The sequence below is a fragment of the Helicoverpa armigera genome, chromosome 5 (assembly GCF_030705265.1).
Source record: "Helicoverpa armigera isolate CAAS_96S chromosome 5, ASM3070526v1, whole genome shotgun sequence".
Lineage (NCBI taxonomy): Eukaryota > Metazoa > Arthropoda > Insecta > Lepidoptera > Noctuidae > Helicoverpa > Helicoverpa armigera.
Window position 1 is genome coordinate 1,043,349 of NC_087124.1, and position 72,089 is coordinate 1,115,437.

At 35.3% G+C, this 72,089-nt stretch overlaps 1 protein-coding gene across 1 annotated transcript; it reads left to right on the plus strand.

Moving 5' to 3' along the window:
* Positions 1-21,395: 21,395 nt before the first annotated feature.
* LOC110379449 (uncharacterized) lies at positions 21,396-48,896 on the plus strand. The gene is made up of 12 exons (XM_064034790.1): positions 21,396-22,066; positions 24,554-24,745; positions 36,573-36,719; positions 37,180-37,368; positions 38,609-38,759; positions 39,932-40,063; positions 41,383-41,550; positions 41,815-42,004; positions 44,437-44,588; positions 45,001-45,116; positions 45,659-45,841; positions 45,933-48,896. The coding sequence occupies exons 1-12, from the start codon at positions 21,754-21,756 to the stop codon at positions 48,404-48,406; spliced, it is 4,407 nt and encodes a 1,468-aa protein (XP_063890860.1). The 5' UTR covers positions 21,396-21,753; the 3' UTR covers positions 48,407-48,896.
* Positions 48,897-72,089: the final 23,193 nt, after the last annotated feature.

Sequence of the window (72,089 nt, forward strand, 5' to 3'; positions counted from 1 at the left end):
ATAATGAAGGTAGGTCAAGCGCTTTCTTCTAGGTCAAATTCGTACGATGGGCATGACTAAAACTATCAGTTACGAGTCATCTATCGAGGTGTTCGGGTTCTTTGCGACATCATCAACGATATTTGGTTTCCAAAAAAATAGTCGGGGCAAGGGCGTGTAAGAAAAGGTTCATCATCACTCGCGTTTTGGTGCGCTACTTAGATTATCCATTATGGCACGTCCAGTAGTCATTTAGTTCTCCATGGCGCAAGCGTATGCATTGAGCGCGTCACTCGAGAAATTCGTTTCAAAATATCAGCTTGAAGGACACGAACAAAAAGTTGTGTAGCAGTCACCACAGCTGCTCGCTTCCAGAGATATCGATTGCAAAAAGTACAGACAAACAGACAACCTAACGGCTTGTACACAAAGGGGGATCGTGTTTCGTGCATTTTTGTTTTCGACAGCACTGACCATCGTTTGCGTTCTGCCATTGTTCCAGCCAATTAGGTTGGATTAGGAATTCGTAGTCGTTTTAATTGAATTCTATGGTGAGAATTTTTTATTAAGTGTTATTTATGATGCTTATTTTGAGTATTTGTGTAAAAGTCAATTGCAATCGAGGTTACTTTGTGTTGTGTTGTCCCCCTAGCCTTTTCCAAACTATGTTGGGGTCAGCTTCCAGTCTAACCAGACACAGCAGAGTACCAGTGTTTAACATTCATAAACGATAATAACAAAATAAATATTCACCTATTTAAAAAAAAAGAATTTGCTATTTACGAAAGTATCAAAATTATTACGTTTAGTTTGAATTTTCGCAGCATTTATGGAAAGAGATACATATTTCTGAGGACTCTATATTCTTGTATTATAAGCTCAGTACAGAAAGATATAAAGAGCAGTTTATTACATAATATTTTTCTCCTTATTTCGCCTCAATGGTTGCGACCTATTTAGATAATAATCTTCTTTATTAGTACATCGTTTCGTTTATTTATTTTTAGTCCTTGTTACATTGAGGAAATCTGTCTGTATTTGATCTTGTCCTGTGTTTACTTCAGTAGCTTTTTTCATGCAGATTGAGGCACTAGCCATCATTGACATTTTCTGTTTTTACAATAATTTATCAACTCATGAAATGCCTATAGCCTTGTCCCATATGAAACACCTTTCACCTTTTCTTAGTGTTATGGCTGAAAAGAATAAACGGTGAAGGATAAACTTCCCAGCAACACAGCTGTCTATTACAATTATTTATTAAAGCATCTGATAAGATTCTGAACTTTACAACTGAAAATAGCGATAAGGAACTTAGTTTCAAAATCGTAAAATAGTACTAGTATCCACTAGACATTATATCCATTGATGGTACAACTTACAAGGCAATCTATTGAGAGGGGAAAATATCGCGAGCGCGGAAGTAGCTTTAAATCATTTTTATCCCACCAAAAACATTAAATGTAAAAAAATGCCAAGTCTCTCGATGCAGTCTTTCCATCGTAAAAAGTTTTGAGATCTCATAGAAGCCAAGTCCTATTCAAAATATTTTGTAGTTATAAATCAACATTTAGTAATTGTATCAATAGTTTTCTTTATATTATAATTATAGTGACTTGGCAATGAGCACAAGAAGAAACAAATAAAACGGCATATTTGGAGGAGTTGAAAGTTACACACACCGCATGCGTAAACATTAATATCACAAAATTAATTTTCTTTTGGTTTATCCGTGTCGTCCCAACCGAATTTCGGCAACGGCAGTCAGTCTTAGTGTACTCTCGATTCATTTACTTTCATAAAGCGATGGCCCGTAAGGTATTCTTAATTATTGTATTGGAGCATGTAGTCGGTAGTGACCATCATGATTCACACATAACAAATAATCTGATCACTGGTCTCGTCAGTAACATTTGCCCATAATTCCAGGCAGCAAGCAGCTTTTAATTTGTGCTCATTGCCAAGTCACTATAATTATAATATAAAGAAAACTATTGATACAATTACTAAATGTTGATTTATAACTACAAAATATTTTGAATAGGACTTGGCTTCTATGAGATCTCAAAACTTTTTACGATGGAAAGACTGCATCGAGAGACTTGGCATTTTTTTACATTTAATGTTTTTGGTGGGATCTCATTTATTTTTTTAAGTGTATTTCTTTCTTTTTTTTTTAGGTGACCTCATAATTTCTTGAACTTCAGCTACTGCTTTGCTTAGAACCCATTCTCTATCTCTATCTCTTTTGTTTCTTCTCTGAGGCTTCGTTACTTCTAAGGTAGACAAGTCTGGGCGATATATACTTCGGAGTCGATTATATTCAGCTATTGCTGTCTCCTGAGCTTTGATACTACTAAAATTCACATTTATTAAATGTAATCCACCCAAACTAGTCACTCTTGAAAGGGCCACGTATGCTTGACCACAGGTAAAAACTGAAGAACCTATATCCATCATTGCATTGTTTAGGCTCAGCCCCTGACTCTTATGTATGGTTATAGCATAAGCTATGCATATGGGGAATTGTTCCCGATGAACATACGCTCTAGATATAATTTCAAATTTGGTTTTAACAGCACAAAGTTCATATGAGTGGTCATTACTAAATTTGATTACTATTGTTTTTACTTTCTTTGGGTCCTCAGGATCATATTTTACACTTTGTACTATACCGATGGAACCATTTACTAAACCTAAACTAACGTCAATATTTCTTCTTAGCATCACTTTTGCTCCTATTTTTATTACTATATTCTCCTCTAGACCTGCTGTCATAGAGGCATCATCTTCATATTTTCTTATGCATTCGCGAGCCCTTTTCGATAGATGTTTCGGACAATCTATACTATCTCTGGCAGTAAGTTGTATTTCGGGGGTGGGAAGGGAATTAAGCATAGCACTGTTTAATTGTTGGCACATATTTTTGGTAGGTAATAAGCAAACTGTATCATCACGAAGATTCGATAAATATTTTATAATTTCACGTAATCTGTTTTCATTGGAATGAGAATTAAGAGTAATTAATCGACTAGTTAGTAAATCACGGTCTTTTTGTAAAGTAACACCTAATCTTATTCTATTTAACATTTCAACGAAGTTAGAGTCATTGAGCTGTCTCATGTTGATAGTGAGTTCGTCATAGTTAAATAACTCAGCCCAGAGATTAGGCATACCCAGAGAACCTAAGAGTTTATGAGTTTCGGCGACAGTCAGTTTTGTAAAAGGAGAACTTTCTCTTACTGGCGGCAGTTGTAAGAGATCTCCGAAAACTAACATGTGTTTTTTTCCAAACCACCCATTTTCGTCTTCCCCGCTATCAAATATTTCAGACAAGCGTAAATGAATATACGTTAGTGTAACATTTGATATCATTGACACTTCATCTATTATAAACAACACTACATCTTTCAAATCTGATCTCAACACCTGAAGGACTTCGTCAGAAAGTGGTTTATATTGAGGGGTTTGCTTGTGCTCTACAGGCAGCTGCAAGAGACGATGTATAGTCAAGCCATTCACATTGAATGCAGCTATTCCTGTAGGAGCACTAATAGCGACTTTTTTATTTAAGAAGCTTTGTACCCAGGCTTTTAAAGTTTTTATTAAAAAGCTTTTGCCAGTGCCACCAGTTCCACTTACAAAGCAACGTAGAATATTACCGTCATCATTAGCGTTATTTATTGTTTTTGTTACCATGTCAAATACTCTCTTTTGATCAACGTTAAGCTTTGCGATCATACTTTCAATATTTACATCAGACTGCTTATCTTCTGCTAGGTTGATTCGTTGAAAGTCATCCATTGCATTAACTGCCTCTAAAGCTTCAAAATGTAATGGGTTTTCGGGGCCCTCGTCATCATCAACGTTTTCTTTGTGCTGGTTTATTTCGGCAACTTTTACTTCTATCATTTCAAAAGCTTTCTCCATCTTGTACCTCGATTCTAATCTTGCGTTACCATAGTCGACTCCCTCTTTGAGATCATCTTTTGATACGTTAAAAGCCTCCGTGTAAGTTTCACATCCCATCTTAAGTTCATCCAGGGAGCGCCATGGTTTAAACAAGAGAAGCAGTGAGAAAAAGTATTTTTCTGGTGTCTGCTCTACGTCGTACAAATAGTGATTAATCAAATATGGTCTATTCCTCCTTTTTAAGAATTTTTTACCGTCATGTAACTCATAATACTCAACTTTGGTAGAAACTGGACGTGATCTAACAATGTCGTAATTTTGGGCAAAACTGTATAAATTAATTGGCTCTAACTCTTTAGGCCTATTTGGGTAATAGTCATCAATCCAAGACTCATAATATATATCAGTAGACTCTGGTTCAAGCATCATCATGTCAGTCTTAGATTTAACGCGTCGGTTTCGATAAATATTTACGTCAAGCCATCGAATTGTTGTATTTGGGTCAGTGCCGTACAGAGGAATACCAAGCAATGTATCACTTGCTTCAAGGGCTCCACACTCTCGATTAGACAACCCTCTAAGTCCAATATTAAATAAGCGGCTTCTTAAGGATTTTGTTGAGTTCAAATTTTCGAATAAATCAGTTGTGTGGGTTTTTTCACTTTTGGTTGTGTATTTTGTGACGTAATAATTCAAGATAGCTGTTTTTTCGCCAACGTATTGAATGTCGGTATTGCCATTCCATGCTAGCAAAATTGCAGGATTGTAATCATTAACCATTGACCACTCTTTCTTCCGGACGATATTGTAAAGTCGATTATTAGGGGATAGTGTTTTTCTTGCAGCTATTGATTCAACGATGTCTCTAATACTAATGGCTTCTGTGATTGGGCGTGGAAACCCAAATCGACAGACTGACACAAACCCATTTCTAGTCTTTTTTGTTCGCATGCAGTAGCTATTGTGTTTATGTATTTGATATGATGTGACTCTTTTGTACAAAGTAGGTGAAATGTTTCTATCCGGTATAGCACAAGTAATGTACTTTGTTATGAATGAGGCAACATCTTCAAGTGAGGACTCGTGGATAATAGGGGCATCTTTAACCCATAACATTAAATGAAAATGTTGCGCTCCACGAGATTGATATTCACGTCTCCAAAAGTAATGTATAACCTTTCCAAGTGGCTCATCGGATGACATTATAAAATCCAACATGGCTTTAAACTTGTTATCAATGAATCGGGAAGTGGAAACGGGATCTAGCGCAACTAACTCACTAATGCTTTTGTTCGCCATTTCAGGACCATTGACCTCCTTAATATATTCACCTAAATCTTCCCACATCCATTCCGAAGGACTTATGGTTAGAAACCAAGTTGCAGGCCCGTAATTTTGTGTCATGCAGTTAACATCGTTTCTTGGTTTTTTCCAAAATTGTTCAGTGTTTCGTAATCTGCCAAATATTGCTGTCAGGTCACCTTCCAACTCTTCTTTATTGAGCATATCAAAATACTGTTCTACGGTCAGTTTGTGCTTTTGATTGACACAGTTCATTTTATAAAATATCCCTGAGTTAATTTGACGCAGATTTGCATCATTTAATAAAAAGAAAATGTATTGCTGATTTAGGCGAAACTGAGAATGCTTCGACTTTAGTCTGGCTTTGATAAATTCACTAGATGTTAACTTTTGCTGACGGACATGAGACTGCCCATATTTGCCTTCTACATACAGGTCAGGGAAGCATTTTACATCTAAATCTTTATCTCGTGAATCTATTGGAGCAGCGTTTACCTTGAGCATCTGGTATAGTTCCGAAATGGGAGCGTTTCTTCTCCTTTCGTTCAAAGGGTAAATAGTGTACTGTTCAAAGTTATCAATTTCTTTTTGAGAAGTAATTTGAGTAAGAAGTGCACTGTTGCCTTCTACAGTCATGTCATCTGCCGGAGATTCTGATCGATCAACTATATGTTGCACATTTTCATTTAAATGGCTAATTAATTGTTGGGGAGAATCGGGTAGATTAATTTGGGAATATAGAGCATTTTTACATTTAAGATATTGTAATGCTCGGTAAACCTTATTTACATCTACTATATCTTCCCACACTATTTTTGATTTTGTTGGCATACCTCGTACCATGATAAAGAGTTCCGGGTTGGCAAGCGGATTTTCTGGTGTAGGTAGCTTTTTTATTGTTTCTTCAAGAGGCAACGGCAGATGGAAAGTTCGGCCTTTTACTTTCTTCACCATATGGTGATGAGGTAAATGTTTGTTTGCAACGGGGTTCATTGACATCACTACTTGAAATGCTTTAGCACGTTGAATCAATATCTTTTCAAAGTCATTTAACTGGCTTATCTCTTGTGGAACAGTACTAATGTAAAGATCGTTTAAAATACAGGTTGCTGGCAGTTGATTTGCTCTAATCTTTTGTAAACATAAATGGCAAATCTGTGGACTATGAGTTAAATTATGTTTGTTATAATATTCAACTAGATTACTCCAAACAGTAGTGTTGATAGGATTTCTTAAGCGGTTCAGAGAAGAAACGTCTCTTATGAAACAAAGTTTCGTACAAGACATGCATTCATGCTTAGGAGTATCAAGACTTTTTAGTTTTAGGGATTTGAATGCGACCTTGTATTTATTAATAATGTCATCTTCAACAATTTCAGTCGATTCTTCACTGTCCAGAATCGTACTGCCGATTGTTTTTGGTATTCCATATTCTTTTAACTTTTTCAAATCTGTTGTTTCTAATGATTCATCTATATCATTCAAAAGTTTACAAATACTTAACACTTGATAAATATATCTTGAAATAGTTCTCAATCGTGGAAAATGCGATTTTACAGTATTTATGTAAGTTAGGTATTCAAATATTACCTTTTGTTCGATTAACGCGTAGTATTGGATTATAGTTTTGTCCGCTAAGTGTTCAAATATTTTTGTTAGTTTTTCGATAATATTCTTATCTAACGAGCATATATCATCACAACAAGACCAAACTAGACTTTTACCTTGTTTTCCTATATCTCCAAAGACAGCTTTTCCAGCATCGTTTATTTTAATAGGTTTTTCGTTGGTACCGTATACTTTGTAGGTTTTTTCTCCGTAATATGGCTCTTGATTATCTCGGTGCTCTGATTTTCCCAGAAAAGCTTCTAATTTGTCTGTCAAAGTACTATTTGGGGGGCATACACTGAGTTTTTCTAATGATATTTTAATTTTTTCTTTTAACTTGTCTACGTTTTTAGTAAAATTCCCTAAAGCTTGTTGTCTACTATGCACTGTCCATTTTATTATTTTCTCTGCCTCTAATCTATCATTAAGTATTTTGGATAGTGCTTGAGTATATTTTTCTAAATTATTCAGTTTTAATTTTAGTTTATCGTTTGATCTTTTCCTTCGAACTGATTCAAGATTCAATTGAGGATTTAAATCTTTGTAACGAGCTACAGCTGCCTGATTAACTTCGGGATGCAAGGCAGTATAACGAGCTACAGCAGCTCGATGCACTTCTGGATTCGAGGCAGTATAGCGAGCTACAGCATCTCGATTCACTTCCGGATTCAAGGCACTATAACGAGCTACAGCAGCCCGATGCATTTCCGGTTGGGAACGGCTGTACCGGACCAACGATTCCTTCCGTTTTTGTGGATTGTTCTGGCGATAACGGGCAGCTGCTTCTGTCAATTGTTGAGAACGAGAGATATTTGAAGTTTTTGGCCTGCCACGTTTAAGTTTTTTAGGCCTTCCCGCACTTTTACGATTTTTTTCACTAGCTTGGGTCGAGCTAGGAGAATCAGAAGTATTTTCATCTACCTGAAGATCTGATACTATGGAGTAATTATCGGGAACGAGTACTTCGTAATGACCTCCTAAAAAATTCCCAGTAAATCGTAAACGTTTCACTGGTTTCCTAGGATCATCACCGAATGATCCCTGCAAACGACCATTTTGGTAAACTTGGAAAATAAAGGGATACAATGCAGCGGCCGCTTTAAGTTCGGATAGGGATCCATAGGTGGTTGTTTTCAGCATTGCAGCTGAATACATATCTGCATTGATGTAAACGTCTCCACGTTCGTCGCAGGTATAGACTTGCATATCATCCCAATTCTCCACTACATAATGGACGACAGCACGCCTAATATCGTTTGACGACTGAAAACTCCCATACATGCAGTATGACAACGAATGAAATAAACACGACCCATCTCCAGGAATAGAGATGACTCTGTGTGGACAAAGGTCGCCATTTATGTACAATATTTCACGTTCCATTGCACTATATTTACAATTACTACTATAACAATATATTAATAGGGCTTAAACTAACAAACTGAATATAACTAAACTAACTAACAAATAACTAACTAAATAAATATATTTCTACTAACTTACAAACTATAACTAAATATATACACGTAATATACACGTAAATTCTCCGAATATCAATTATCACTACAATATTTTTTAGTTTCGAAATGGTTTTTCATAGACAGATGGCGCTATCAAATGAAAATTATAGAATTATTTTGAAGTACTACTTATACTGCGCTTTGTAACGAAACCATAGCGCGATTCAGACAGGTACAACGCCATCTATCGAGCGCGCATACAATATTTATCGCAATACAATGGAGTTTTAGCTTTATTAATTTAATGAATTATGAACTTTATGTATTAATTTGTATTAATGATAGTCTATATATTACATTTATATTATTCTTTTCTATTCTATGTATGTATTCATCCAATTGAATATGTACTTAAACAACGAACAAAGTTAACAATGCAGTCAAAATCCATACATAATGTTCTTGCCAAACCGCAAATATAAAATTGTTTTCTATGGCATATTATTTTTTAATGTTTTTATAATTTTTCCTTTATATGTGGCTAATGACCTATCTTGGTGCAAAATTTGAAGTTTCTAAGTCTGCTAGAAGTACCTTAGATTTTTGATGATCTGTCAGTGAGTCAGTGAGTGACAAAATGGTGTAACTTTGATCGACCGTAACTCCTAAACTATTAATTCAATTGGCATGTAATTTCGAACTTAAGCTTGTTCTAATGCCTACTATTATTCACCGAAAACCTAAACTCCTAGCTTTGTCCAAGTCGAAGATATAGGGGGGGCGAAACAGCCGCGAATTGCTTCGAGAAAAGATGGTACGGCGTGCCCGTTTTGCTCGAGACTTGGCTGGGGCACTGCCGTGCCCCCAGATTATATATCGAGGGTTAAGAACTAGAGTAGCGTAAGGGCAAAAATACAAAAAAAATTTTTTTTCACCATTCGTTTTTTTAATCCCCATATTTTTATGTGCCAAAAAACTGGAACGATGTAGTGAGTTAATTGCTTAGTACAACAATAACGTATAACAAAAAAAGGTATTTGTTTATTGCCAAAATGAAGTGTTTCTACTTACAATAATCTTGACATTATTTTCTCAAAAAAATTACGAGCTCAACGATCGTAACTCGATTTACAGAGCGAATAAGACACCAAAATATGCCTTCAATGTAATCGCTTAAATAACGTATCTTGTTATACGTTATTAACGCAGAAAGTTTGATTATGTAGGCTTAGTTTGTTTCGTGCCAAATAAACGTAAAGTACCGCTACTGCTTATGGGTCCTTGTTTCGTAAGCTTCCGTAATTTTTCTTCCTGCCAAAAAAACGTAAGGGTGGGATACGCTACTATGGCACTAATTTATGTAACAGCCAAAATGTCGTATGTCAACCAGTTTTTGAAAAATAAATTTTATTAAAATGAAACCGTATTTTGATTGACCAAAAAGTTACATTATTCTGTAGCCGATAAATAAAGTTTTATTATAAGTAAAAATCAGATATCTAACTACTATAGATATGCCACAAAAAGGGCTATAAGATAACAGTAGGTAAATTTGAGTTGTTTTCGGGCTCTCCTGAGAAGTTGTCATTTTGCCCTTACGCTACTCTAGTTCTTAACCCTCGATATTGTTCTGCTTCATTTCGTTTTAAAGGAAAATTATGGTTGGTATATTCAGTGTGTTAGCAATATACCTATAGTAACTCGTTTATTTTGTACATTGAGAATAAATAAGTACCTATAATCTTGGTCATAAATACATTTTGTTAGTTTCTTACTTTGAATGTTTCAAAACACTGTTAGGCTGAGCCAAAATTATTTTTTTTACGGATGCTTCTCCATGGAACATTTTCGACCCATGCCACTTATACTTATTGTCTGACTTTTCATAACAGTCTTTACTTCGTACCTAATTTATCGATTTGAAATATGTGTATCGAAATTCCATAATGTTTTATGTTATTTGTCTCTACATCCTCCGAGCCTTTTTCCCAACTATGTTGGGGTCGGCTTCCAGTCTAACCGGATTCAGCTGAGTACCAGTGCTTTACAAGAAGCGACTGCCTATCTGACCTCCTCAACTCAGTTACCCGGGCAACCCAATACCCCTTGGCTAGACTGGTTTCAGACTTACTGGCTTCTGACTACCCGTAACGACTGCCGCGACTGTTTGTATTTACTTTTGCAATATTTAAAGGAACACACATAACCCAAATCCGCAGGACTTATAAGAACTACAGATACAAAACAAGTGTTAAGAACTATGCCGTGTAGCGACGGCTTAAGAATACATATGTCGCTACCCCTTCTTCCAGTGGGTGTCGTAAAAGTCGACTAATGGAGTATAAAATGCACTAAACACCAGTGCAAGAGAAGGAAAACTCGGAAAAAACCCTCTATCAACCCGTCTGGCCAGCGTGATAGCAGTAGGCTAAATACCTCTATGAGCAGCACAAAAAAGCCACGGCCCCTAGTTCCCGGCAGTCCCGCTATTCCCGGTCATGGTGGCGACCGTGGTTACGGCGGGGCAGGGGGTGCGAAGAATCTCCGGGTTACGGGAGGCCACCAAACAAAACTGACTCTGGCGACGTACAACGGCCGCACGCTACGGCTTGACTCGCATCTGGCGCAACTCGAGGTGGAACTTGGGAAGATTAGGTGGCACATATTAGGGTTATGTGAAGTTCGAAGAGAGGGGGAGGACACCATAACCCTCGAATCAGGTCATCTAATGTACTTCCGAGAGGGAGACCAACAATCCCAAGGTGGCGTTGGGTTTCTGGTTAATAAGTCCCTAGCTGATAACGTTGTGGAGGTGTCTAGTGTGTCGAACAGGGTAGCGTACCTTATCTTAAAGCTCACCGACAGGTATAGCCTCAAGGTAGTGCAAGTGTACGCACCGACCTCGACACATTCAGACGATGAAGTGGAGGATATGTTTGATGATATATCAAGGGCCCTCCACTTCACTACAAAGACCCATTACACCGTTGTCATGGGGGACTTTAACGCTAAAGTGGGAGTACAGATTTGCGGCGAATCGGCAGTAGGATCCCATGGATTTGGAAGCAGGAATCATAGGGGGCAAATGCTCGTCAACTTCCTCGAACGTGAGGGGCTCTTTTGATGAACTCTTTTTCAAAAGCAGCCCCAAAGGAAGTGGACGTGGCAAAGCCCCGACACTATGACTAAAAATGAGATTGACTTCATCATGACGAACAAGAAGCACATATTCAGAGACGTCTCCGTGATCAATAGGTTTAATACCGGTAGCGATCACCGACTTGTCCGAGGCTCTCTGAATATCAACTTCAAGGCTGAACGTTTCCGTCTGATGAAGGCCAGGCTCCGACCAACACTGCTCCAAACCATGACAGGATCTGAAACGCTCCAGTCAAATTTGGAGAACCGATTTGCCGCCGTGGAAACCACAACAGACGTTAACCAGAACCACGAAAATGTGGTTCGGATCCTCAGGAGGAAGGTTCGAGATTCTGTAACATGCAGCGTAAGGGCAAGAAATCAAAGCTTTCGGAAGAGACATTAGGGCTTATGAAGAGACGACGTGAAAACCCACCTGTCACTTCGTCAGCTAAGCGGGCTCTAAACCAAGAGATCAACAAGCACGTACGACGCGACCTCCGGTGCTCCAATACTCTTGACATTGAAAGAGCAATTGAGCTGAATCGGGGTCAAAGGTGTTCGTACAATCTCTTGGAAGAAGCCACTTGACGAAGCTGACCACAACAAGTGGAGAAGTCGTTTCTTCGGTGCCGGCAGTCCTTTCGGAAGTGGAAAATTTCTATGGCCGGTTATACGCATCGCATGCATCTCGACCTGATCCCGGAAATGAGGATTCTAGAGCCACATTAACGCGCCATTTCACCGAAGACCTGCCAGAAGTCAGCAGTGGCGAAATCGAGATCGCTCTGAGACAGCTCAAAAATGGAAAAGCCCCTGGCGAGGATGGCATTACAACAGAGCTATTAAAAGCAGGAGGAAAGCCCGTACTGGGGGAGCTCCAGAAGCTTTTTAATGCCGTCCTGTTTGAAGGGAGAACTCCAGAGGCGTGGAGTAGGAGTGTTGTCGTCCTGTTCTTCAAAAGGGAGACAAAACCCAGTTGAAGAACTATCGACCCATTTCCTCCTAAGCCACGTATATAAGCTGTTCTCAAGAGTGATCACGAACCGACTTGCGCGAAGACTCGACGAATTCCAACCACCGGAGCAGGCTGGGTTTCGAGCGGATACGGCACCATAGACCACATCCACACAGTGCGGCAGATTATACAGAAGACCGAAGAGTATAATCAGCCCCTGTGTCTAGCATTTGTGGACTATGAGAAGGCCTTTGACTCGGTTGAAATCTGGTCTGTTCTGGAGTCCCTGCAGCGTTGTCAAGTAGATTGGCGATACATCCAAGTGATGAGATGTCTCTACGAAGCCGCTACAATGTCCGTCCAAGTACAAAATCAGCAAACTAGGCCCATACCGTTGCATCGAGGAGTGAGACAAGGGGATGTTATTTCCCGAAACTGTTCACTAATGCAATGGAGGATATGTTCAAGACGCTGAACTGGAAAGGACGTGGCATCAACATCAATGGCGAACACATCTCTCACTTGCGATTTGCTGACGATATCGTCATCATGGCAGAAACGCTGCAGGACCTACAACAAATGCTGAACGACCTGGCTGAATCTTCTCTACGCATCGGCCTACGGATGAACTTGGACAAAACCAAGGTCATGTTCAATGAACATGTTCTACCGGAACCGATTGCGATACACGGCGCCGTTCTCGAAGTTGTTCGGAAATATGTATACCTCGGGCAGACATTGCAGTTAGGTAGAAACAACTTTGAGGACGAGGTGAATAGGAGAATTCAGTTGGGTTGGGCTGCATTTGGGAAGCTACGTCGAGTCCTAACATCGTCGATCCCACAGTGCCTAAAGACGAAAGTCTTCAATCAGTGCGTCCTACCTGTCATGACTTACGGAGCCGAAACGTGGACACTGACGGTACGGCTGGTCCACAAGTTTAAAGTCGCTCAGCGGGCTATGGAAAGGGCTATGCTTGGCATTTCTCTGAGGGATCGCATCAGAAATGAGGTAATCCGTCAGAGAACCAAGGTCATCGACATAGCCCACCGAATCAGCAAGCTGAAGTGGCAGTGGGCTGGCCATATTAGCCGAAGAACCGATAACCGTTGGGGTAAACGAGTTCTAGAGTGGAGACCACGACTCGGCAAGCGTAGTGTAGGACGTCCTCAGGCACGGTGGAGTGAGGACTTGCGCAAGACGGCTGGCAGGAGCTGGATGCGAGTAGCCGAAAATCGATCTCAGTGGCGTGCACTTGGAGAGGCCTATGTCCAGCAGTGGACTGCGATAGGCTGATGATGTTAAGAACTTCTTTAAAAATTAAAACAAACGAAATTGTGCAAAGAGCTTGCCTAAATCCGTTAAATATAGGACAATCATATAAAAATATAATCATATTTCCCGACAATGCAATATCAGCTTAAGAACAAAATCCTTGTCTGCCATCTTTTCAAGATTGTACGCACCCCTAATAGGATGGCACGATAAATATTTGCCCGTAGATAAGAACAGATGCGTCGTGGGCGTTCCCTTATTTCTTAGCTTTGATACAAAACGTGGCAAAAAAAGCCTTTTTTTGTCCACAGATTTTGATGTCTGTATTTCATTTTAATGGTTGTTTTTTCTGGTGTTATGCTTTAATTAGCTAGATTTTTTTTTTTTTTTATTATGTGTTAAGATATTGAGCCCCCATGAATGGATTATACTGAATTGAGTCTGTGCCAATAATTTCTAAATTAAGTGCATCAGACTACGCCATAAGTTTTTTAATAGTGTTGGGAGGATAATTATTATTATCATAAGGATAATTCCGTTTTCTTCCCAACACTAGCATCACTTTTTGATTATTAGGCACTAAAATTAGACATTAGTACTTATTATCTAAATAATTTTCCAATTAATATGATCCGTTTCCGTTTACCTAAAACTAAAGGAGGAAAAAATGGGGAATGACCAAATACATTTTGCATTTATTATAAACTACTATTTATACACTATCGGATAATGGCGTTTTCATCCAACAAAAAACCCGGGTTTTCGAGTAATTAGCCAAAACAAGATAACCTACGAATTGAGTTACATATGTTTGAACTACTCGAAACTTCTAGTAAAAATCTTCGGATCATCATACCTACCGTAAACTTTTCCGCATTACTATGGGTAATATTTCGGGTATGAAAACAAAGTTCCTGAAGTGAAAAACTCGTGAAGAATATGAAAATATTCAATACTAGCCGTTTCAAGCGGTTTTACCGTTTTACTATGCAATAGCTTAAAAAGATAAACCTGACAAAGATAGAAAAGATAATCATGTTGACAGCAAATTTAATACAGACAAAGTTAAAGTAGAATCAAAATCAAAGGATTCGAATAAACTAGATGATAGTAAATTAAAGAATTGTGAGACGTCTAAAAGTTCTAGAAAGATAAAGGAAAAGAAAATGGAAATAGAAACAGAAACTAAATCAAGTGCTAGTTCATCTCTTCTAGACTTATTAATGGTAAGCATGATTATGAATAACTAGCTTTTTCCCGCTGCTTCGTTCGAGAAAAATTATGCCATGACTTACCATTAAAATAAGCAATACTGTGTGTGGAATTAAAGATTTGCCAGAAATTCAGGTACAAATAAACTAAAAGATATCATCATCTGCCTAGTTCCTTTCCCAATTATATTGAGGGTTGGCTTATGTCAAAACTAACATTAGGTTTTAAGATATACTGTTACTTACAAAATTATGGACGTATGTCTGAAATCAATGATTTTAAATTATTATATTATTATTAAAGTCTAACCAGATATAGCTAAGTTCCAGTATTTTGAGCGAATGGCTGTAGCGGAGTGTATCCAAACGTCAAACATCTGACATTCATTAAATACACAATTAAGAAACAAACGAATAAATACACATTTTGACACAAGCTCTTTCGCTTCCACCCTTCTCTCTCTTTGGTCAGCCCTTGCCTGGACGAACACATTTTTGTAAATTATTTTTTAAGTAATAAAATATTAAGACCCTTTGTAATCATTAAAATAAACACATGAAAATATCAAGAATATTTTATTGCTAAACTACGTTACAACCTCCGCGAACAAAAAAAAAACGTTTGTTATGCAGGTCCCCCCTAAATATTTATTTTATTTTAGTTTTCAGTATTTGTTGTTATAGCGGCAACAAAAATACATCATCTGTTAAAATTTCAACTCTCTAACTATCACGGTTCAGGAGATACAGCCTGGTGACAGACGGACGGACGGACATAGGAGCGAAAACAATAGGGTCCCGTTTTACCCTTTGGGTACGGAACCCTAAAAAGAACTCTTCATTATGTTAATGTTGAATTATAGATAGGTAAGTACCTACATATTTTTTTCTCGATATTGGTGGTCCTATAGTAAAAACTTACTTTAGTACCAGTCACAAACAATAGATGGCGCGAGCATTGAGTCAGAAAGCTCATGAACGTCTTTTACATACAAATCGTATACAGGAAGACGTTTAGTAGCTTCAGCACACTTGCTACTTAGCTTGCTACTAGAGGTATAATAACAATCTAAGTTCTTTAACCTTTCCCATAATATATCGTAGTTATATTCGAAAATGAACACGTCTAAATCTGGAAGCGATGTCCAAAGAACTAAACCAACCGGAGGCGCCCTTGCCTTGGAGAGTGCTGATGTTCGTACATGCTGCCTGCCAATTTGACGTATTTTTTCACTTTTCTCACAAACAACGAAGACACAACACGATTGAATTTTGTGTTACGTCACTTTAAATACTTTTACACAAACGTATCGGCAGGAACTCCCGCTCTCAATCTTTGTCTTGTTATAATGTATATTTAATGTTTTGTTAAAAAAATACATGTACAATATTTTTTGTCAATCTAAAATGTGGACTAATTAGGATCACTAGTTTTTAACCCTCTCATCACGCCTACTGTCTGTTTTGTACTTAGAGATTTATACTCATGCGGTTCCGGTAAGTAAAATGCTCTAAGACGACGTCTTACCGTATTACACGGCCGACGGAAGAAAACAGGTTGACAGGTGACTGTCACTTGTTCTGAAATCTTAGTCTATTTGAACTCGCTTGTATTGGGACACATTAATCATAAGAGGTAAAGTGATGAAACTAGTAATGATTTTGTTGTATTATATAAGTTTGTATGTTACGTAATCTTAACTGGTTGAGATGGAATTTGGCATAAATTAGTGGTACCTTAGAGTCAAGCAAAGGCTTCTTTTTATTGGATAATACCAGTATTTCCACAAGGACGCGGGTAAAACCGGGGTTGGAAGCTACTTTGAAATAGAAATGAATTGCTTTCTTGTTGCAGTTTAAGAACAACCCAAAACTTTATGATATTAGAGATAGATTAGATAGATGTAGCTTATTATTCCAAAGCGCAAAGAAGTTCTTCTTAAATGCATAATAGAGGAGAAAACTATAAACTGGAAAATGGTTTGAAATTATATCCAAATTCCTGAACCAATTAAGATGACATGTATAGAAACATCATTTTTTTCCAGATTTGTTTCAGGATTCCACTTAACCGTGGGAAACTTGTACAAAAATCTTAATTACATAAAAAAAATGATTCATTTAGATTCATACTACAGCTTCATTCCCATAATACGCAGTGCATGAATCATGGTCCTTCAAAAAAGAGACTATTAAAACCATATGTGCGCACTTGCTAATTTTGGAACTTCCTTCGCCACTATTCTTGTATGGCAGAGCACCTGGCATTAGCGAACTTACTCCGTAGTATATTATTTTTCAAGCAATCTGTCAGCTGTTTAATGCTAGCTTTCGACCTATACTAATGTTATCTATAAAGAGGAAAACTTTGTTTGTTTGTTATGGATAAACTTTAAAACGACTGCAAGGATTTTAAAAATTCTTTCACCATTACAAAGCTACGAGTAACATTTAGGAACGGTGGGTTTTGTTTTTTGACACGCTTTTCTTAGGTCGACTTTTATGTAGCCATGTAGTGAAATCTATAGTGACACATTTAACCATCTTCGGATGATTTCAAAGATTTGGTGCTCAAAATAATTGATTAAAAAGCTTGAGGTATGACAATGTGTCCGAATGGATCCTGTTAAATCTTTGCCGCTCGGAATGACTCACGCGTACTAACGATCAATAAATCCGTCAATGTGAAAACAATGGTTAATGCCAATACCTACATATGTAAGTAGTCTATTCTATTAGGTACATCACTAAAATTAGGAAATTTCTTTCAAGTATTGAACAACTCGACTCTCAAACGAATTATATTCCTTCATTGTTCACATGAATAATCACAGCATTTAAAATAAACTGGAAATTAATTCCGTAATTGGCGAACCGACTAGACGATTCATCTTCGACTTTCCTGGAAATCTGTTTCGTACCAAGATGGCGGCCTGTCGTGACAATGATCAAGTACGAAATTATGTAGATGTGACATATTTATGTCTTTAATAAGTTGACGCGCTTTTAGTTTTGTTTATAGGCCATTTAAAAAAGCGTTTGTTGTTGTAATGCTATTCGAGATTTTTTGTATATCGCGCGTGTTTTTTTTTTTTTGTAACATAGGTACTAAATATTTTTTATGTTTAGTTTTACAAAGAAAATAAAATGAAATCAACCAATTTTCCATACAGAGGGAAACTTAATTCGCATTATTATCTGAACTCAAAAAAAAGATGATTAAGCCACTTTCTGGGAGCAACCTGATGGCATGTTTTTTCGGCCATACTTGAAACGTAAGCTTAATTCTTTAATGTCAGGATTAAAAAAAAAACTACGGTTTTTAGGTTAAAACCCACAGCCTACGCAATAAAAATAAACGGGACAAGAATACATTAACATATCTACGTATTTTATTTTATAATAAATCACGCGAGAGATACAAAGTTTGTTAAGACAAAGAGCAGCCTAACATATTGTGCCTAAACATTTGCAATTATTCTTGCTTACTCTTTGGCCATTTATTTTCAGCTACGCAAAGATTAAACTTAACACACATACAAATAAATAGAATTCTCTTAGAACTTACTTTAAGCGTTATATCAAAAGAATTAAATTACTTTTTGTTTAGTATGTAAAACGTATAGGCATATTACATTAAGTTTTAGGAGGGTACGATAAATTGTTGGCCCTGGCTGTCTTTGAACATATTTGGCAGTCGTTATGGGCCAGTCAGTCTAACAACCAGTCTTACCTAGGGATATGGAGTTGCTCGGGTAACTGGGTTGACGAGGTCAGATCGGCAGTCGCTCCTTGTAAAACACTGATACTCAGCTGCATTCGGTTAGACTGTAAGCTGAGCCCAACATAGTTGGGATAAGTCTAGTCTGATGTGTGTAAAATGTTATGTATTACATTAACATTCATAATTTAATAGATGCTTTTATGAAGCTGTTTCTTCCGTAATGCTGTGTGTGTTGTAATAAAGTGTTATGTGAGTAGTTACACATGTTTTTCTTAGCTAATCTTCAAAGAGGGAATATAATTGTGCTATATTTTCATGAAAGTTAAACATACGTAGTAAAATTAATTCTTATATTATTATAGTGTTCTAAGATAATAATTACTGTTACATAACAACATTCTTGTGACTCTTGTTTACTTTTTCGACATCAGCTTTTAAAGCTCAGTTTTATATTCAGTTTGTACTTTTTCAAGCCCGCTGAAACAATTACTTATACCGATTTCAATGGATACTTTTTATTCAGTTGCGCGAAAAAAACCGCTGGAATCAGATTAGGTATTTAAAACTAGCCGTTTTCCGCGGTTTCACCCGTGTCCCTTAGAAACTACTGCTCGTACTGGGATAAAATATAGCTTATCTTACTCGGAAGGAGCGTAGCTTTCAGGGGGAAATAATTTTTCAAATCGTGTCAGCAGTTTCGAAGCCGTGAGGATGCAAACAAACGAATGGATTCTTCTTTAATATATTAGAATAAACTATCCGAAAATCTTAGAGCAACATTTAATTAACCTACAAGTTCAACATTCTAATTGGTAAGAAATATTTTTATCTTAGAACAAAGGAACGGTGTGCCAGGTGTGATCTGCCTACGCAATGGACGCAAGCGTACGACGATAGGCAATTATAGTCCCACTGTTGGTTGGCATTTTGTTTGCAAACTAGAAGTCGTAATTGTTGGATGATATTACTAGTTTAATTCATCTCTTGGCTATGTTATCATCTGCCTCACCTTTTCAATACTATGTTGGAGTCGTCTTCCAGTCTAAAAATCTGACTCCTCCACCTAGTTATACGAGAAGCCCAATACCTCTTGGCAGTGTACACTCTTCGCTATGTGGTTAAGAAAATGGCAAAACGACATCGGAAGAAAGAGGTTGCAGGTTTCAATACTGGCTAGTAGTTTGGTAAAATATGGTCAATGGTCATGTTTCTCAAAATTATGATTTACTTTCTAAATATCACCATCATCGTCGCCGCCAAAGGACGTCCACCATTGATTTTCAAAAGGAACGGTTGGAAGCGGCCTGCATCCAGCGCAATCTTTTGCCTAACTAGGACAAAAATCTTTTCCTTAAAACAAAATAAAAACAGGGTTTTGACAGTTGAAGGTCACCAATCACCCTTTCGCAAGCATTTTGAATGGTGAACAATAATACTTACCTACACATGCTTCATAATATAAAGAGACCTGTGCACAGCAGTGTCAAAAAAAATCATGTAAACAATAACAAAGGGGTAAAATAGAGGGTGCAGTGTAAAATTCGTTTATTTTTAAAGCACTCGATCGTGCAAATCCTCAAGATTATACCATTTACTAAAATTAACTAGAATGCATTACAATGTTTCACGGGAAAGTTTAATTACGTATCAACTGGCAAAACCTGGTCAAATCATCATTTATATGTAGGTACTATCTTATACCTGTACCTACATTCTTAGTAAATAAAGATTTTTGATTCTTGATCATCAGGGCATCCCTTCTACAACTACCGCAATGTGTTTTGAACCGTCAAACATCCGGATCAAAGCATTGTTTCCTTCCTGGCCGGTCATTATCCGGAATGCCACGTGCTGTCACACAAATAGACCAGCGTTAGTCCAACGGTTATAACGATGCGCGTGCGACGATGAGAGATGTAACACACATGAGATACGTTGTGAAGATTTGTCTTGAGATAAGCTCTCAAAAAAAAAACACAACGGACTAAAATTCGGTCCACTCAGTAGCTTATTGTTCTAGGACAGATTGCCATGGTGCAGAAAATAACAAAATAATAATAAGCTCGCGGATTTTCTGTACAATACTTGTTAAAAAAGTCCATTTTATCATTTAACTGCTTTATAAAAGCGTGGGCGCCAATATTCGTAAGATAATAAAGATAATTTAAGCGTGACTTGTTTAGATTTTAATTTAGTTCAAATATGTAGTATTAATTTACATTTATCAGATGCAAGAAATATAAAACAAAACAACTGTTTGCAAAGGCCAAATAATTGTTTTAGTTTCAATTAGTGCTTCATGTTTGAATTAGCTTGTTTTCATTTAATTTTGGTAAATAGATTATAAATATTAAAAGGTAAATAAATATTAATTAAGCATTAATAACATAATTCAACACATCAACATATGTACAAGGAATTTTAATTATTTTAGTTAGTTGAGTAACTATTTCGTTCATCAAAATTATACCCAGAATTCGTATTAATTATTCAACTCACCAAAAACTATTGTACCTGACCAAACATTATTATGAGCACAATTCAATGTCGAAGTCGAAAATATTTCAATTTAAATCCATTACAAAAGTTGCCGAAACTTGTTTTATTCGCTTGAAATATCAAAGCAGTTTCACGGGTGCTAAACAAAATATTGCCTAGCACTTGAAACAATTGAAGAACTAAATCCAGATTGACAAAAGAAAATCCAACGCGCGGAATGTTCGCGTCTTTAGAAACAATCCGAGAAATGCACATCCCCTCTGCTTCGAATGCCGTAGTATTTCGGTATTAGAGACTCGCGGGGACAACTTTGGACGCTATCCAGTAGGAATCACGCGCTCAGAACGCGCAAACGCCGTATATCGATCGTCAAAAAAAAAATCACGAAAACAAAAATAGATAAAGGCAAAAAATTACAAAATTATAGTGTTTACCAAATTGTGCTATCATTAAAAAAATATAGGGAAAAAATTGGATGTTCCAAATATTTTTTCATTTGAGAATGTTTGACGGCTTGGTTTGAAAATTATTGTGCGTGAAATATCGATAATGATGGTTCAATAGTTAAAAATAAACCGCGATTAAGATCGCAGACTCACAGTGTACGGTGGACAATAAAAGCTGAGTGCAAACAAACAATAAAACAGCAACTATTTTGAGCACGCGCAGCATAAAACGAGCAAACCGATGCTCATAAACAAAATGGCCACTAACCGGCACGCGACTTCGTTTATAAATCACAATATGTTTATTTGTATTTTTGTCTCCCTCTTGCTACCGATGGCTAACGAAGGTGCCGCGAATGTGTACGGTGACAGCCGAAGTTTCCCGAACGATGACGGAGGGAAACGACTGACGAGGGAATACCACCTCAGGCAGGGTGCTTTAAGAGGACTCATTGTGAAGCCGAGTCGCCAGTATGACTTTCAATATGTGGAAATGTTTCTTGGCATACCATATGCTGCTCCTCCGACTGGACATTTGAGGTTTATGCCTCCAGGTAAGAACATAACATGTTCTAAACAAACATTCATAAGCAGTCAGCTTTGTATTATGGCAGTTTATTTCAAAACGTTTCGAGATAAGATCAGTGTTGGGATCAGTGCCAGGTCAACAGATCCAGCGATACTAAATATTTATGGAAGTATAGAGAACATGTATCTTAGATCTTGTTAATAATATTGTAGGAAAAATGTGGTTTTGTTGTATCCATTATCTGTTAAGTTTTGTTATTTGAAATATCTACCTATATACATTTCTTGTTAAACCGTTCGATTCGATTAAACACTATTATAAGTACCAAGTAACAGTTCTCGCAAAATTCAATAACGGTCTGCAGCTAAATTTCGAGCACAAGTACGCGCATTTAGCCCTACAATCACATCCACCACAAAACAATGTTCTGTAAGGACAAAAAGTTTGTCGACGACTATACTGACCAAATTGCTGACTTCAAAGAGGCAAAGTCTTTTGACGAGAAATAGTCATCAATTTCCAAAATATATCAAACATTTTTCACAACTAAATCTGCATACAACACTGCCCATGGCTCTTGAATCCTAAATTCCTGAAACAACGTTTCCAGGTCCCTGTTTTATGATTAACGCCATGATTAAAGCCAGAGCGGCTTTGTTCGGAAGTTCGGTGTAGATGTTTGAAAATCTAAAATCAAACAAACAAACTTTTTAACTTTATTCCACACTACAGATTTCTGTTGCCAATTTTATGCAACTATTATTCTAAAACTCTATTCGTATACATTTGCCATTTCCGTTCCTAGTTTAAAAGCTAACAATTTATGCACCATAAAATCTTATACTAAATTGTACGGCTAGTCGTAATTCAGGACAAAGTATGTGGAACTTTCTGGAATAATGTAGGTATGTTGGAATGCAAAGAATTCGCCGGTTATAGCTACTTTAAACATGCCAATCATAGGCTCACAACTGTGAACATTAATTCGGAGAAAAAACGAATTTTCTATTAATATTTGTGGATCACGTTGTGTGTAAGGTGTTGAGCATGATTGTGGATGATTATCATGTAGAATAAGAACCCGTTTCTTGTCTTGTTGTCAAAAAAATAAAATAAAAGATTCTCATTATATCGTTAAGTCGAAGTAAAGAGAAGACCAAGAAAGCAATGGATGGTATGCAAGATGCTGTAAAAAAATTGTGAAATGACTCTAAAGGGTTTTAAAATTTCGCGATTAGTGCCTACACATAATTTATTTAAACAATCTGGACATAATCTGTACATGACATTTCAGTCCCGATTGTTTATTAATATAAAGACGATGGAGTTACAAAACCGATTGACTAGAAGTCAAACTAGCAAACTAAGGATGTACTTATTTAAATTATTTTGTGAATATTCCTGAGACATAGGCCGCTGACAGACAGACGGAAAAACGTGAACCGCACAGTATTCTGCAATAGTACTTATACCAAACCCTATAAAACAAAACCTAAATTATAAGTACAAAAAGAAAATATACACAAAAAATGCAAATGGAATCAAATAAACTTGAATTATCACTTCAATATAGAAAAACCGAGTTGCGAGGATCAACATAAATATTAAAAACAATGAGCAAGCACTGCATGGCCGCAGAATGCAAAATGGTGTTCAAGCGACTGTTTACCATATTATTGTGGTACTAAGTGATATATTGCATTGTAACCTCGACAATTTCTACCTTTGTATTATTTTTCGCTAAGGAACCATTGCCAACTTGATAGAGTACAAAAATTAATCTGATATTTGGATCTGAAACTGATGAACTGATTCAATTGAAAGTTGATAATATAAATAGGCTTAACTTTTATTAAAAACATAATATCCATCAAAATAATGATCTGTAAAATGAAAGGGGTTTAGATAGTGCATGATTTTGTATAAAATAAAAACAATAACTTGTTATTTTTGTACTCATTACCTATATTCTAGCCACTTATTTTCTTACTTCTAGAAGTATCTGCTATCTGTAGGTACAGCAGAAACGTTATCTCGAAGTCTCAAATAAACTGGAGTTTTCTGAGAAAATCTTCAAGCGTTTAAGCAAAACACTTTAGTACAGGTTTAGTGTTTCTCAGTACTCAATATTTTCTTTCTATCTCAATAAAATATTGATATTTCAGTAACCTGAGTTACGGCTCTATAATTTGCGGACGAAGAGCTTTTACATTTTATATCTTTGCGAGTATGTTTGAGAAATAAAATTATAATTCAAATTGATGTCAGAATAACAAACGTGAACCATTGCTTTCTTGGATCTAGATTTTTGTATTAAATGTCACACAGCTAACGTTTATTACGTTGAACGCGTTAATTTCAGGAACTATTCTTTCACTGATACATTGTCCATTTGTCCAGATAGTCAGTAGGTACAATACTTTATCCGAGTACTAACGTGCCAGCTTAAACCTCTTAATATCACTTAACTTTCAGTTATGCTTTAATAATACTTAAAAACCTTTATTTTCAGTGAGCGCCCCACCATGGCGGGACGTGAAAATGGCGACGCGGTTCGCCCCAGTCTGCCCTCAGTCCCTCCCCCCCATAAAGAAGGGAAACCCCCCCTCTTCGGGTCGCCAGCACTATATGAATCAGTTGAAGACTTTCCTCACAAACGAGTCTGAAGATTGTTTGTACTTGAACATTTATGTTCCTTATAGAGGTAAGTCAAGTTTTTCCCTATGAATGTCAGTTCAGAAATGATTACTGCTCTTATTAATTTTACCATGAAACCGGCAGAAAATTATCAGAAATATACTATGGGTATAGTTATCGGCACGAATCTTGAGCTCTGCCTTCATCTGCGCAGAAGTGATATGTATAGTTGCCAAAAAAACTCTTAATAATGTTGCAAAGAAGAAAATAAGAGTTCGCTTTTTAAATTAAGACGTTACACAACGTAGGCCCGTCGTAATAAACACTGCTGAGAAAAGAAATATTTACAATAACCATCCTTCATAAGAATTGATCTCCTTCGAGAAATCTAAAGCCCGCCTTTAATATTCCTTTGATCTAAGAAAAATACACACAGATATTCTGTAATTTTCAGAAGTATCAATAAAAATAAGTAACGAGTGTTTACTTTTTAAAGATGGCGGCAATCTGACGCGGGAACGACGTGACGTTTGGATAATTTGTTATGATTAGTTTTTACTCGACTAGAGTGAGAACCAAAGGACAGTAACTTCTTAAATGTATATACAATTTTATCACTCCTCTAGCTAGAGTAACGTAAAATAATGTGTTTTTGAATGATTGTGTCTATAAAAAAAAAATGAATTCTTCTATTTGTATGTAGGTACGAATATTTCGTAATAAATTGATACACTGAACTGTCAAATGAAAGGTACACGTAGATTGACAGTTTCTAAACCAAAGAAAAACCACGTAAAGCACTTTGTAAATTACTACAGCAATATTTTTCTCCATCAAACACTTTCCAGTGATAAATGGCAACACATTTAACATGAAAAAGAACAAAAAATGTTTGATTAAGACGAGAACTTTTAGTAAGCAATATCGAAATTAATCAACAGTAGAAAAAATACACAAGTCAATTTACGTCACTTTAGTTAAAATAAAATTTGTGATATAAATTAACAGCAACAGTCACATTAAACGTAACGTGAAAAGTTCCACTTTGCAAGATTTTTTCTCGATCAACTCATGGTATGCAAAAATGTATAGGTACTCGTAATTTAGGAAATGGTTAAAAATATGTATTGTTACATTTCCATGCTTTTACGCAAGGAAAAAATCTGCAGAAAGAAAAAGAATAATCCAATGATTTTGTAAAACAGAGACCTACCACAATTTCTCATTGGTACACATTGTATGCCGAACCTTCGTCATAAAAAGCTCTATGTTGATGAAAACTGCATGAAAATTCAATCAGTAATTTTTGATTTAATTGTGAATACCGGAGGCCAACTTCAGTACATCATAGTGTCAATCAAAATTCGTTGTTACTTCTGAACTGCTGAACGATTTCTAATGAAACTTGGCAGTACTTAAAAATAGGATGACTTTTTATCCAGGTGCGAGCGTTCTTTTAGAAGGTACCTGTAGGCGAAATCTAGATAAATATGAAGAGTAGGTTTTCTGCATTTTTTTGCTCTGTAGTATCAGAACATATTGGTGACTGAAGCATATAACGTCACAAGGTCGCCTAGACGACAAAAATAAAATTTACGATATTATGTACTTTTCAGCGTTAACAAATAAATTGTTAAAGTTTGACAAACTTCTACTTTGATTCGACTGAAAATTATATTTTGTTAATCTTGTTTTGTTGTGGATCAAATGTGTTTGTATTCGTTTGTGTATATTTCAATCAAATAAATTAAATATACCATGTTTACGTACCAGTGCACTTAATTTTATATGTTTCACTATTTCGAGATTTAGTACATAAAAGGCCTACGACGGAACACGACGGTTTTTAGTCAGTAAGAGTCTGATACTCCCTCACCGCTGCATCCACAGTGGGACCCTCATTTGATGAATTTTGACGTCGTCGTTAAAAAAAAAGCTGGTAAAATCATACTTAGGTATATTTTTGTAAAATCATCCACGAAAATTATGCATGTAACAGTCAATTTCGCAACACTGAATGACAGTGTTGCAATGTGAATGAATATAGTAACTCGGCCAATGTGCAGTACTTACTAAAAATATTTTGAGTAAATTCCAACGAGTTGACTGCACGGAAATGTTACCTGTAGTACCACACGGGAACTAGATTTTGTTATTGCGTTGAAAACTAAACGTTAGATATAGAACTGTCATTTTCTGGAAAGTTTCTACTAAGGGAATATATTTTTTAAAGGATAACACAATTAAACGTATTCTTCGTCTAACTACTGGACCAATTTGAAAAATTATTTCACTTTTGGAAAGCTACATTCTTCGAAAATAACATAGGAGATATTTTATCCCGATACTTGCACTAGTTTCCATGGGACGCGGGTGAATCCGCGGGAAAACGGCTAGTGGCGTATATCTTTTAGTAATTTTATACCTGAATATGTACTTCTATCACATCGACAGGATTTTAACCTACATGTACCTATAAAAATGAATCATGTACCCAGTCCTTCGTCCGTCAACATGTACATGGTTACACAACGGGCCACAAAAAACGACTGTCAACAATTGAACTAGAATCTCACGGCGCCTATTATTGGCAATAGTACTCAACGCTAGTACTATCACATAAATTGGCAGGAGCTCCACAATTTTCACATACTTCGAAATAAATGATCACGTGGATAGAGGCCGAAATGAGATTACATTATATTTTTTTGTATTTTTTTTATGTTACGGAGTTTATTTTTGATTATACATCTACAAGAATACATAGGAGACACAGCCTTTGGAACAGGGAAACAACTGATAAACAAAATTGGCACTGACGTGAAAATTTGTGAAATTCCGAGAGTGAATCATTTAAGAATGTAAATGAGTTAACATTAGACTATAACATAAATTCACAATACCTACCATTTCGTTGAAATCTCATTTGAAAACGTCACATTTGTATTTATAGATTAATTTATATTACCACTTTATATTTTTTCATAGTAAATGGTGAGTGTTTGTGTCACTTGTTTACGTTGTTTTATCAATTTCAAACAAGTAATTTAAATTATAAATAAAATAAAAAATACTTTTAGTGACTCATAAAAAAGCTATTTTGCAATGTAGAAAATGTGCTGTACATATCATGACCAGTGTAAAACGTATTTAAAACATTTACCATTTACAATCTATTTCACAAACGAAACTAATTGGCTCGATTTTTTTGCACTTAAGTGTAAAAAAAATCTCGAAACTTCAAAAATGTCTAAATAACCGGAGTGCTCATCAAAAAGTTGGATTGCCTATTTAGCGTCAGAAATGAGCGTCCAAAAGTTTTTAAGTATTACGTCTAATCGCATCTTATTCGTCAAGACATTTAAATACCGTTTACTTTATTTATAAAACCCTTAAAGACGGATTGGAGGATTCTCAAAAACTTTTTTGTACTTTTGTTGCTATTATATTAAACTAACTAGCCGTTTTCCCGCGGTTTCACCCACGTCCCGTGGTAACTACTGCCCGTACCGGGATAAAATATAGCCTGAAAGAATTTAAAAAAAACGGTCCAGTAGTCTTTGAGCCTATTCATTACAACCCAACAAAGTTTTCCTCTTTATAATATTAGTATAGATTACGAGCTGTTCTCGTACCCAGATAAAATATAGCCTTTGACACCTGGGGATAGTGTAGCTTCCCAACAGTATAATATTTTTTGAAATCGGATCAGTAGTTTTGGAGCTTTTAGGTGCAAACAAAATATTTCCTCTTTATTATTATACTTCAGATTAAGTAGCTGTTTCTCTTAGCTTTATAGGCAGTACTATTTAGATTCAGTGATTATTTGAGGAAAACTTTCTGTGTATAGAGATGATTATACTTGGCTTTCGGAAAGCGAAATCAATTACATGCCATACATTAAGCAAGTAGGACACTACCTCATTACAGTCAAACGTGCATTCTGTTCAAAATGACATATTTACACAGTTAGTACATTTCCAAGCTGTTTCCTGTAACAGATTCATATACCAGCCAATACAAGTCAATAAATAGAGTGTTTGGCGTTTGAAGCTTGTCATAACGGGGATCAAAGAGATGTCTATAAGTAATGAACTGTTATGGTTAGAACGCTTACGGTTAGTGAAACTAATAGGTATGCGACCACCGTGGTTGATAGCTATTAAGTAGCTCACCTAGTCCTAGTTTTCCCCGTGTAACTAGGGAACAACTTTCCGCACGCAGCTTAGTGCTATCTCTTCTAAAATTCATTGATTGGAATACCTACTACCAATATCGAATCAATATTTAAGATAAGATTCGATTAGAGATTGAGACATAATATAATTCATATGAAGCTAATGTTCAAATTCAATTTCCAATCGCAAAACAACCTATCGATCCGTTATTGTAGTTCGCAGTGTAAGTTTCAGCGATTAAAATCACTTTTCCAATTTTTCCATAAATAGAGAAATAGACATTAATCATTTAGATTCAGGACTGAGAAAATTACAAAAACGAGGATCATCATCAGCCCTTTTTATCGTCCCACTGCTGGGCACAGGCCTCCTATCACATGGAGAAGGATTGAGCGTTAATCACCACGCTTGCTCAATGCGGGTTGGCAAAAATATGGATCCCTAATTTATTAACCAGCTGGTAAAATGTTTTAAAATACATTAGCGAGTTTACTTGTAATTTAAAAATAGCTTTGGCGCCATCTCGAAGATTTGTAAGAGTAAATATATGTCAATCATGCTAAATGTCGGCCGAAACCGAAATAGTGTACACATTCGTTTAAAGAGATTTGGAAAGAATCAGGCCAGTTTATTTACGTGTTTCTTGGTTTTTTTTTTGGGTAAAAAAGGTTGAAATATTCCGTAAAAATGAACATAATTAGACTTAAGTGATAAGAGGTTTAGTGAGCTGAAAACTATTACAAGTTTTTAAATTATATGCTAGCAATTAATTAACAATTGAAATTGAATATATCTAGTGCAATTTATAGACAGCTCTATTATTGCACATTTTATTTAATTTCTATTCACTAGAAAGCGGTGGAGTTAAGCGTTTTGGATTGCAGTTGTTCCTGTAATCTTTGTAGTGAAATATGCACTGCATTTAATTTCAAGCAATGTTTTTTTATTTTGACAAATTGTTAAAAGAAAACTGCAAAATGTTTGAACAGTTTTTCGCACTTTCCTCCAAAAGACAAATTACCTCAAAAATAGACATTACCAATCCAAAAATAAGGCCATCATTATTTCCAAACAACGAATACAGATCTCAAAATACTTTCCCAGAAATTCACGGTACAAAGTTTAGTTTCACGCGCTAGTTCTGATAGTTTCCAATGTTTATTTATATCTTAAGAATTTGGATAGTTAACGACGGAAGTGACAGAATTAGATCTGGAACTGGTGCGCAGCTGACGCCGGTTATAATAGGAGTATTATAGGGGTAGGGTGAAACGTCATCTGCATAGACTTTTCCTCTATTGAAGTTTCATATGATGAGGTTAAGCGATGGTTGACGTGGTCGGTCCTTGGATGGGTAACCATCTACTAAGTTCTTTGGAAATAAAGGTAAATTAGTGGGTCTCGGCTATCATTTGAGCATCTTTGGCAGTCTCTGCGGGTAGTCAGAAGCCAGAAAGTTATAACCAATCTTTGCAAGGCTTAGGCAGGCGCTCCATTTAAAGCACTAACAATTAGCTTCAACTAGTTAGACTGAAGGTACCAGTGCTTTATATGTATGTATGGAGTGACTTTCCTTCTAACCTTCTGAATAAATTTACTCATTAACTGAAAAAATAAAGGAGCAACATTCAATTGAGTATACATACATACACATACTCCATACCCAATCAGACCTTTCACTCACAGATCAAGACATACTCGTCAAGTCTTCGAACTAGAACATTGCCCTCACTTTCAAAACGTTAGAACTACTACTCGAGCACCCTTCAACATAATACCTTTGTTATAAGGAACTCGATAAAATCTTAAATGGAAAAAGTAGGATTACAAAATTTTATTCGGCATTCCATTTTCGTCTCTCACCACTTGCGTTTAAAGTTCAAGTTTGTTTGGAGTGGGGAAACGTCCCGTCAACTCCAGACGTAACCTAACAAACGTGAGCCATTTAACAATGCATAATGCAGAAGGTTAATTTCCTGCAATTGTTATTGTACAAGCGAAGTTTTATACATTTACTACAAGCACTAATCTTAAAAAAATACAATAAAACAATATGATGTCACGTCCCTTTACATAGACGTACTCCTTCATAATCAACAATTGTACAACGTTACTTACTTTCCAAATCCACTCAAGGATTTTTTCAGTACTAAAACAGACTCAAATGCCACTTATCAATATTATAACACGTTTTTATGTACATCAAATCACACACTGCATTTGAACTTCGTCACTTCCCTGTACAATGTCTCAGTAAAATTTTCACGTAATTTTCCTACAAACAAAAGGCCGTTAGGAACAAAGAAAGCCGGTGAACAATGCTCAGTAGACGTGTTGACTGGTGGGTTACGACACTATTGTTTTAATCCTGTTTTTTAATGTCCAAAAACTGTAATTATCTGACACGTGCAATGTGAGAAAAATTTGCAAAAGGATTGACTAAAGTCTTAAGGCTTATCGTCTTGAGTTGCATGGTAACTGGGTTGAGGAGGTAAGATAGGTATTCGCTCCTTGTAAAGCACCGGTACTCAGCTGGATTTGATTAGACTGGGACATTACATAGTTGGGAAAAGGCTCGGGAGATAGATGGATGGCCACTCTTTAGTCCATGGGCCATGTCGTGGACCATGGGTGTGTTCTTAACGCTTGCCGGACTTTAGGATAATGATTTACAGTAACTGCATCATGCAGTCTGCAAATAGTTGTTTTATGCTCTGACTCATGTCATGTAGGTATGTAGGTATTATTGGCAGTACGCACATTATAAAGAAAAGTTTGATGGAATTATCTGTAGTTAGTCTGGCCGTTAGTTCTTTCTTCTGTGGAGGCTCTGAATTTAAGATTGAAATAAAGAATGACAATTATTTTGTAATTTTTAAAAAAATATTTTTTAATTATTATTCTTTATTGCACACATTTGACACACTGAAAACAGAGAGATTATGTACAACGGCGAGCTTAACCCAGTGATGGGTTTTCTTACAGCCAACCTTAGAGTGAAAGAGTGATTTGTACTGTAAGTAACATAAATAAAGTATCAAGCTTTTGACTACTTCTGAATCTGATGGGGTCAAAAGTTCTCAGGATGTAGGCGAAACTGTGGGAAACAGCAATTTCATAACAAAACAGTGAATGTGGGAGTAATTCTATTTCAACTCTACCTGTAACCGTTAATGAGGTCAAATTTTAATTACAATTTGATTGACTTGAACTAACAAAGGTTCCTTTGGATGTCAAGAAACGACCAAAATGGCAATGTATACCAAGCCATTGAAATATATCATTTGAGACGTTTTCTTGGCTAATTGCCTACAACTCACTAATTAACCTATTTCGTTAGTAAATAAATGTTTTGCAAATAAACATTTTTAGTTTGTTAAAATAAACATTTCCTGTTTAAGGTAAGACAAATTATGTTTCTATTATTGGCTTTTAAAAGAAAACTTATTAGAAAACATGATGACGTAATAAAGCAAAGACAAATCGATTTCTTTTTCATAAGTATTAAACAAAGACAAGTTTTGCACCAATTTTCAAAAAAAATACTACTTTGTAAGTATTATCTTTTGTACTGTATTTAACAGTACGTATCTATTTTCCGAACCATTCATTAGGATAAACACAGAATACGTGTGGGGTTTAAGATCGCAAATGTTTATAGGTACTAAAAAGTTAATGGTTCATTACTAACAAGTGCTATCATAACCTATTTCCAGAATATACTTAGGTTTTCACAAGAACTAGTGGTTTCCCGCGGTTTCAGTTGCATCCCGTGGAAACTACTTCTTGTCATCATCATCTTCCGAGCCTTTTCCCAATCATGTTGGGGTCGGCTTCCAGTCTAACCGGATTCAGCTGAGTACCAGTGCTTTACAAGAAGCGACTGCCTACTTCTTGTACCAGGATAAAATATAGATAGCCCGGGGATAGTTTAGCTTCCCAAATGAGTAATTTATTTATTATTTTGGAGCCTTTCACATTTTTTTTTCTCTAATAATACTTATTAATAAAAAATGATAATGGGTATAGATTACTATTATAGAGCGTAAAGATTGTTGTAAATAAATTGGCATAGTATAATAGACGATCTGTCGATAGGAAACATACAGTATGTAGGTAGTTTCATATCCAGAACATTGTCGCGTGAGTCACAAAATATATGCGGTTGGCTTAGATGATTTAAATAACCGGACACGCCATCACCGTGCATTCCTTCTGTTAATGTTATGAGAGCGCCGCTTTTATACTCACTATGTTCTCAAGTTTATGATTGACCGTTTTGCTGTAGTATAAGTAACGATGTGATCACAAATTTGTTGCATTGCTCCAAACGCAGGTTGGCACACGTTTTCGCAAAAAGATTTGCGCTAATGGCGGCTTCAGTTTGTTAAATGCTCTGAGACGGCTGATCACGGCTATGGAAAACACAGAAACATTACTTCTAGGTATATTATTTTAGTTACGATATTTTCAAAGTAGGATTTTGTTACTCCGTTCTTAGTTACGATGAATGAAATGCAAATGGTATTTGTTGAGTATTTCGGTGGCTTACGAGTCTGTTATTAAAAAAAAAAAACTTAAGCTAGTGATAAAGTAGCTTAAAAACGGTCATAAAATTAAAACTTTCTACATTATGATTTAAGTATATCCTTTTTAAAATCTTTATTTGTTGCCTCATTAAGATGTAAGTACCAAAATCCTAATAGTCTTAAAACTCTTACATTTAAAGCCGACTCGTCAAAGAAAACCCTCGCTTTGATTTGAACAAAGGGCTCTGTAATTTACGTCAAGTCCGTAAAAATGCTCTTTCCTTGTTTATTTTCGAATATCCGACAAGGATAGAGGTATTCCGGTAGTACAGAACGTAAAGGGACAGTTTGTTTTACGCGATTTCAATTTCATTTGAAAGTTATTTATATACGACACATATTTTCAAAGTTAGTTATAATTATAAGCAAGACACATTAGTTTATTAAACAGTGAAATATATTTTGTTCTTATACACCAATGACTGTATTGAGAGCACTTAAAACTGTAGGTCAAAGCTCACGGTCATTGAACATCTTTGACAGTCGCTACGGGTAGTCAGAAGCCAGATAGTGTGACAATCAGTCTTCCCAAGGGGTCAAATAGGCAGTCACTTCTTATTAAACACTGTTAGGACACTGCTGCATCCATTGAGCCTAAAAGCCGACTCCATTATCTCTCATTCACCCCTTCTTTGTCATCGTTTAAAAATACTTCAAGAATGTTCTGTAACTCGCTCGCGCAAAACAAACTGCGGTTTTACTAACGGTACTATAATGTGCTGAAAGCCATCGCCACTAGAATTCCCTCATTTCCGCTCACGTTACTCACGCTCTTGCCTTTATGTCCTTTTAAAGCGTTTATTTTAAGACTGCGTATAAATATTTAGATGTTCTGTTATAGTTTTAGTTGGTAATTTAGTATACTAAGTTAACTTAAATAGAATAAAGATGTCGTGAAATAACTTTTATGACATATTTAAGGAGGATTGAAAATACTTTAGTGTATCTGGAATTTAATTAAACGATTATTTGTTTCGCTATCAAATGTCACGTTTTTTCAACCAAACACTATGAGAACTAAAAACGAAAATAAAAGAAAGAAAATTATTGCAGAAATAAATTTTAGATTTTAGGAACCCTATTGCTTTCTTCAGCTATAGCCATAAATATACCGCAACTTCAACAATTAAATAACATAGAAAATAATATTATGTTCATTTAAAACAAAATATATTATTTAGAAACACAGAAATCACCTACAGTTGTATAACAACGCCATCTATGAACGAAATGTTACACTACTTCCGTTGCTTTCAGTTTCAGCTTTGTTACAGACTGTTCAGTTTCTCTCATTTCAAAGTTCGCAGTAGTTCACAATACTGTCGCTAGATGGCGTTACTTGTCTTAACATTTCAATTGAAAAGGAGTTTTGTTAGTAACAAGTTCAGAGTTCGCAAACAGTGCTTATTACCATATTGTATATCCTTAAAATCGTGTGTGGTATGAAATTATGGAATATTTGTGAATTAATTTGAGGCTGTTACATTTTCAATCAAGTTTTTAAGCTTTCAAGTATTACAGGTAGCCAAAAACTTCACCAACTAGCATTCATTTTACACCCTAACAGCCAAACTACTTATAAAATATATCATGAGTACCTACTTTTACTTATTCAAGAACCCATTCTTTAAAAAGTATAACTACAAAAATATACTTTCATACGAAAAGTATTCAGAAAGGCAACAATACCTTTAACATTAGTAAAAAAGCGAAAAAAGGTTAGACAGGATTGATTTGTGGAAAGGTTCCTTTGATCTTTGCAACGATTACCTACATTCAGCAAAGCTAAAAAACTCAACATTACTATTCAAAAAGCAACCTTATGCAAAAAGTTACAAAGTTCAAAACTGCCTGCGTGAACTGGCCACAATTAACTAGACTTTTCCCCCTTTTCATCCACTCAGAGGAAAGATTATCAAATAAATAAAGATTAGCTTTTTAAAGAAAATTACAATGAGGTTTTTCTTTTTGAATATTTCAGGCAATGCTTTTATCGTAAACTAGGGTCTAAGAATCGTAATTTTGGTTCAATTTGCTAACATACATTTTTTTATTGTTTTTCAGAAAAATAAGTACCTACTCCTTTATCTCGGAAATATTTTGTACATTCTTCCCAGTAAAATATTATCTTTCAGAAATAAAATGTAAATAAATTGGACCCCTCGTTTACAACAAAAAATAACTTCTTTTATATAAAAAATTATGACGACCACTGACCGTAAATACTTTTTAAAACCTCCATTTCTGTTTCCAATTGATCCAGTATACTAAATAACATAAAAATGAATGGGGCCACTCATTTTCAATGCATATAAAACGGCCCATCGGTCAAACGCTCTCACTAAATCAGAATATCAGTGAATTGTGCATATTTTCTTGTATAGGCGTGTTGGAGCTAAGAGCGTTTAACCAACTGGAATCGCCATGAGTCATCTTAGTATAAAAAGCCATTTTCACACATAAGATTCGGGTTCTTACTTAGGGGGCGTCTACATGGTGCAATTAGTTTGCGGATATTGAGACACATGCGCAAGTTACATGCATTTAAAAACATGTGGATCTAGCGACTTGCGCATAACAGCTAACATGCACCGTGCAGACACACCCTTACATTTGGCAAAGGAGAAAGCAAAGTAATGGCGTCTCCGGTTGACAAAATGCTCCAAGTATTGGAGTTATGTGTAAAACTTCATGGGAAATATTTGATCATATTTCTCGATTTACATATAGAATGGGTGATCGCAGAACGGTTATCGGTTTGCAGGTTGATTTATAGTGTACCTAAACTCGTTTCTGAATGCCCTTTGTGTTTTTGCCTATTCTTCTCCAGTGAAAGGCTATGTACCTTTATTTTGGTACAGATGAGGTACATTATAATAATGACTCTTGGATTTGATTTATCATAACCAAAACCACATTCAGGTATATATTAACGACTAGCCGTTTTGTCATGGTTTTACTCGGGTCCCGTGGGATAAAATAAAGACTACGTTCGTCGGGAAGAGTATGTAGCATTTCAGCAAAATATTTTTTAAATCGATTCAGTTGGTTTGGAGCCAACAAGAAATGATTCTTCTTTATAATACTAGTACAAAGGTAGATACTGACATTCTTCTTTTGTCCACAGAACAGAAAACGAAAAAGTTTCCTGTGCTAGTGTTTATACACGGCGACTCCTTCGAGTGGAGTTCTGGCAATCCATACGATGGGAGGATCCTGGCGTCTTATGGGAATGTCATGGTCATCACCGTCAACTTTAGACTGGGAATCTTAGGTGAGGAGAAATAATAATTTCCTGCATATGTCCTCCATAATGTATTTTTGTGTCCCACTGCAGGACGGGGCATCTTATGCAGAGAAGGAATGAGCATTAATAACTACGCTTGTTCAATACTGGTTAGCTACTGCGGGCTTTTTAAGTCCAGGTATCCTTGAATGGATATTATGCCCAAGATACACTTAGAAAGTTCATAGATATAACTTAAAAGTGCTAGATTGATAGTTTCGTGATCCGCAAACTCAAACTTAAGAAGCACCAAAAGGCCAAAAAAATATGCACTTCTCTCTGAAACAATCTAATGAGCACTTCAGTTACCTACAAACAGGTTAAGAAGTTTCAATAGATTGATAAAACAAAATTGATACAAGTTTTAACAACTTGAAAAACAAATGCAAACCTGGATTTTTAACTTTTATAGTTCAAACCTTATCCTTAGGTAATTATATTTTTCCAGGTTTTATGAAACCAAGTTTAACAGAACACGTTTACGGCAACAATGGTCTGCTGGACCAGTTGGCAGCATTGCAATGGATCAAGGATAATATAGAAGACCTGAATGGTGATCCATCATCTGTCACTCTGATGGGACATGGGACCGGCGCTGCGTGTGTTAACTTCTTGATGCTGTCACCTATATCGAATGGTAAGGATTATTGCGTTTGCCTAGGGCTGCGGGATTGTTTGCAAGAGTTACCGTGGCCTTGGTACGAAAAGGGTTCCAGATAAAAAATTGAGGGTTTTAGTCAATAAAAGCACATCCACGGGAGGAGTCATTTGATGATATCCCACCAAAACAAAGAACATATAAAAACATAGAGCAATTAAATACGCATAAAGTAAGTGGTTTTTAAGAATGATAATAACAACTTTTTTACAATTTTATCTAGATGAAAACGCAAAAATAATAATGCGAGAGACTGCAATTCTAAATTTAATATCAGTTTTGATTTATTTGAAGCTGTGAGCCACACCTACACAATATTATTATATACTCTACGCCTTTAATATTCATGTATTACGTAATTTTGATCAGCTATATCCTAGCTAGACTGGAAGCCAAATCCAACGTAGTCACGAAATATGGTGTGTTGTTGAGACGCACACACCAAGTAAGTTATAGTTTACGATGCAGCTGCAGCACTTTTCGAAGAAAAACTGAATTCCGTCTCAAGTTTTAATTCTCAACACTCCTTGTACTCACATCGCCTTCATGTTTCATTCCTTGTAGTTAGGTAAAGGTACCACGGAGGAACGAAAGTTGAGACCATAAGGCAGGTACCTAAGTCAGGCGTCTTCTTGTAGGTCAAGTAACGTACGGGAGGTGTGATCAGCCACTAGAACTTTCAGGTTACTTGTCCAATCAAGACTAAGCAGTATTTATTGATTGATGATTTGTTTTAAAAATACTGGGCGGGTTCTAAAGAAGGCGTTTGTGAGCGGAGCTAGTAACGTTTCTTGTCCCCCGAACACCAGTGTTTTGGCGTGCTACTTTCTAAAGAAATTTTGCGTTATGACATCTCCGATAGTCATTTTATTCTCCGTGGTAGGTAGGTACATATCATCATGTTCAGGCCATTACACAAGCTATATTTTATTGTGAACGCACGAGTTTCTCCGCCACGTTTCCTTAATCGTTTCAAGGTGAAATCGCGATACGTTTCAAATGGCATCTTGTGGGCTAAACGAGCGTTAGCGTGATAACTGTAATGCAACTGAAAGTTATAATAAAAGTACTTACCTAATACTTTTTTTATCATTTTGTTTTTTTACTTTCCCGATACTTCTCTTCTCATACAGAGCAAAGAAGGAATGAGCGATGATTAAAATAATTTATTTGTATGTATGTGTATTGTGTATATCATATGGATGTGTTTTAATTTTAGGTCTATTCCATCGCGCGATACTAATGTCTGGGTCTGCACTATCGGACTGGGCGATGACTAAAGACCCGACTCCTTACACATTGCAAGTTGCCCAAAGTTTGGGCTGCAACCCGAACTCCAAAAATATGATGACTTGCTTGCAGAAAAAACCGTAAGTACCTTATAATAATTGTGATTTTAACTAATATGATATTAATTGAACCTAGAAGGCAGTAGGAATTTACAGAATAAAGATAAGCCCGCCAAAAATGTAATAAAACAGAATCCAGTTGGTTTGATGTTGTTTGGATTGCCAACCGCAATTATCATTTGACAAAATCTTGATTCCTATTACAGTTTTAAGTCGCCCTGATACCTGATAATCTTTGTGATGTGCGCGCTAGTATACAGACCTACATCTTCATACTAATTTATTGGCCCAGACAAGGTATCGGCCGATTAAAAGTCTGCAGAATGCGGACGCTCAAACTGTGTATCGTTTCGTTTCAACTGCTCAAAGTTAGCACACAAAACACAATGCAATACTTAACACTAAGACCCTTATTCTTAGCAATACGAATAACTTTAAGCCTCAGATCTTAACGAACAATAAACCGAGAAATATTCACCATTGAACAGTTCTATTCCTCATCTCGAGCGTTAAAAGCTTTTAACGTTTATAGAAATTTTAAAAGCCTTATAAAATATGTATAGTCCATTTCGGTTTTAATGCTAGCAGAGGATTTTATTAACAACAGTATTTGTGGTTTGCGCTTGTTTGTTTTTCGATAGTGTGTTTGTGTGGTCACCCTATTTATAAACCTTAACTCTGTAATTCGAGAGATATCCTTCATTTCTAGAGTTGAAGTAGAAGTTCGAAAACTATCGAGTTCCCGAAACAAATAAATTAGGATGGACCTAACCTAAATTGAACAACAATTTTTCTTAATCTTTTCGTTGTATTTACCTAGACAGGTGAATCTACGAGAAATCTTTTTTGTTTTAGGTTATTATATTACTACCTACTCCTTGTTAATATTTGGGCTTTACTCAGGTTTATCCTGTACATGTGCAAGAATCTTCTATGTACTTACTTAATAATTTATACAAATTAGCTTACCTATCTTGGAAAATTGTCTATCTAACAATAAAGTATTTTTTCAAATGAGACCAGTGTTTCTTAAGTTTGTCGTCAAAAACTCTTCTACTGCGTATAATTGGTACCTACACGTGAGAAAGCAACTTCTGTATTCATTCAAATTAAATTGGCAGATTCAAGGGTCTGCCAAGGGAGGGTAATAAAGTTGCTAATAATGAGACTGCTGTAAATATCTTTGTTTTTAGGTTGTCAGAAATAAAGAAAGTGCAGATCTTAGCCCGAGAATTTGAAACACCCTTGGGACCAGTGGTAGCGGGGTCCTTTATACCCAATGAGCCCGCTAAAACTATGGAATCCTACCCGAATTTATTAAGCAAGTAAGTATACATCAGGTTATAGACACAAAAGACTAAATTATAAAATATCGTGTATAGGTTATACTTTAAAGATGAAATTATAAAATATCGCGAAGAAAAGATGCCCTTTTCCGAACAAAATAAATCTCCTTTCAAGAATTTTCATTATTCAATCGTTAATAATGCCTTCAGTCATCCTATCGGCTTAAGAAATAATGAATTAAAATCAAGACTTTCCGTCTTAGATAAATTGATCTGTCAATTTTAAATCTCTGAACCAGATTGACCTTAAGATCCCCCTTGAAAAATGAATTCGTTATACTTTTGTGCTTTAATTTATTTTCGGCTGATCTTTTATCGTGATTGTCTTTTAATAAACAAATGATCATCTTTATGAAACTCAAATAAAAGTGCTTATGGTGACTTACAACTTTACTGTACGTATAGGATTTGATTAACACCCTGTCCACTCACACATACTCAACAAATACAAAATTAAGAATATTGAAATGCCCTAACTAAAGCTAGTCAGAGTTCCATGTAAACATGAACGTGTGAGGGAATTTGTAGACAGAAGGAGGAAGATCAGTGTGTGTAGATTTCAATAGTAATACTCTGCATCATAAGCTGTGTATACAATGGTTAAATGTACGAACGTCTGGTTGCTGTCATTTGGGTGAACAGTAGAGCTTTTCTTGACTTGTTGGGCTCGTAAAATCATTTTACCTTATTTCTTATCATGAACATCGGATCTTGCAAAAGCAAGGAGAAAATCATCGCTTATACTTCAATGTCTAGGTCTATTCTAATCTTAAAAAAAAAAAAAACATTTATTTGTACGAATATGGGTACAATAACTACTTTAATAGTATTCTTCTTTACCTTTTGTCTGTGTGTACTCGGCATAAGGGGTGTGTTTCGCGAGAATTTATCACTGCAAGCATTATATTCGGGCAGATATTGATAGCCATAGTTCTGTTAGTCATTGTTTGTTATATGCTCTAAGTTTCCTACAGTCTGAGAATAGTAACTTGTATTCGCAATACAGAGTATTTTTCGAAGTTAGAAAAGTACGTCCTAAATACTTGCTTGTTAGATTTATTGGTTGTTATTTTTCTTTATTTCATTATCGAAATGAGGTTGGGGCGTAGTTCCTTCTACGAAAATAGATAGTTCTTTGAAGTCAGTAAAAGACATACTGCTGACTCTTTCTAATCACTTTATTGCCAGGTTTATGTCAAGGTTTTTCTAACTTCGGTTTAATTGAAGGTGAGACAGTCTAGTAAAAACTTCTCGACATGTTATTCGGTAGCATTATTAACTAATCCTTTTCTATCCAGGTATCAACTGCTAAGTGGTGTGACAGAAATAGAAAGGTACCATGACTTTGGTGTCATAGAATTGGAACACGGTGTTTTGGAGAATCAGAGAGACGAGTTCATCAAGAAATTTGCAAAGATTATCTTTGAAGGAGCTGAAGACCAAACTTTGAAGTCCATTTTGAAAGAGTAAGTATTTTTTAAGATAATGTATTTATTCCCAAATATCCCAATAGCTTTTAAAATGGTCGAATTATTATGTTATCCTTATTAATGTCGTTAATGATGATTTTTTTTGTTTCGCATTCATGCTAAAATGGCTTTCTCTATTGTGTAAAAATTGGGAGACGAGAAGACAGATAGAGGTAGGTGCCAAAAAAATACAATAGGAGGTTTTAGATCCATAACCAGTAACTGTAATATCCCCATTTAACAAAAAGCTACATTTTTCAGATATTCGCCATCAAAATTGGACCCTCAGCGATGGAACGTGGAAACCAACCGGGACGTGATACTCAACGTATTTAGCGACGCTCGTACTTTAGCCCCTGTCATACGGTTCGCCAACTACCAGTCCAAAGCCAACAGACAGTCGTACTTCTACGTGTTTGGACATAATTCTATTAGCTCCGATTATGCTGCGGTAAGTACGTAAAAGGGTACACATGTTGGTATCGGTATGACTTTCCAAAATGAATGAACTCAAATTCAAACTCAAAAACGTTTATTCAAATTAGGTTGATAAATCAGCACTTTTCGAACCTCAAAAAGAAAAGACAGCCCCCAAACCACCCGCCGTTCACCACTTTCTATGTGTTTTAGTTGGGTAGAAGAAGTGGCGCAACAAACTCCCCAGCAACACATGTCTTTCTGTTAGATGAAGGGAAGAATGGTAAAGCAACTTTCAAACCCTCGCAATTTTGTAGTGTACTACATTAGTTAGGGTTCCATCTGCATCTTTCGACTGATTATATGATATGGCCAAAATAGGAACAGTGGCAAGTTGCTAGATACATTACATAAAAGTAAGAGACGGATAACTTACTTTTACGTAATGTAGAGTACGTCCACAAGGCACTACATAGTGTTATATAACAAAACGGGCAACTATAATAATTATAAACAAATAAAAAATAATACAGCAGGTATATCGAAAAGTTCCCTATTCCTTTTAAGTTATGCGTTATTTGACAATACACAGAGATTCAACTTCACAAAAATTTAATATCCCCAAGACAGTTTTATTTAATAGTTCTTATTGTAAACAGATGCTCAAGACTTTCTTAGAAATGATAAATTCTTATTGTCTACCATGTTTGTATGGAAGAGTACACAAAAACGACTGCTGCAGAAAATTTCAAGAGAAAATACATGCAAAACGAAATATTTCAAGAACACTGGGCTTTCTAATGTCAAATCGACTTTCACGTTTCGTTTGAAAACACAAGCCTTCTCCAAAAATGCATTGTGTTTGCCTTTTGTTTCGTTTGTAGAACAATAGTTTTGTGAAATACCTTGAAAGGTTCAGAGACGACATTTTTAAGTTTTAAGGACTATTTAAGAGGGGTTCTTTCGGAGTGTGTTCAAAGCCAATTGCGGTGTGCCTAAGTTGGATAACTAGAAAGTACAAGTTGAACTTCTTAGGTCAAAACATGTTTTCTAAAAGTACCTATTATGACGCAGTGTTTTTCCTTAAATTGTGAAGTTGCCAAGATTTGACTAATCTAAATAAACAACTTGACAACAACTTACAGTATTACGAGTATTATAACCACTTCATATTATGACTCGTGGGACAGGGATAACTTTCCTGTAGACTAGAACTGTAGTTAGTATACAGAAGGCGATGATGATATTTAAAACATAATATAGTAGGTATTTATGTACCAATATAATTCTACTACCAAAGCAAATTCTTACTTGATTCTACTTACTACAACTAACCGTGCTTCGTCCCTAGTTCAGGTTATGAAATTAGTTTCATAATGATATCGTAAACTGGTGTGAAGATAGTGCACATCAGGTGCTGGTACCAGCTGGTACACTGGTACATCAAACTTAAAATACTGCTTTAATACTGAACAAACACTATGTTTGAACTTTACTTGCAACTAGTTGTTTTTTTTAGAGATGTTTGAATATACATAGTTACTTAGGAATTCAAAGGGATTAATAACGGAGATTTTTGAATGGGAATAAAAAAGGATATTTTTGCTGTACTACGAGCAATTTTATTGCTATTTTCTTTATTTAAGGCGAGGAATTGGTCAACAATAATTCCATAACCGGCACGCGCATCTAAGGCGCCAAAAGGGGTCGGAGCGTCTGAGCGGGGCGAGGATAACAATACGCGCGCTAGCTTATAACTAAAAGTCGTAAGCGACAAAATGGTTTTGTAATTTTAATATTTAGAAATGATAATTTAATAAAAATTCCTACTACAATTTTAAAGAGTATGTATATACTCAACTACTAAAAAAGTTAAGAGGCTTAAATCGGTCCCGTTTGCCCATAATATGTGAATCTCTTTTTAAAAAGAGGTATGTTTGATATATTTTTCTCTGTTATAAAAGTTACCTAATCATGTTTCTACAACTAACAAAATAAGGTTTATATCATGAACTTTCAGGTAACCAAGTTGTATTTTGATCCGTTTTGTATTTACTGAGATAAATTGACATCCTTGGCGCCAAAAATTCCAATTCGTCCTCTTAATAGGCATTGGTAGATGGTCAAACAAATCATCTTGACATGACGCATTATTGGTAACAATAATGACCAATTATAGATAGTAGTTAGGTATTTGCGTATTGATTTTCGGTAGTTTATAAATTGTTATCTGTTTTTCCACGGTTTTACACACATCCCAGGGGAACTTCTTCCCGTAGCTGTAAATATAGCCTATGTTACTTAGGGATAGTGCAGCATCCCACACATTGAAATACATTTTTCAAATCGGTTCAGTAGTTTCGGCATTTAGGCCTCAATCAGTAATTTTGAATAGATCAGTGGTGAAGGGTAAAATAATCATGAACAAAAAGATTGTATCAAGCTTTAAGCTATATATTTTTGCAGCTAAACAAAAGCGTGCAAGGGCAAGAACTACCGTACGTATTTGGCGTGCCTCTTGGAGCGACAAACACTCACTTTGACAAAGAATATACACAGCATGAGAAGTTGCTCAGTGAAGTCCTCATGAGGATGTGGACTAACTTCGTTAAATACGGGTATGTTTTAGTTATCTGTATTTGCAATTTGTCTGCTTTTAGTTTCATGGCCAATAGGACCTACTATTAGTGTTCATATTGTTTCCTCATTTCATAACTAACTTTTTGACCCATTATTAGTATTCTTATTCTTTATTTTAAGTCTATACTAAGTTTGCTTTTTTAAACGTGATAATCTCAGGAACTGCATATTCGATTAATCGGTAAGAGTTGTAGAAGATAGTTCCTGTTTGATTTTTACTTATTGAATAAAAGTGCGTTTGGGATTTCTTTACTGCGGAAACGCTAAACCAAATGACAGGAGATTTTTTTATATGTTTTATAGACTGCTATGTATCTGACGGATTTGTTAAGTACTTATAAGTTGCACTTAGTTTATTCAAACAGTCGTTATTTATGTTTATTTTTTCAGGTCCCCAAATTCTCAAGCTCCAGTGAAGTTCTACAACTTGGATAGAAAACAATGGAGTATATATGATCTTGACTGGCCTGAATATGATGGTACCCGACAAGCTTATTTGAGATTTGGTTAGTGATTCTTCATACTAGCCCATTTGTTTAGCCGCGGTGGTGTGGCTACCGAATTTTGAGTCTGTTTTTTATTTTTCATGTTCAACAGTTGCAAATTGAAATAGGAATTTTTAAGTTTTAAGCCGATTAAGTCACAGTAATTGATTTTCATAAAAACTTGATTTTTGGAAATAAAGTTAAGTAGTTATTATTCTTAGGTATAATTATTTATGTATTTATTTATTTGTTCAAATTCAAACTCAAATTCTTTATTTGCAGAATATGGTTAAGTATACAAGATGTTCTTAAAATAAATTATAAATCGCCATAATCAGGCTCACGCCATGCAAATTTGTTGCAACCGAACAGTTACATGCAAACATATCGAGAAAAAAAAAATAGTCCATACAATTACGAAATTGTTCGTAGGTTGTTCGACATTATTATGAATCATAAATCATTTTAAAAATACCACCCCTCTATTTTCAATTAAATGAGTTACTTATTTTTTCTTTCTTAGATCACGACACTAAAACTTCATTCTTGAAAATTAATTTCAGACATCCCTCCAGAAGTGGACAAGTCATACCGTTCGAACTATACTAAGTTTTGGTCGGACACGTTACCGAGCAAGATGAGCAAATATGTCATAGATCCACTGTTTGAGTACACTCCACCTCCCACGAAACCTCCACCTTCTACAAAACCGAAGGTTACTCATAGAAACACGGCTAGTGTTGTAGGTAAGATATTTATTTGCCTTATAATTTTAAACTAAAATCGTAATTATAATTGACTTTAAATAAAGGTTGACAATAAAACATTTTTCACCAGATCCAATCCGCAGAATATGGGCTCCGCAAGTAGTGGAAACTCCGCACTATTCATCATCAATTTACGGCAAAATGCGTCCCTACTCACAACCAGTACGAAGACCAGACACTAACGTTATATACAAGGAGATCATGTCTATTGAGAAACCAGCACGTCCCGTTCCATCAGGATTAATGGAAAATACCTTTACATACACCACTACGATCAAACCGAAACCCAACATGCCAGTAAAAACATCGAGTGCAACTATTACGTTGATAGTGTCGTTAGCTATTCTCTTTCTCGCCGTCAACGTCGGAATTTGCTCTATATTGTATTTCAAAAAACGTAAGCTCAGACTACGGGAACAAACACTCGAGAGTTCTCATCAGCCCCGCGCTGAAATAGGCGAAGTGGATGTAATCGGTCAAAAGAGCTCGAAGGACGACAAAAGCGCTTTGCAAACTCTAAAAAACGGTTGCAGCGTCATAAAGTCGATGAGTTTTAATAAAATGAAAAACAATTCTAAGAAACATAAAAAGAAATCTGATCCCTGTAAGACCCCTAAATCAGATGATTCAGGGGGGTTCAGAGAGAGATTTAAGCTAAGGAGGCACTTATCGACCAGTACTTTAGACGCTCACACTAAAGTAAGGGATTGGATTGCCAATGAAATGATGCACCGTTGCTCTCCGGGTATCCTAAGAAAATCGAATTCTGATTTAAATGAAAAACATATGACTGTTGCAAAACCTTTTACAAGATCTGAAGAACTTCTCTCAGATACTAAGAAAAGCAAAACGGACAGCCGTAAAATGAATGATAGTATAAATTCTAAGAGTTACGCTTCAAAAACGAATAGTAAAACTAGAACATCTGAGAAAACAACATCGACTTCGGCACTTGGATCACATTCGTCTATAGGAAGCCATAAGCAGTCGCTTAGCAGTATTAAACAAACGAGTAAATCTAATGATTCCATAAAAAGTAAAGCTACTGAAAGAATACAGTCTAAAAAAGTTTCTGTAGCCATAGATGCAACGCCAGCCGCTCGAACTAACTCCATATTAAATCAAGAGCCTATAGAAATCTCTAAGTCGTTCGACGCTGGTGATCAAATACATTCCAATAAACTCGAAAAATCTACGAACAATGAATTGATAACCCCGAGTAACACTGAGCCTAATAAGGATGAAAAAACATTTACAAATGTTGTAACTTTAGCAGTTCAAGATAAACCATTGATAATATCTCATAAACATTCCTCATCAGATCCAGTTACTGATGTGAATTACGATAAATTACTAGAAAGGATGGAGAGTAACAATCTCGCAAATATTTTACCGCCAGTCACTTTTAGAAACGATATAAATGTGACTTCTCGGGAGGAACGTTCCCAAGCTAATCCTATGACCGCTGAAGAAGCCTTATTAACCATTAAAAAAAGGAATTTTCCCAAAGTTCTGCCAGATTTACCGAAAGCCCAAAAGCGGTTGTCATTACAACCGAACTCTTTGCAGACTTTTCGTGGGTATTCATCCATGGATGATCGTCCTAAGGTGCCACCACAACCGCCACCAAGAACAACAACATTAGAACGGCGCCTTGCATATAAAAATACGAAACCCCTATCTTCATTCGACGCTTCCCAAGTAAAGAAAATTAATGAAGATGTAGGAGTTAAAAATTATGAAAATATTGATAGTTTGTCGCCCAACTTTTACCCCGCTTCATCGCGAAATGCATCTTTTGACAGAAGCAAGCCAGAAACAACTATTATAATGGCAAAAGATAGGGAGTTTCCTAGAGTGATAATAGCTTCAAGTGATATTCCTTCGTCTCAGGAACCAAAAATAGTTATAACGCCATCTCCCAGCCAGGTTGAAATACCTGCAAATGTACCTAGAGTACGCCTTCCAGACGATTTTCACATTCAAACTGGATCTGTTACATCATTTTCATCCTTTTGTTCCGATGAAGATGACGATGATGATGATATTGACTTGGATGAAGAATTTGAAGATAAACTCATTCAAGAATTAGTTTGTGGAGTAGATTCACCAACAAACATGGATGATATTCTGGATACTAAAGGGCCAGATACAATTTACGAAAAGAAATTAGAAATAGTGCCCGTAAAAATTAATCCCGGTAATGTAGTTCCTAGACCAAAAGATGATTACGTGTACGTTAGTGATTTGTTTTTGCCTGATGTGAGTGATTTAGAAAAAACTGCCCAAATCAAGCCTAACTTTGGACTCAATAAACTTCAACATAGAACTGAGAGTATTCACAGACCGCCGGAGAAAGCCGTTAAGGTAAAACAAAGAAAAAGCATAAGAACTCCTTCACTTTTGAGTCGAAGTTCTAAAGGTAAAAGGGGTAGTGATAAAAGATGTGATTCAGTAAAACTGGAACATTCTAATTCTGGTTCATCAAATGATACTGAAACTAGTACAGGAACTGTGAAAAAGGTTGAATTCAAGAAAGGTTGATTTTAAGTTAGACTGAGAAATAACTTTTGAATGTTAGACGTAAAGTTTGAGAGTTGAATCTTCAATATCCTGGGTTAAGTTTAGCAGTTTAGCAACTGTAGGAATAAACAGTAAGATCTCTCTAGATTTAATAGATAAAACTGTAAAGGTAGAATCTACTATTAACAAACTGAAAATGCATGTTAAACGTAGATGTTTTGGGGATGAATAATTATAGACTTTTAAAACTAAAGTATAATTATGATAATAATTACTTTATTGTTTGCTAACTTTACTCCGGTATATTTTTCAAACATAGACTACCAGTTAGATTAAGATTTTGAGTTATGGCACCTACGAAGTAGGTTTTATTAAAAGAATAATTGTTATACAGTTATAATAAAGTGTATTATATTAGAGATAAACATATCTGACCAAATGAGTGACATGATATATAAGCCAAAGTACCATTTATATTAAAATGCATTTAGAAAATATATGATTTGTACAAAATGGCATTATTTGTTTTATTTATTTACAGTTAAAGTTAAAGAAAGTTAAGTATACAATATCAAAGTTTTCATAGCTTGCCTTGAATTGTAACAATAAAACCAACAATAAGTATTAAACGATATTCCCGGCTTCGCGAAATCTCTTATTGTCTTTGAAAACGCTGTTACTTCCCAAATGTCCCGAATTATACTTTGATCCCCTGTGTGGTGCAAGTCAAAAGCTTGTGTATAATATTTTCACTTCAATGCTTGAAAAGTATAAAATTGCAAAATCAATTCTCTATTTAAAGCCTAAGAAATTCAAATTAATTTTAAAATAAAATTTGAAGGCGAATGTGCTTTATTATTCATAGTCCCTTGGCAGTGCTAAAGCCGCAGAACTGACTCAAATCGGATTCGATGGAATCTTGAAGAAGATTATACGTCATCTATACTTTAAGTTTTTAATTAGATTATCGCCATCGCAGAAGACGCGTTCTTTTAATCCATGCTTCTAGCAAATAAAAATTTCTGATTCTGATTTCTGATTCTGATTCATGTCTTTGAAGTAAAATTATAACATCATTCTGATATTTGCTTTATCTCATCGCTTGGGCCACCCAAACACTTTCAAAGTTTACATCCAGCAACGTTATCGTGGAGCGAGTTTGTAAGTGTAATTCTTGAGTCATGACTCCCATTCAAGGTCCCGTCATCACTGCTCATGCCAATTAGCCCCTGATCCTCCGCGCCACTCCAAAAACTTGGCCAATTATAAATTGTAATCTTGGTACAGCGAACCAGAATTTGGGCAGTTTTGTTTGAAGTTTTTATAGTGCTTCTTGTGATAACGCGGTCATAGATTGTGTTGTAAGTGGTCTAAAAACTGATGTCATAAATGGTAAAAGTTACGAAACGATTAACAAAATGAAGAGAATAGCAATAGATTTAGTCCTATACATAAGCTACTTGACTGATTATATACAGCCAGTTTTTTTAAAGAATTTTATAATGATAAATACATCCTTTTAAGACTAATATCAAGTTGCATAAGCTTATTAAATAATCATTGTGGTGTCAGCAGAAAATTATCCACTGCTGGGCAAAGGCCTCCCTCAAGATTCACCACTTACTCGATCTTCAGCAACCTGCTCGCCTGAGTCAGTCCATCCACAGAAATAATAATCATAGCAGATACAAAATTGGCACCAACCCAAAGACACCAAAAAACAATTCATAAAGAACAACACACCACAATATAAACTGAGTTCAACCTCAAAAGAGTTACCAGCTAACTTAAACCCACAACGGCCGTGTGATTTGCAACAAATTGGAAGCGCTCGGCGTAAAACCAAAATTGAGATTATCTCTTTTGTCCCAGCGGTTCTGTTTATTTTCACAGGTAATTTCGTATGTAGTGGGTATGAGACCATCGCGTTGAGTATGTTAATCATTGACGCATTGTGAATCGAAAACGTTTTGTTTGATCGGGAAAATGTACCGTTTTACGCGGACGGGTTGGTTAATGGATGCAGTGTAAGTATTTTAACTGTCGTTGTGGTAAATTGCGTAATATTGCAAGTACAATACGTTGGATGTTGTTATGTGATTCAATGTACATAGCTGGCAAAATACTTTTTTATCCTAGAAGATAAACTTCGATAGTTACAATCCGTAGTAATTAAGCATTGATAAATTAAATAAGAAAAAGAGGTAATAAAATGTATTTTTAACACGGTTATCAAAAAATATCGATGTCAAGCTGTAGGATTATTCGAAAGACATACCTACCGAGGCGCTGGTACAGTCTTACACGAATGATTTCACATCTGTAAGAAAACCAAACCAAGTATTCCTGTCCAACATCTTACGAAAGTTGAAAACTGATTGACCGATGTGAAAATTTTCAAAAATTAAATCAAGGTAGGTACCCATTACATGCCCTAATAGGCTAACCTAAACCCGTGATCCACAAAATATGCCACTAAAAGTAAAATGCTACCTTTGCATTTTCCTCTGTTTCCTTTGTGAAATTGTCGCGAATTTAAGGTTACAAGAAATATATGCGCAGTTCCGTTACATGTTCTTTGCTTTTACAAAATGTCCTTACCTTCAAATTTTACCATCGTGTAGGTAAGAGAATTTTGAATTTATATAAGTAGTTGTATGTCATTAAAAAAAGGATTGTGTTCTTAATATCAAATTGATAAATCAGATCTATTCAGGTGTTCATGATATTTTGTGTCTTAGTTTTTATCTTAATTAAGAATTGTACAAAAAGTTTATATTAATTTGTTAACCGTCATTGCCTTTGGATTTATGTCACAATACGTATTTTTGTAAAATAATCACCCATACCACCATGGTGCTCTGTTCTCCTATTTTATACCTTGTCCAACCAGCAAAATCCCACTTGCGTCAACCATTAATTACTGCCATAACCATTCCTAACCACGCAAAAATATGTCCCTTTCAGATCGAACTTATTAACCGCCTAACATAGCGCCGTCGTGACAAAACTGTCAAACTTCCCCCAATCAGCTTAATATAAGCCTTTCAAAGTTGTGACGCAAGCACTTATACTTCTTAAAGTTGGAAGTAAGGAGAAACTGCAAGCTTCAAGCTTTTAGACGTCTTATGGCAAGCTTTAGACCTTGAAGACAACTTACTCGGATACGGTCTGTTTTGAGTAAAGTAAAATTTGGTTATAGTGAGAGTGAACTACAGTTATAATTTGCCCATACTCACCGCAATGGGCATGAGTGTTCATGAGCAGTTAGTCAATAAGAAATACTGACACACAAAAGCAAAAATAAAATAAAAAGTGAAACAAAAACATTAGTAGCTAAGTCGCTTTTCCTACAAATTCTCTAGGTTTAAACTAACAAAAACATACAAAACTAGTTTTACCGTTTACTGTTCGTAAGAAATTTACTTTAATCGCGTCATATTTTTCCAAAACAGCGGCGAACGGAACGACTCCCATGCGGTTTGCACGATCAGGACATTTTCATGTTACGATTCGGATACGACACGATTTAATCTTACAGCTGCTGTATAGAAAATCGCTTTAGCTCTAATAATGACCACGAACGTTACATTTACATTGCAACAAAAATAAAAATAAAGTGTGTGTGGTTAGCGAATACCTAAAAAATTCAAGTCCCTACCGGTACGTAAGTACATTACTTCAAATCAAATAACTTTTATTATTTTAGGCTTAAAACTTCACAATGTCCTTATATCATAAAATGTTTTGATCAGCAATAACAACTGTTCATTGCAAAACAAGTACCTAATGGAGTTTTGCTATAAAAATAAACGTATTACAAAAAAATGAAATGGTTTTATGCCATCACAAAAATAATAAAAATAAAGAACTAGTCAGATAACTTTACATAAATATTCTATCTTTGCATATAAAATTCGTTTAACCTAAAAGTCTTTCCAGTATATCGTTTCCATACTTTTGGTTAGAATTTATAGTTTTAAGATATTGTGTATAACGCTACTCGGAACACGTTTGAGAAATTTCATCGAGATCGCTTTATAAAGCCTCCGTGCTCACTTTGAAGCTATTAAGTAAGCATTTTAGAAGTTTTCATATTAACATTCTTTGCTTTATTATGCTCATACTAACTTATATTGAATGCGAACCTGAGTTTGTTTATTCATCTTGCACGGTAACAGCTGTACGGAAGCAAATTAAATTGATATGATAATACGCAATGCAGATAGGTGCGATTAATTGAAGTCACATAAGCATAAGTACAAAAAACTCTTTATCAAATTGCCATGAGTACGGAGATGATCAGATCTGATTATAGAAAAATTTTCAAGTCAGCTATTTTTCAAGATTTTTGGAAATAGTAGATTTTATACAAACAAGAACAATATATATGGCATCATTTCAGCTACTCATTTTCAAGAAAAAGTAACAGTCCATTTGAAAAAAACAGTTCAAATTACAATAAAACAACTCAAACGCTCCAAAATTACGTGGGAAACAGAATTCTGTTTTGTCACCGAATTATAAATATCCAGATTCCCATTAAACATGGAAACCCTCTTTTGCTTGGGCGCCAAAAACGAGGTACCACGATGTTCAACCAGTACTATCATGGAGAACAAAATGAATAGCGGAGGTGCCATAGTGGAAAATCGCCTAAGAAAGTAGTGCGCCAAAATACGGGTAAGCAGTGAATGAGAAACATTACTATCTTCGCCCTTATTCGCCTTCTTTAGACGACCCGAACATTTTTGTAATACCAAAAACCATTGATACTCGTAAATGTCTCAAAGAACCCAAACGCCTATTTAGTTCAAAATTTCAAGAATTTGACCTACACGAAGGCACCTGACCTACCTGCATTCTGACATCTCCGCTTATCTTTACTAACTCCGTGAGGACTTTACTAGTTCTGCGGTATAAAGTATTATAAATGTCCTCTAGAGTACTGTTTACTGTTAACAAATGGTGAATAGAGCTATGTTTTTCCTCATATAGGTACCAACGTTTATTTATTTGAGTTCCTAACTCTTTGTGGTTACCTGGTGCCTGCAGTTTTCGGTTAAGCGTCTAATTTTAGATATTTTGCTGTGGTAATTTGTTTAGAATTAATGTACCTATTGCTTGCTTTTATGTTCTAAATTGCAATTTTCACGACTTTGTGCAGATAAGTCTAGGATACGCGTTAAAACAGAGCGAGTTCAAAAACGTTTTTGAAAGCTGATAGCATTATTTTAGCTTTCTGCTTTGGCTCAAGTTCAGCGAAAACACAAACGTCCATTTAATTTGAAAATTGAAAGAAAAATGCATACTATACAGTTGATTTAAGAAAAGAATATAGGATAGATAGACCATATTAATTAGCTTTTAAACAAAATAAAGTGGTTACAGTGGTAAAGTGGATCATAAGGACTGACCCCACTGATTAAAAAAAGGTTGGTTTATTTACAGTTAATCAGCAAATTGCTTATTTTAATAAGTTATGTGGGAAAAACAATTTTAAGGTTTAATGAAAAGCCTCATATTTCAAAAGTTTTCCTTATATTATCGGTTACAATGTCAATAAACAGATCACTTTACGAATTGATTGAAGGAAAGTTAAATAAATAATTTCCTTTGAGGAAACTCAGTAAATAGGTTTGTGTAAGCAACAAAAATGTTAATAAATACTATGGAAATGAATGTTTCAGAAGAATTAAATTTCAACCGCAGCGCAGTTTAATTTCAGTTTTAAGCATTGATAAAAAAGCTGAGAGCTTGATTCATTAAATATGTAGTGCAGTATAGAAATATAATTACTTAATTTCATTCATAAGACTCTTTAATTTATCTACCTGCTCAGCCGCAGGGCTCTAGTAAAACATAAATAATAAAACTTCATCTGAGCATATTTATCTTGTAACTGGCATGTGTATTACAAAGCATTTTAATAAAAGATGTAAGTATATTCCAAAAATAGACCAATTTTTCCTTGTTCACCGCTCTCCGCTGAGTAAATATTTTCGTAGACGCAAAAAGTATACGATCCTTATAAAGTAATTCAAGTTATCAATTTCCTTCGCCCACCCCGCTTTCTACTTACAAGTACTCTTATTCACCGTCGTACCAAAAATCATCATGAAAATTTAACACAGAAAATTAACTCCAGCATTTTCTTGAAGAACGTTTTCTCGCATCACTACCCACGGCCAATCTCTGTGGAGGTAATCTCAAAACATCGTGCACTTGCGAGCTATGTATTTTAATTTAGCCAGTTCACGGCGTGACACGTACCTCTTAATTAACTTGAAGCGAGTTTATTACCTACAACGTTTATTTTATATTCGCGAAACGCGAAGGAAATGCGCTACTGGAGTGTTTACTGAGCGAGTAACGAAGAGGTCGTCTACGTACGCAAATAGGTAATAGTACGCATTGTTGAGATGTTTCCCCATATGAGATCGGTTATAGCTGGTGATGCGGTAGTTTTAAAGAGATTATGCTTAAATGAGATGGGATTGAGAATTGTTAAATAAGTTTATGTTTAGAATTATGTATTCTTGTTTTGTCACCTTAACTTGATAGTAGTACAGATTCAACTCTATTTATAACGCAGCTGTAACACATTTTTTGGCTACAGATTCAGTTTTAATATTGTAATTTCCAACAAAGTTAATTCATTTATCTGAACAAAAACTTTAGCTAATTTACCGTTTACGACGATTTAAACCAGATTAAAACTCTCATAAAATGACCCCTCCACCTGGTTTTGCAGTAAAAATTTTTTTTTCAAGAATTTTCCTTATTTCGAAATGAGTTTAAAATAGAAAGTGATCGAAACTATTAAGAGGGTGAGCCAGACAAATTTTCAAGTTTTCAGCCCCACTGAAAACTTCTATTAGGTTTCACACGTGAAATAACTTTACTTGTCCTACATTTAGATATCTGTGTACTCGAAATTCAACCTTAACCGTGTCAAAATAGGATGATCATACTTTTTTTTAGCAGCAAGACTTAAGTTTGTCAAATCATTGCACTGCAATATTAGATATGCCGTTAAAAAACTAAATTTCCGCTCTTATGCTTTCGTCAATAAGGTCTAATGACAGTTCATCATCCCTGGAGTCAGGTTCTGGCAGTCCATCGTTAATAAATTTTAGAGAACTTTTAATGGGCGCCGCTACGAAGTTTTAATTTTCGATGGCTGCAACTTTTTTCCCTTGACTTTGTACTTGGGAAACATTTTGAGCGATGTTATAATTTCGTGTGGTAAGTACTGATGATTCGGTCGAAGTTTTTAATTTAAATTTGCGATGTTACAAGTTTTTCGTGTTATTAGATTCTGATGTTATAAATTGAGGATTTCGATGACAATTTGTTCATAGCGTAAGTGTTAAGATTCCTAACTTTAGATGTTAAAACAGTTATTTTGAAAATTTAAACAGTTTGCTTTGCTACATTCTCAATGCGTGTCCCAATGACTTTGTTCCAAACCAAAAAGTTCTGTATCAGCTATAGCATAATATTTATGATCATAGACCCTGATACTGATGCAATAATCGGAAAATATGCGGACAACGCCGCAAGCGGAGCGAGTATATAATAAAGTTTTATAACGCCGCGTGACTACGTAGATAGTGTTTGAAAACTGCTCCACTGGAAGTTTATATTTTATCGATAAAATGATTTAATACTTCTACACGTTATTCTGGTTTGTGTGTATTGTATTGCTCAGTTTTGGATGTCGTTTTGCGTTGCGTTTGTCTTATCGGTTTATGATTGAACTGGCTTCTGTCAGCGGTTTCACCTGTCTATAGCATTTATCAATAAGTGGGTTATCTGATAGTGAGAAAATTTCAATACAGTGTGTTTTGTTTTTAGTATAAATAATCTATTCCTAACCGTATTTTTTTTTTAATTTCCAACTTTTAATTAAAAAGTTAAATGATTAAATTCAATTTCTCTGCAGACATCGCTATAGTTGTCTACTAAAAGCATTATAATAGCTATTTTAGCTAGAGACTAGAGAGCTTAAACTGAGTCTTAGATCAAGCCAGATGCCACACGCTTCACGCTCTGTCGGGTTTAACCTTAACCGCACTTAAACTGGTATACGTCTTATATTCTAGCTAGACGGCGAATATATTTTACTTTTTTAGATAATTTTTAATTTAACGTAACAAATAAACTCTAATTTGTAGCATTCTTTTTACGTATTCCATCTACGTAACATAGAGAATTAGGTATCCAAAAACGTAATAGAATATTCCCAGTCTATTTTTTTAAATAGACTTTTCATATAACCGTTCTCAGTTAATAAAAACCTTTTCTTTCTAAGACTATCTAATAATTTTTATTGAGTAATAGGTCTATCAACATAACATATTAAACGAAATTATATAGTTTTGCACATATATTGTATACTAAAATATTAAAACTACGTCACTATTTATGTAACAACCCAGTTAATACTCGGATTTCTAACTAAACATTAACATTTGGGGTTAACAAACACATCCAACTGTTTTACAGCTAAATAATTGTAGTGTATCTACATTTTATACGCTTCACAGGATAAAATAAAGCTGCACATAAGATAATGAAGATGAAACTAAATGGCTAGAATTAAGTTATTTTAGTGTCGTTAAAATAATCCTCTTTTATAGAGATGATACAAGGTTTTACAAGTTTGGAACGAGAGAACAGTTTAAACTAATGTAGATATTATTACTAGCTTTCACAAGTTTTTATCCGCTTCCCTAGGGAACTGTATTACAACAACTGCGTAAAAATAAGCCCTTTTTATTTTAATGTTTGCCCTATGTTACTGATAATAAGTGATGATCTTCTTGCGCCAAAAAACCTGAAAACCGCTTTTCATCCTCAATCCAAAACCGGGTACTTACAACTATTACCGCGGGTTTCAATCTATGTATTTGTTGTTTTTCTTTCTAGAGAAAGTATTTTGACATCAATCCCATACAAGTGATATCAAAATCATATCTCTAGTAAGCAAATCGAGAGATAGACAGCTTATTGAAATCCGTTGATAGTCGGTCTATATAAACAAACACGGCACCTAAGTATTTTTAAATTGAAATCGTCAACATAGAATATAATAAACACAAACACGGATCAACGAATCGTTATTAAATTTGCATTATAAATTAATATTTAATGAACCCTATACATTAATGATGAACTCCGAAATTATTTTCAAATAATCGGCTCCATTGGATTACCACAAAACTGTGGAAAGTTCAAAACTATTCGACATTATTTATTTATGGGAAAGTTTGGATTCAGTATACATTTGAATATTTAAACTGGGTAAGCTTTTTAGTGAATACGATTAGTCGTCAGGATTCAATTTTAATGCGTCATTTTAGATAGCCCGATACGCAAAAGGTTGCTGTGCGGCCTAAGGAAATTCCCTAAGTTCAAGCTTATTCTAAATTGACAAAGTGATGCTCTTAGATCGATTATTTTGTATATTATACCAGCTTGTGTTCATAGTTACGCATGCATCCATGAAAAATAAGCTATCTAACACTGAAATATTTTTGCAAATCAGACCAGTGGTTCCCACGATTCGCGTTCAACCAATTAAACAAACTATAGATTTCTAAGGACAGTCACAAATGATTATTACAGTTATCCCAACATGTTTTTCTATGCACAGACATACATTTTAAAACCATACATACTTAATTTTCAATCAAATTGCTTGACCACCCAAAATCGGACAATCTAAAACAACCCAAAGAAGTAGAGGGCACGATAAGTCTAGAAACTTACAAAGTTTGAGAATAATGGTCAACCGCAGCCAACTCTAGCCAGCGGGGATTTGGAGTTTGATAATACGTTAATCAACTCCATGGAACTACCATCTTGGATTTGAATGAAGCAAGTTTTTAGCACCAAGTTACCAACTTACCTCGAGGAAAAGATAAGCTAGGGAAGTCTAGCATGAGAAATTAACTACGGTCTTGATGGACAATGTAAGAAGTTTTTGAGCAAGATAGGAATGTTTTTATTTGGACGTTTCGTTTATACTAATCTTATAAAGCTGTAATGTTTGTTTGTTGGTTGAAAGCTAAGGAACTACCGGTCCAATTTGGCGTAAATGTTTACGGTTAGCTCAATGTGTGGTTTAATACTATAGAGGTATAGCTGTCTAACACGGCTTAACTGTTAACTTATGTATCCTTCTTATTCATAAAGTTATTTATAAATAAATGCATTTTGTTACTCTTTCACGATAAAACTGTTGGATGGATTTTCATTTTTGGCAGTAAAGTAGATTGCATAATTCTTACGCTACTTTCTATCCATAGACAGTACAACCGCAAGCACAGCTACTATTTCAATAAAAAGGCAGAACTAACGTGCTCATTTCAACATAACCTTCAACTAAGTTACTGAAGCATGTAAAGAGATTACCTCACACAAGAAGCGGAGCCTATTGTCTGAAAACCACATTAACTTACTTGCTTTACTACAACTTGCGCACACAAACAGCTTAGTTTACTGATTTCTATTACCAGCGTATGTTACTGGTCTTATTTTTACCCGTGGTTCCTGCATATCGAGGGAGCATCGAGGTAAATGTAGCTTATTAATGATGCAAGGTAATCTATTTCCATGACTTTTATCTCAATCTGTTCAGCTAGTAAGTCTGATAACTAGTCTTACCGAGGAGTATCGGGTAACTGGGTGGAGGAGGTCATATAGGCAGACGCTCCATGTAAAACAGTGATGCTCAGCTGGTAACATAAACTATTAAACTATACGTCGACCCTCATATCTTTGGAAAAAGGCAGGCAGGTGATGGTTCAGCCGTTGTACCTGTAGAGTATTACAAACTAACAGGCACTTATATTTATAATCCTGAGTCAAACTTTGTCTGTGTGTTACACACAACGTTGCAAAAACAGCTGAAAGTATTGAGATTATATTTGGAACAGAGATAGGTATCCACTCTAGATGGGTTCGTTTTTATCCAGATTGGGGAAGTTGGGTGAAACTGCGAGCGGATGCTTGTAATATAGTTCTTTTACTATTCGCATTTTATATCTATGTACCTTTAGTATGTTATGACTTTATAGCCGAGAAGCTGTTAACCCAAAACCGTTCATATTTTCTGGTCTTTACCAAACTTTTTTTATGATGACCATAAAAGTTTTTACTTTAATTTCGTGAGGATAAAGTTTGTGTGTGATGATATAAAATGGCGTCTCGATACTCTAACTATTAGTGGAAGTTTATAGTTCTTCGATATGTTATGGGAACGGATCACGCTATTTAGTATTTTGTTGTGTGGTCTAAGGATAATCAAGAAATATTGAATTACCTATTTCGATACTCTTACTTAGAACTAAACATAATGTTTTATCAATAATTTTATTGTCAATCTACATATACTAATATTAGGAAAACTTTGTTTGTTTGGAATGGATAAACTCAAAAACTACTGGACCGATTTTAAATATTTTTTCACCATTAGAAAGCTATATTATCTGCGAGTAACATAGGCTATATTTCGGTTTATATCCCGGTGAGAGCAGTAGCTCCCACGGGACGCGGGTGAAACCGCGGGAAAACGGCTAGTATTTGATCTATTGAGAAAATATATTTTTTTAAAGTAAATGTGCTTAGAAGCATTAGAACTAATCTACGCAAGAATAAGTAGGTAGTTATACTGCAACCTGGCCTAAAGTAATGTACCAGCGATTAGGGGGCTCAATCCCAAAGGAAATGCGTTGGGTTCGAATCTGACCTTATTTAATGGGAAAGGGTTCACAAAGAGAGGCCGTGATTCTTCTCCATAGCTTATGTTCTAAGTGTTACTGACAAAGCGATTTCTCATGGGGTTTGATAAGAGTTAACCTATGATGTTTTGAACTACTTTCAATTTCGTTATTGTGATTTCAATAAAATTTTGTGTACTTAAATCTAACAGCGCTTTCATACTAGTGAATTTTCCGAGCGCATAGGTAGTAGACGCATCAGCAAACTATTGACAACTACCAGTTCAAACTACGTCACGTTGTGAAACCGCTGGTTTTTTGTCGCACGGTAAGTGTGAATGTGTGGCAAATAAAACCGAGCGGATCTGTCAATTAGTGAATTCCAGAAAAATCTTTTTGATATGATTCGTCACTTCTATAAAATTGTTTAATTAATAAAACTTTTGATTAGAATCAATTGAAACCCGACGTCGACGAATGCTCTATATATTTTTAAAAATACATAGATATAGCGCATTGCTAAACATTTTATCATGGACTTTCGCAAAAGTAACGCCTGATTCCATAATTTAACAAAATCATTATTTAGTTCCAATAATTCATTATTTTGTTTTCTATACCCAATTTAATCAACATTTAAAATCTCTGATCGACGTGAGCAACAAGGCAATTTCTCAGGATAACGCCGTCGATCGCTGGCGACGTTGACAGATGACAAGCCCTCTATTACAGATTATACGAGAAAAACACCCGACTGTGCTTGTAATTAATCGTTTATTGTTGTTGTTTTTTGTTAGGAGAGTTTAAATAATTTTGTAGATTGTTTTATAACCGCACCTAATACCATAATAAGATAGTGAATGAGAGTATGTTTCCTTCATATTCTTTACCTGATTATGGGTTGAATCGGTTTAGTCAAAAGTTGGAGATAAAATATGAGTCTAGATTTTACGAACTAAAATTAGAGATAGAACGAAAGAGAACAAAATGAATTGGAGAATGAAGGGGGCGGGCACCCATGCAGCAAAACATGTTCGATGAAAAAACTTAATATACATAATACTGTGAAATGCAAACTTTCAAAAATTTTTATACCCTAACAATCCTTTTAAATTTTCTTTTAAAGATTGACTTTTGTCAATTTTGCTGCATAACGAATTCTTTCTTCCATTTCTTTCGATCTCTAATCGCCAAGCAACGATAGGTTATAGAAATGTTAGTTTGCTATGCATACAGGATGATATTCTGAACAGAAGTAATACTTGTCATAATTAATTACTAGCAGTCCATTGTTGTTTCAGAACGAACCTTTCAGACGCGTGCCGACCTATTCAGTTGTTTGGTTAGGGTTGCTACCCTTGCTATTTATTATTGTGTTGAATTGAAATTCATTATTATATAGGATGTAGCTTGTCCTGTTTGTATCCTGTGGGGATTCTTTACATGCAGGGTTAAAAATTGTGGTGTCTTTTAAAAGAATAACAATGTAATTTTATATTCACGTGCGAAATACAGGCACGGTTTATATTTTTTCTAAATGTCATGAACATTTTTGGCAGTACACTATTAATGAGACACTGTCTCATTAACTAACCTAAAACCCTCTCACTGAATGGTGAGACGGAAATCTGTCACAAGAGAGATCAGGCACAGAATCGACATATACGTGCTCTCCGATGCACGAGTGAATCATTCACCAACTTCCAGACTACGGGCTGCTTTGTGAAAGTTTCTAAAACCCACAAAGTGGTTTCCGGGAATAGGACTTGAGATCTCGTAATCAAAGGTAAGCAACTAGACCAAGGAGATAGTCTTTCAAATATATTTAACTCATTCATCCCCCGAGCCTTTTCCCAACTATGTTGGGGTCGGCTTCCAGTCTAACCGGATTCAGCTGAGTACCAGTGCTTTACAAGAAGCGACTGCCTATCTGACCTCCTCAACCCAGTTACCCGGGCAACCCGATACCCCTTGGTTAGACTGGTACTAAGCTCATTAAATATCATTAAATATATAGAGGTACAGGAATGAATTTTAAGCAGTGCACAAAAAAAAAAAAACTGGTGGTCCAGAATCATTAACAGAACATATCATCAGTAAAAAAAATTTTTCATTCTTTTGTCCGCCCTAAAATCAGCAAAATATGGATACCAACTATTCTTACGCGCTTGGAGCAGCGCTTGCGTCAGTAAACCGGCTTCGCGTTGCCGCCGTGCCTAGTATGACGACTGTGACCGTACAATCGGTTACAAAATAAACATCTTTCGATATCAATATAAATCTTTTTTATACTAAAACACGACAAAATAAAAATATACGTATCTATAAAACGTATTTAACTATAAGTTGACAAAGTTTGCGCACTGGATAAAATTCATTCCTGTATTTTCCTGTATTTCCAATTATTACCAGCCCTACAAGATAGCAAGTCACGCAAGTAATTAATGTAGAAACGAAAGGTATCTGTTGTAACGAATCGTTTGTGGTTACCGTATTTTGAGAACTTCGAACACAACGGGTGGTTTGTGGAAACTGCTCGTCATTTGAAAAGTGAGTTGCTATCGATTTTTGGTTATTTAGTGAGAAGTGGTTTTAGGAATGTATCCCGTACATTCCGTATGGTTTAAATAAAACCGGAAAATTAAACAAATCTGAAGGTTAAAATAGTCCCCGACATTCTTAAGTTAAAAAGTTGGCACATAATATTTATTCCATACCACATATACACTTTTGAATTTGATCATATTTGATACTTCGAGAGACACCCCGTACATCTCCAGTATATAGGTTTTTCGAAAATCGATACTTGTATTTTCTTAAGAAATTGTTTTTTTTTGTAAGTACCATCTTGAAAATTACTTCACTATATCTACTTCTATTATTTCATGACCTACTCTAAAACAAAACTGCATAGTAAATATACCATGTTCCAAAATTATCACAAACAATATTTTACTACCAATCAAAACTTAACACCAGTTTCGCTATAAATACATGGTTCACATAACACATGACTTATGGGTCACAACTATTAAATTGGGAAAGGACCGACAGGACCCGAAGTAAGTTCGGATAAACTCGTAAACGGCCTCATAAAATCCGTCACGTTTTCGGTCAGTTGGTTAAGATTTTCGTAGTTTATGCACTTTTAATGTCACAGTTTCGGAAAGATGTTGTACTTAAGTATTTTAAGTCGCCTTGTTTTTTTTATTACTATTGTTAAAAGAATTATATTTTCCGACAGCAGATACAAAAACTACAATGAGGTTTTCACATCTGGTTTGCTTCCACAATTGTTTCTAATAATATTCATTTCAGCATTTTACACACAAAACCTTACATTCATTTTGACCTTTCATCAAAACCTTTTGTAACATCCCTACAACAATAAAAAAAGCACAACGACCAAATTTTAAAAAAGGAACCGCAAACAAAAGACAATCACGGCGTCAATCCGAAAAACAATAAAACGAAAAAAAAAATGTACAAAGAAAATTTCACAACGGCCTCGATCGGACTTACAGAGGAAAATATACTGAAATATACTTAACAATATGTCCTCGAAAATGTGAGGACCGTTTGAAAGCCAGACTTCGTTTCAAATGGAAATCTGGATGTGAATTTTCATGCAAATTTCCCAGAGGTGTTATACACGGGAGCCTGTAACGCGCCTGTTAAAATCTCAGCGTAAATCCTATTCATACATGGTAACAATGTTATGGGGTAGATGGCTTTTGTTTTCGGCTCCATAGATTCACTCGCGAGCTGTTCATTTCAAAATTACTGCGTTTTCGTGCATAGTATTTGCATTTTAGGTCTGTAGGTAATGGTGAATTCATCTTTAATTACGGAATTGTTCGAGATTTGGACAATACGTCCGTATTGCCTCGAGTGTACAGGTTTTGTAAGATTTCATATTATTCTGTTTTTGTTATTTATACTTAGGTACTACTATTTTCGCGTTCGCTACACACACACACCCTCACACTCTGATAGGTGTGTGTTCACCATTGGAAAAAGTACGTTATTGAAGTAAGTCAATTATGAGTCCTACAGTAATATTCATGCATGGAAGAAAAGCATGCCACAGAACTGAACTAATGTTATTTATTATTCTTTATTTTATTTAAGAGTCTAGCTCTTGTCAGTGTCAGCCAACTCCCAAACATCCTTATATGTCACAACTTTCAACTTTTCTTTAATTTGACTGACAATTTGGGGACATGAAAACAATTTTCCCAGCCACCCAAAAATTTTTAACAAAACTATTTTGACAAAGACCAGTAAAACTAAAACAATAAAATAATTTGAGCAGTTGACCTCTCACTAAATTATCCCAGTTTCAGTATTTTGACGGTGTTATTCATAATTTAAAGGACGAGGACCTTTTGTCCAAAGTTTTGGGGCTAAAAACTTTTATTGTGACGTCACATTTTCGGAAGAACTAACTGTTGGAAGTGAGGCTCGTTGGTTAAACTATTGACTTCCGTTGCCTTTTCAGAGGTCAGTTGTTATTGTTGAGCTGTAATTTTCGATCCTGAAATGTTATACAATTGTGAGTTTATTTATCTTTGTTATGTATTTCGGATACTGGGCAAATTATGGTCCGTTTGTGATTATTTTGTATTCAAGCATCCTGCATCCTGCAGTAGGATGTTTTGAAAGTGGTACCACGGTGCTGGTACACAAAGAGGTCCAACGGACATTATTTGCTAGTTTTCTATTTCCGAAAAATTACATTAACAGCAAATCACAATTCTTATTAAACAAAGCAATTCTTATACCTAGGCTGGGCATTAATTATTAAGTGAACCGAGATTCTACTTTTAAAAATTTAGGTCTGTAGTGTAGAGTTTCTAATTCTCGAAAAAAATTGTTCTTTTCCATGATACGCAACTTTGTATTACTGCGGTTGCGCTTTTACCCAATAAATCTAGCTTCCTACCACTACATTCACAATCAGGCCAACAGTTACAAACACTAAAACAAACACAAACTATGCCTACATTATTACCTAAGACACACACGTGACTCAACATATGGAAACTAATCGAAGTTTTGATTGATCAGCATTGAGTACATTGAAGATATGTGTGTAAACAATTATCAGAAACTATTAAACTTCGCCTTTGTGTTTCAACCACGGTTTGTGTTACTTGGTATTGTTGTTGTTAGTATTCAATGTTAGGTGTACGTCTTTTCAAGTCTGGGTATGAAAATTCTCTTTAATATTTTTTTGGGTTTCATCTTACTTTTTATCGTCCCACTGCTGGCCTCTTGACACACAGAGAAAGATTGAGCGTAAATCACCAGTGTTACTCAATGCGGATTTGTGATTTCAGACTTAATAGTCGAGGTCTCCTTGAGATGTTTAGTTTCACATAGTCAAAATCAGTCACAATCAGTCACACAAATAAAATTAAAGAAAAACTTTGCTCTGTCCACAGTCCACAGATTCTGTCATCCTCCGAGCCTTTTTCCCAAACTATGTTGGGGTCGGCTTCCAGTCTAACCGGATTCAGCTGAGTACCAGTGCTTTACAAGAAGCGACTGCCTATCTGACCTCCTCAACCCAGTTACCCGGGCAACCCGATACCCCTTGGTTAGGCTGGTGTCAGACTTACTGGCTTCTGACTACCCGTAACGACTGCCAAGGATGTTCAATGACAGCCGGGACCTACAGTTTAACGTGCCATCCGAAACACAGTCATTGGTGTCTAAGATATACTTAGAAAGTACATACAAACATAGAAAAGTTGCATTGGTACTTGCCTGACCTGGAATCGAACCCGCGCCCTCATACTCGAGAGGTTGGTTCTTTGCCCACTAGGCCACCACGACTCTCTGATATGAATTTGCAAAACGTTTTAAAAACTTGCATACCAAATTGAGATTTTACTATTTTACCAAATCAATCTTGCGATAGTAATATTCAGTCTATAAATAAAATGAAATAGAAGGGAATTCGAATAACATCGATAGAAAATAGACCAATCAAATTATTAAAGTGGTTCTACCTTCCGCAAGCCAATTTAGTTTCGAGCGAAATCAAGTTATTACACCTGGACCGACCCGAAATAACATTTACATTTAAAACCACTAGGGGTTATTATTAACTAATCAAAATAATAGTTTAGAGCTAGCCAATTTCAAGTGTAACTAACGGTAAAGCAATTTGAACTTCGAAATTGGATCACAGCGAAAATTCTAATGAGAATTGACATCATAGACACTGTTAAATCGATAAAACAATAATTAGAAATAAATAGAGGAACAAAATACTAATTTAAATAAAAGGATAATGTTGAAGGTAATATTTTTAATTCTGGTGGAAAACAAATCAATGTTAGACCAAAATTACCTATTTCAGAAAAAAAAAACTATAAATATTGAAAAATATTGTCCAAGTCTGCATGTTACACTGTCAAATACCCAGTAGATATACCTAGTATGTTAAACAAAATACGGGATAAAACTAAAATATATGCTGTGCTATCCTTTGTACATGATGTTAGAACTATTACAAGACTAGGTAATAAGTCTCACAGACGTACGAAATCCTTAGCTGTCAGTAGGCTAAGCTCCACACCGCTGACTTTGAACTCAACAGGTTAAGTCAGCTTTTAGGAAACTAGTCAATTATAAGACCAGTTATACTAAAGAGTTAGCTTTGAGTTTCTTTAATTAAGTAAAAAGGTTTTCAAATTGTCTGTATGTATTTTTTTATCATAAAAATGCTCCATTTGCTTTTCCATATATTTCTATAAGTACCAGTTACTATTATCTATTTCTCATTCGGCTTCCCAGCCTTCACACAGTCTTTTATCTAAAACCAGTTTAATGTTTATTTGCTTCCTTAACCAGGTTCTACTTTACGCCCAATATCTTGAAGGATTTACAAACACAATTCCAGCACCCAACTCCACCTGACCACCGACTCCATTAAACACTCCATCAAAATATACACTGAGGAGATGAAGTGCGTACATTGTTCTGTTCCACGCAACTGTACTAAATCATTCTGGGAGTTCGTCACGCACAACTCTTTTGTTCGCCATTGTACTCGCTCCTAAAGGGTATTGTTGAGAACAGGTGAATGGATGCGGTAGTTTATAGTTCAACAACAGGTAGGGCTGTACTAAAATGTTTTGTGGGGCCCGGGTAATGCACGTAAGGGTCGAATTTTTCCTTGGAGTAGTTTTATAGCTTGGGGAACGAGTGTTTGTGTTACTTGGGCGCTTTATTGAAATGATTCTCGTAATGGCGTAGTTTTAGTTCGGTGAAGGCCGTTGCGTAAAATGTTTGCGTAAAGAAACTGCTTTTTTCGGATTTACGCATAAAATCAAAAGCCAAATGACTCGTTATTAACAGTGAAATAGCAAAAGATGGCAATAAAAACTGAGGGTCCAAAAAGCTTCCTCAATTTGCTGAAAATACTCCGAAGATATTACCATAATACCGTCGGATTATCGTCTCAATACGAACACACATGGAGCGTAAGCAATTTTTTACAATGGCGGACTTGGATTAAATTTTTCAATATCCTTTAACGAAGCCATACCGTTGGTCGTCTAAAATCCTTCGATATTGCCACATATTTTCCTATTTCCTTTTCCTACATCAGATCCTCGTCTTATATTATCTTCAAGGGTTAGAGTAGCGCTATTGTTGATTATGCTTTGGGCTTATTTACGAGGTTCCTCGTTGAATTATGGGATGTCACCGCAAGCTTGATTTATATGCCGAGTGGAAAGCACGACACGCGATCGTCTATACGTGGCAAATTAACCTTAATTAATGTTGGTTTATGATCGTAAATTCTTGATTATACATCGTGCTATCTATTGTGCATTTTTGAATTAAATTGTTGATTTTTAAATTAAATTGTCCATTATTAGCTTATTTGGCCAATCAATTACATTAGGAAAATGACGAACTTCGAGTTCTCTATATAGATCAGGTTTTAAAACCATAATGTCGTAATATTTTGAGGTAAATGAATTCATGAGAACTGGTGTTTCTAAGAAAGCCCATTCTGACACAATCTATAAACTCTAAAACTACGAAAATAGAAAACTGACTTTTCTTTCGTTATTAATTTATATTTAAAAAGTTGCTGGGGAAAGAATCCTAAAGTGCACCCCCTTATTCTACTTCTAATTCTGTATTCATTTAATCAAACTCCAATCATTATATGATGATCCAAACTTGAATGTTCAATCTTCACTTAAAGCCCTAAAAACTTGCGACACTCCGTATCAATTCCCAGAAACACTCGATATTATCAATTACAAGCCACAAACTCCCTGAATCCAATTAGTTCAATCGATCAAACACATTGTCAGGACGCTAAGTGATTGCTACATGAACCACTTGCTTTGAAACTTAGCAACTTCAATGAATGGAACCAAGTTCTTGTCTCGTTCAATCGTTTTAGATGAAACTTGTTTGGACTTGTTCATATGTTTGGAGTTCTTGAAAGTATTGTTTTAGGTTTTGTTGAAAGGATTTTTGTTGATACGGACCAATTTATTTTTGGTATGTTTTGGCTATATCCAATCTTTGCAAATCAGTGCATGATTAGTTTTTGCCTGTTCATTAATATTGATAGGTATATTTTTGGTATAAGCAAGAAATTCTTGATTTTTAAATTGAAAAAAAAAAAATGTATTTGTAATGCTGTTACCCCATACGATAATTGGAACGAAAAAAGAGTTAGGCTTGTAAAAAGCAGAATTCGTTATCACTTTTACAGGATATAAATAAATATGTGTAGTCTAAATACATAACAGGAATATGTATAACGAAATCAAAACAACACAATATACAACAAAAAAGGTGTTTGCGACGGCGCAGAAAAAGCGAAAACATAAAAACAAGGGTAAATTGAATTTGATGAAGTGGCAACACTAAAAATACTAAATGGGTAGAAGTTTTGTCGTTTCAACACCTTTGTGCGTGGCCACGAATAAATTGAATTCCAATTGTTAGATACAAACATTCGAAACGAAATTTCAAAGATTTGCTTAGTTATTGAAACCGTTGGACGGAATTGGAAAAATATTGCAAATTTTATTTTTCTCATTCCTCGGGTTGAATTTAATTCGTTTTTTTATTTATTAAAGTCAAGGAAAGCAATGGGGTTACGTTTCCCAAAAATCGAAATTAATACTTTCTTCTCGGAAGACGCTGGATGCAGGTCGCTTCCAACAGTTATCTGTGGAGATCAAAGGGGGAGGCCTATGTTCAGCAGTGGACGTCCTATGGCTGAGATGATAATGATGACTTTCTTTTAATGAAGTGCCTGAATATTCCTTCAGCTGTTTGGTACAAAATAATAATATTGAATGAGATTTTACTAACCAAACATAATAATATAATATGTATATATAAAATGCTAAAATATTGTAGGTACTGGTTGCACAAAAATCATTTTAATTTTATTTTATTCGCTTCACACGATTGCAATACGAGGCACGTCGGTCAGCACTTATTCTTTTGCAATCTCTACTGGAAAATAAAGAAAACCTTTCAATACTGTAGTTGGAAATGTGCAATATTTATTGGTATCTTTCTCGATGTTTTCTTCAAACAAAACAACTGCTATCTGAATTGAATAAGTTTCAACTGTTCGGATTTTTTTTTTCTTATCGACTCTAGCAGTACCAGCACACTGCAGACTAAACAGTCGACCGAGAGTGGGCAATATAGATTTTTTTTTGAAGAAATCGAGAATTCTTTAAAAGATTTTAGTCGGTCTGATACCTGTCAAATACCTGATCGGTGTTATGTGCGTGCGTACTTCCATTTACCTTCATACTGATTTACAAGCTCGACTAAACTGTCGGCCAACTAAAAGTTTGTATGTATATGTACCTAATTCAAAGGTATACCGAGTTTCATCTTAGGTGTTTCAGCTGTTTTACCATACCAACATAATAAACATACTGATCAACCTCATATTCGCATTTATTGAGTTCGGCGTTTGAACATTATCCCGACCGACAAAGGGACATTAGTTTAGAATGAGTTTATTGCGTGTAATAGAGAGTTTAATTGCTCAACGGAGGCAATTAAATCAATTATTATCATTAATATAGCTTTTATAGCTAGGTGAGAGCTGGTTTCAGGTCAATGTAGTAATGCGAGTAATAAAACTAGAAAGTACTGGAGTTATAAAACTTAAATCACATCCAACTAATATTATAAACTCGAAAGTTTGTATGTATGGATGTATGGATGTTTGTTACTCTTTCACGCAAAAACTACTGAATGGATTTTAATAAAACTTTACAATAATATAGCTTATACATCAGAATAACACATAGGCTACAATTTGTAAACATATTGTTCGAAATACTAAACCTGCGCAGACGAAGTCGCGGGCACCAGCTAGTAGTACCTACATATTCGCAAAACATAAAATTTTACCTAGTATCAATTGTACGTAGTTTCATAGCAAAGCATTTTAGGTGCTTACCTAAATTCAAAATTTTCAGTCGGTGTGATATCGGCTAAATATCTGATCTTTTCAATATGCTTTATCAATGAAAGTTCGCAGTATGCGGGTACTACATTTTAAGGAAATATAGATACATGACTAATATATACCATCTCTTAATTATAATTATCTGAAGTATAAAATAAACGGTCCAAGGGTACATTTTACCCTTATCAGAATGAAGTCGCTTTGTCCCTCAAGTCGTAATATCCGTCTTTTTATTCGAACCCGTAGATAGGGACATCTGCATATTCATTATATGCAAATACCGGTGATTTATTATTGGAAAACTATTTATTTTCCATTAGGGATTTTCAATATTTATTTCGTTGTTCGTATTGAATGCAATGAGCAAATTATTTTCTGCTTTTTTGTTACGACTGAAAATAAATTTATTTCTTTTCAAAACTCTGAAATTCTTACGTTTATTATCTTCGTTACTTTTATCATAATAGGTCTACTGTGTTATTTTGCCGTGAAATCATAATAGGAACAGATACTTTAGGATGCGTTAGCATCATCTCTTTGAGGGCGCATTATGTCACGTTTCGCCGGTACTGAATAAATCTAGGCAAATAAAAACAGGAAAACTTGCTTAAGAAAAAGTACTAACTTGACCTTTCTCTTAAAAAATAACAGAAAGTCAATCTAGATTCCTCATTCACTTTAATGGCCAACAAAAACCAGAAGTTCATTCGAAGCAGCATTCTTTAGTAACTAAGAAAAAAATCTATTAAAAAGTGCAGTTAAATCACTAATTAGTTCTAAAGAGTCAGAGGAAAAAACGTTCAACTTGAGCAAAAGGAATTAAACACAATTACGTCAGAAGTTGAAAGAGCGGTAATCATTTTATTCGCGGTCAAAGAGATTATTCAGTTTTATTATTGCAATTTAAATGCATAGCGACAAAAATGGCGGTTGTTAGACTTCGTTTATAATGTTCATGTTTAATATTTTCATGGGATATTACGTTCTTTGTATGTGTAGGCTTATAAGTTTTACCTTAGTTATTTTGTCCACCGTGATTTTACCTGACGGCCTAGTATTAAAATGTCTCTAATCCGCCTTTTAAATGGAATTGTAACAATGGGCGCCATAGATGACTGGCTTTTAGAACCTGTGTACTAAACTAGTTACTCTAAGTTTTTGGGAATTCGTTAAAAATGTTAAACGACCAAAAAGAAGAAGGTTCTCAACTCGGATGTCTGAATATCAAAACCATTAAACAGGAAAAACTCATGAGACATTTATGTTCACGGCTGTTTAAGTTAAACGACTATTTAATGCTATCGATGTGTTGTCTCACGGGAACGCACCCTTAGAAATCCAGAATAGTGTATTCCATACTTTTTTTTAATATCGATGAGTATCGAATTTATTGTTGGCAATTTAGCTTTTAAGTAATTAGATTGGAACCGGAGCGAAAAGGATTATCGAATAGACACTTAGTAAATTATTTCTATCATAGATTTAT

Bases quoted from the DNA above. Each gene is read 5' to 3' on its own strand.
- LOC110379449 (XM_064034790.1), top strand. From the start codon at position 21,754: ATGCTCATAAACAAAATGGCCACTAACCGGCACGCGACTTCGTTTATA. The intron at 36,720-37,179 runs GTGAGGAGAAAT...ATATTTTTCCAG, and splicing joins CTTTAGACTGGGAATCTTAG to GTTTTATGAAACCAAGTTTA. The intron at 41,551-41,814 runs GTAAGTATTTTT...TACATTTTTCAG, and splicing joins TTGAAGTCCATTTTGAAAGA to ATATTCGCCATCAAAATTGG.